Genomic DNA, 72,089 nt, shown 5'->3' with positions numbered 1-72,089 from the left:
ACTCTGTCTTTTATTTCTTTTATATTTTCACCTCCCAAATTCCACAGGGCTACAGCCTGTCTTAGCATGGCCCATCTCCTTCTAAAATATACTTTTAATAAATCTTACTTCTAAATCTCGCTAGCCTATAATTCTTTGCTGCCTTGGTAGGGAAGAACCGAGGAAAAATGCTAACTGCACTTCTGCATTGTTACTCCCTCCCTCCCCCGCCCCATCAAGTCACCCCTAACGGTAACAATAGGAGCACAGGCCCCTGGTGCCAAAAAGGTTTAGGACAGCTGCATTACAGATTTGTAGCCCAGGAGCTAGAGGGGAACAAAACTTGCCACCCCAAAATATGTCTCTTTGGCACAAGGATTATTTTAAGCTGGTTAATTTTAAGAAACAGCTGACATGTAAGAAGCTCAGGAAACTAGGTAGAAGTTACCCTTGTAAAAAAAAAAATCTCCATTTGTAAGGGTGTCTGGCCTTGAGGAGGGGGATGACCTTATCTCTGGAAACTCTTATCAGTGAGGAAGGCGAGGACCTAAATCTGCATGACAACCTTATCTTTCTTTACTGTGTTTTTCTGGTAACCTCCCATAACTGACTTCACCAGCCCTCAACATGTTTTTTTTTTGTCTTCAGCTGAAGATGATATTTAAGGTGGTGATTTCAGTCATTTTGGAGAGTCATTCAGTTTTCCTGAGCCTCTCTCATGTATACAGGAGGTATACATGTTATTAAACTTTTATATGTTTTTCTCTTGTTAGTCTATCTTTTATTACAGGGATGTCTCAGCCAAGAACCCGGAAGGATAATGGAAAAATTATTTTGGTTAGTATTCCAGCCAACCAGAGAAGTGAAGACCTTTATACCTCTAGCCACATCACACACTGTGTTCCACTACATAGAGTGAAACTTCAGCCACATCATCCCTGCCCGGTGACCAGATTCTGGGTCTTGAAGTTCTATGACAACACTGGGAAAAATCACTTTATCAACTCCTGTCCTACTGTCCATCATATTCATTGGGTAAATTTAGGCCTGGGCTACCCAATTCACCCTGTCCGGTTCCATTGTCTCCCTCAGCTGACAGTGAGCAGCTTAATAGCTTAAAGTGACCACAAATCAAAAGGCTTTTTCTAAACTCTCTTGGGATACGTGTACTTATTTAATGTACGAGAGTGCTTTTTAACCAGAAAATATTCAGCAAGCTTGAAGTATTGTTGTTGCTGTTACATATAGTTATTTTGATTTATCCTAGTTCTAATACTGATTTGGATAAATCTCTTCATTGTACCTCAGCTTATTCTAAAAGACTAGGAAAATCCCACTAAATTTTAATAAATATTAAGTGTAATTCTTAAAAGACCTTAAATCATTTGGAAAATAAATTGAAACCAGTCTATGAACAGTCCTTATTTTGAACTTATAGTTTTGAATTTCCTGTACACTAGGGTTTATTGCAGTTGTTTCCTGTATAATCCAGTCCAATGGCACAGATTCTAATGGCCTCATCACATCCTAGATTCAGCAGAGTTAAGTGTTACTGAGTTTATTTTTACAGCCGCCAACCCTGCTAGTTTGAATGAATGACAGTTTTTCCTCAAATCATATCCCTAAGTTCAGAAGCTCATTTCATTCACTGATCTTTTTATTTTTTTGTAACATTATTTAAATTTAACAAATTGCTGCATGTGATTTATTTTGAATTTAATTACAGAGCCAAAATGCCACATATAATTATGGATGCAAGTAGCAGTCAATTCTTCACCCTGATGGCTTGAGAAAGGCTGTAAAATGTAGCATAGTCTTTGTACATAATCTCCTATGAGCCTTCTCGCCCTGCCATTGAATTAGTGCTGACAAATAAAGTATCAGAATAGCAACTAATAAGAGGTCATGCTTTTGTGCTGAGCCCACCCCTCGCTTCCCATTCATGTTGATGCTAATGGGATGCCATTTAACACAGCTCAGGAAAATTCATAAAATCAGACTGCTTGGGAAGAACATTTGATCAAAGATGGACAAATCGCAGCACTCCAGGGGTTAGTTTAAAATAAGAAATATATTTCCGTTTGTTATGAGTTAAAGATCTAAAGTGCATTTTTATACTCTTGGGGAAGAGACTCAGCAATCTAGAACAGAACAAGCAAATACAAAGGGAACAACTACATCACTGATGATAACACCAGTTTCAGTTCTATATCATACAATTAGCGGGTTCCAAAATGGAACTGCAGGTCCCATCTATTCCCTGGGATTTAGGATGGACAAGTAATTTTGGGGGGTTCTTCAATGAGAAGTCTGATATCTTTTTAACATTACGTATATGGAGATTAGTTTACTAACTGTGAGGCCTTGGGCAGGTTATTTAACTTCTCTGAGTCTCAGTTTCTATATTTATATTTTAGAGATAATAATACCCCATAGAATTGTTGTTTGGATTAACTGATTTGCACAGTGCCTGCCAGATCCATAGTGCTGACCAATAATGGCAGTTATTATTAATTTAGCTTTCTTCTGCTGCTTTTTTCACTTTAGTCTCTGCAGCCAGACAAATAATATGTGTTTAGGGACTGCTTATGTAGCCAAAGTTTTGATACTGGCAGCAACTTTGTCCCAGTGTGAACCCTGGGGGACCCTGGCTTTGTATCCCCAGTACTCCTACTCAGCAGCGATCTTAGTTTAGGCTGCTAGAACAAATAGACCACAAACTGAGTGGCTTACACAATAAACATTTATTTCTCACTGTTCTGGAAGCTGGAAAGTCCAAGATCAAGGTGCCAACAAATCTGGTTTCTGGCAAGGCCTGTTTCCTGGTTTGAGGAAGGCCATCTTCTCTTTGTATCCTCATTTGATGGAGAACAGAGAGAGCGGAAGCAAGCTTTGTGTGACTCTTCTTATGAGGTCACTAATCCCATTCATGAGAGTCCACCCTCATGACCTAAGCACCTCCCAAAGGCCTCACCTCCTAAGATGATCACATTCGGGATCAGGCTTCAATGTATGAGTTTTGGGAGGACACAATATTCAGGCCATAGCAGTGGCCCTATTGGGCCAGGTCCCTTCTCTACCTCTGTTTAGATATTTTTCATAAAGCGAGTGAAATTTTATAAGAGCATGAATAAACCTTCCATACATATAGGCATACTTAAAATTTATTAGGCAAATTTGTCAATTTAAAGGAATTAGGGAAGATTCCATAAGACAAATCATAATTTTATATTTTAGTAATTGCCTCTGTTCATATTTTTCATGTATTTAATGCTTTTTTTAAAGAAAATTTAGGATATTCTAGGTTCTAAAGTGACAGGTTGAGTTTTAGAAAGCTACTCTGGAAGGCTAAAATAGGAAGTTACAAAAAGAAAGAGAAAAAGAGAGAGCGTTAGAAATATATATGTCCAACGGAGGCTCATATCCATTGATTTTATTTTAAACCAATTTGTTGGAGAAAATTTCCATACCATAAAAATTTCCCATTGTAAATGTATAATTTGATGGTTTTAGTATATTCACAGAGTTGTTTAGCCAATGCAGCAATCCAATCTTAGAACATTTTCATCAGCTTGAAAAGAAACCTCCTATCTATTAGTAGTTGCTCCCCATTTCTCACCTCCAGCCCTAATCGATCACTAATCTACTTTCTATCTCTATAGATTTGCTTATTCTGGGTTTTTCATATGAATTAAATCAAACAATATGTGGTCTTTTGTGTCTGATTTCTTTCACTTAGCATAATGTTTTTGAGATTTGGCCATGTTGGATCATGTATCAGCTCTTCATTCCTTCCACTGATTTTTTTAAAGAACAATTTATAATTTTATTTTATTTTCAGGTGAGAATGTCCGCTTTTAAGTCTCTGCTGAAAAAAATGTAAGAAATGAGATATAGTTACTATTAAAAGAATAAGTCATAAAATCTGCACATACACCAGTGTATTTCAATCAAGCCATAGTGACTTGAATAAAAAGGTAACAGTTTTAAACAAACAGACAGTAGAATTGACCATTAATTCATAAATAGGGTTGCTTGATATTAATATTAGTTGAGGAACAATGCTCTGGATAGAGGAATTAGAAAAGGTAGAGGATAGAATATCTTTCCTTGGACAATTAAAACAGCTTAGGGTAATGAAGGCCTCCCTGCGGATGCTAGATAGTAAAATCTTAGTGCTGAAAGATTCCATGGCCTCTTGGGAGAAATGTGATAAATCAGTAACAAATATAAGATGTAGTTACAATCTACCCAAGGAAGAATAGTGGACAAAATTTGTCAAGACAGGACAATTCCATCTTCCATTTTTTTTAATAGACTTTACTTTTTAGAGCAGTTTTAGGTTCACAGCAAAATTGAGGGGAAGGTACAAAGATTCCTCATACATTCCTTACCCCTACACATGCATAGCCTTCCCTATTATCAACATCCCCCACAAGAATTTGGCATTTGTTATAATTGATCAAACTATACTGACATATCATTATAACCCAGAGTACATGGTATACATTAGGGTTCACTCTTGTGGTACAGTCTATGGGTTTGGACAAATTAACGACATGTATCCACCATGTCGTTATCACACAAAGAAGTTTCACACAAAGAAGTTTCACAGCCCTAAAATCCCTCTGTGCTCTGCTTATTCAGCTCTACCAACCCACTAACTTTTGGCAACCACTGACCTTTTTATTCTCTCTATAGTTTTGCCTCATTCAGAATGTCATATAATTGGAATCATATAGTATGTAGTCTTTACAGATTGGCTCCTTTCACTTATTAATATGCATTTAAATTTCCTCTGTGTCTTTTCATGGCTTGATAGATCATTTTAAAATAATTTTTTAAAAAATTTATTGGGGTGACTGGTTTCAAGTATACAATTCTATAATAAATCATCTATATATTGCATTGTGTGTTCATCACCCAAGGTCAAGTCTCCTTCGTAACCATATTTTTATTGCTGAATAATATTTCATTGTATGGATATAACACAGTTTATTTATCAGCTCACCTGCTGAAGGACATCTTGGTTGCTTCCAAGATTTGGCAATTATGAATAATGCTGCTTTAAATATCCATGTGCAGATTTTCGTGAGCATAAGTTTTTGTCTCCTTCGGGTAAATAGAAAGAAGCTCAGTTGTTGGCTCATATAGTAAGACTGCTTAGTTTATTAATGTTTCATATTTAGTACCTTGAGCGGCACTGTTTTCCTGCTTTTTGAACAAAGTGTCTGGCTTTTTTATTTTGCAGTGGGCAGTGCAAATTATGTAGCTGGCCCTGTCAGGGACCCGTTTAAGGGACAAGGAACTGGGCTGGTGGCTAGGAGCCCTGTTGTGGTTGGGAGGGAACAAAATAGCTAAATAAGGGCCAAGCTTGGAGATCATGGGTGTCTCAATGATGGGTATGGGAAACAAAGTGTAGGACATAAGTAATGTGTGGACACAAAGATACATGAGGGTATGTTTCTTATTGCTAGGAAACCCAGCATCATATGGATAGGGAGTCCTTTCTTTACTTTGCAGGTGCATCTTATTTTACTTTTTACAATTAAAAGATAAAGAAAAAAAGTTAATAAAGGTTTTTTGAAACCTCTTGTTAGTAATCACAGTTTTCTCTATATTTCTTTAAAATTGTAAACCAGAGATTTGGGACCGCAAACTTCAATGCACTTTGATGAATATTATCTCATTTGAACTTCAAAATGAGGTTCAAAATGAGCTTCAAAATCCTTTCAGGTACACAGGGATAAATTATTCCCATTTTATAGATGAAGAAACTGTAAGTCAGAGTTGATGAGTGTATATTTTAAGGTCAGGTTAGTAAATGACAAGTTTCATCTTATTTGAAATATTGATTACTGATTCAGTGGTATTTCTAACTGCATCTTAACGTCATCTAGTTTGTTTTGCTATTAATTGTGGCACTTGCCATTATGAGTTCTTGAGAATCTTTCACTTGCCAGTCAATTTATAACAATGTCATTTGATTCTCACACAGTTCTTTGAGATGGTTGGAAGTATAGACACTTTTATAGAGGAACAAACTAGAATCAGAAAGGCTAAGTAACTTGTCCCAAATCACACAGCCATTAAAAACTGACTCTAAAGTATGAGCTTTCTACTCTACCACTGCTGGGTTTCAGTATAGAGCTAGTTGAATATTTAATGATTCAAAGGAAGAAAGAATCTCTTTAAAATCTATGATAATGTATGTAAAATTTTCAGATTTTTAAGGATCAATCTTTTTTCTTATAATTTTTCCTACTTGAATACTAACTAAATATAGTTGACCAAAAATTAAGTAGGTAAAAATAATAGAGAAAGAAAATGGAATGATATTTTTCTAATTCAAGGTTGGGAATTTGGCATAGATTGATTTCACTCATCTAACTAGTTAACTAGCTACCTTTTAGCAATTTGACAGCTAATGTGCTCAGAGACAGAAAAAAATAATGAACAAATTTATTAAACTTGGTTATTTATAAATAATTATTATTTATTTGAAATCTCCACTTGTCACATATCCCTGTCAGTAAAGTTGTCAATTTCATGTATATACTTCACTGATTTTCTCAACAGGGACCCATAATAAATGTTTCACATAGTGCTACCTATAATTCAAAGTATTAGAAATTAGTCAAGCTGATAATGATTCTTCACATTAAAAGTTTCATCAGAGTTATGGCTCTGTCATTTTGCCCTTTTTTTTTTTTTTTCCTATTACTGTTATGTTTGTCTTACTTTATAAGCGAGAAGAGCTTTTGTAGGATAAGCACCTGTACAGTTGCCCAGGACTGGGGATTTCCCTGGTATGCAGGATTCTCAGTACTAAAATGATAACAGAGTCTTATTGATTTTCTAGGTATGTAGTCAAATAATTTGAGGAAAATTTAAAACAGTAAGGTGCTGCATAATTGAGTACTGGAATTTTAAAATCTGGGGCTCTAATCTCATTTTTGTCTCCAATCATCTGTGCTATTTAGAATGAGATAGTTTAACATTTTATTTAAAAAGTAAGAATATTAGTGTCCACCTTACATTTTTTATAAGATATAAACATACATCTTATAGTTTTTAAGGGAAAGAGAGGTTTCTATTAGCAACCTTATATAGAAGATTCTCCTAGTCTTGGCTCCTCTGAGTTAATACACTCTATCCATTAAAAAGTGAAATATTGAAATTGGGATTTCTAGTGATTTATTGAGATTTTTGATGATTTTTGCCAGGACCATTTATTAAACTACTCTTTTCTCACTGAATTCAAATGACATATTCATCATATGAACTTAGACCAATGGTTGAACTTTCTAATGAGTTCTTTGCCTATTCTAGCTATGTGTGATTATCATATTGTTTTGACTACAGTAGCTTTATAGTAGATTTTATATCTGGGAAACATTTTAACTTTTTCAAAAAATTTTTGTGGCAATTCTGATGTATTAATTATTTTACTTGAATATGTGTGTGTGCATATAAATATATGTGCACATATTTCATATTCACATTTTAGTTCCTTTATATATATGTATATATTAGTTCTGAGAAAACCCTATTGGGATTTTGATTAGAAATGAATTAAATGTATATATTAATTTAGAAAAAGGTAATATTTTTTATCGTGTCATCTTCCCATCCAGAACACAGTATGCCTTTATGTTTATTCATGTCTTGTTTATGTACTTCAATAAAATGTTATGATTTTTCTCTATAAGTTTTCTGCTCAATTTATGCCTAAGTATGTTTTAGCTCACCCTCTAACTCACTTTCATTATCTGAATCTGACTCTTCCATGGCATGTACTAAATCTGTGCTAATATAATAGGTACCAGCCACATGTGGGGTAAAGATTAAAATGAAAAATTCTGTCCTACTTTTAATTATTTATTAGTTATAAATTTTCTTTAAAAATTTATCTAGCCACTTTCCCAATTTTTCTTATTCCTTCTTATTTTAATAGAGTCTTACCGATTTTCTAGGTGTGTAGTCAAATCATTCACAGATATCTAGGAAGATAGTTGGATATCTTTGAGGTGAGGAGAGAATTGCTTACATAAGTTAGAAAACTCAAAAACCATAGACGATAGGCTTAGCTGCATAAAATTTAAAAATCTCTACATAATGACTAGCATACACTGAGCATTGTTTTAGAAGGTTACATTTAAAAAATGCTCAGTATATGCTAGCTAAAAACTGATTGTATTACTTTTGACAACTATTAGGGGTCAGCTAGCCATCTTTGTCGTAGGTACTTTGGGAGTTTTCAGACAAGAAAGCAGGAGTCCTAGGATTGAAGCCACGCCAAAGTGGAATTCAGGTAGGAGTACGAATAGCCAGAAAAAGGAGAGAGAGAGAGAGAGAGAGAGAGAGAGAGAGAGAGAGAGCCCTCTATTCCCTAGAGAGTGAACAGATAAGGACTGTGGTTTGTGTAATTATGGTTTTGATGGTTAAAGAGGAAAAAAAGTAATAGAGAAGGCAGTGGGATCAGAAAGGAATGAAATATATCAGCAAGCTCCATTTTAGCAAGCACAGTTTAAGAGAGGTTAAAAAGACCCAAATCTCTCCTTTTTAATTCCAGGTTACCTAAACTTTATGGAGGCATCTGTGTGTGGTGTGTGTCAGCAAGGGGGTGAAGAGAACATCATCCCTTCTTTTCTGGTAAAGTGATCAAACAGCTGTTGTCTTGAATTTGAATTTAGTGCAGAGTTCGACCAAGCTGTAGCATCTTTTAATTGATATAATACAACTTGAGACCATCATCTATCCTGCAGAATGCTTCCTGGCCAGCTTGGGGATGTAGGGCATTTTATTATTCATGACAGAGAACCAAAATTCAGTATTTCAAGCCAGTTTTCACTGTCCTGCCAGTGTGCTATTTATTAAGCTAATAATAGAAACTTGATATCACCACAGTGAACATCAATCAGTTTAATTAATCCCTGAATTCTTCATTATTCAATTCTGTTAACGCCTAGATAACTTGCATATTACATTAAGTCGTGGTGTTAGCATCAAAATATGTGAACAATCCTGAAATATCTGCGTCTTAGAAAAAAAGTCACCCTCTTATTAATAAATTGTGCTCCGAGTCCTGCAGATAACAGTCCCCTCCACCAGGGGTCTCTAGCTCACTGACATGATCAGAATCTAACTCTTCCATTGGATTTAGAAAATTGGTGCTGTCCAATATAATGGCCACCAGCCACATGTGGTTATCTACATTTAAATTAGTTAAGATTACATAAAATGTAAAATTCAGTTCCTCAGCTGCACTAACCACATTTTAAGTGCTCAGTAGCCACATGTGGCTAGTGATTCCCGAACTAGACAGTACAGCTATCTAACACTGCAGAAAGTTCTAGAGGACAGTGCTATACTAAATGCTGTAAGTTTAATTCATCAATGTAGAAATACTAGTTCAGGATCACACTGTTAAAAGGACAAAAAGGCAGCACCTCTCCTGACCGCCCCACCTAAGTCTTCAGACTGTGTTTCAATCCTCCCTTTATCTAGCTGTTGTCCCGGGTGGAAGATGAAAATATTCTTTGTGATCACGTTCAATTTGCTCTCCCCTCACAGCCAGCATATTACAGCTCTTCAATAATTCATAGATATCATTTCTTTTCTTCCCTTAGAGATGTGGTTTAAAAAAAAAATCAGAAGGCTTTAATATTTTCCCCCAATCCTGCCTTTAACAAGCTGAGAGGCCTAGAGAGAGTCGCTGATCTTCTCTGGGCCTATATCTGCTCCTGAGTGGGGCAAACAGGTGTTCTCTGAGATCTAAGACACTAGAAGCTCTACCTAAAGTGCAGCAAGACTATAAAGTGTACTCTTTATAAGTAAAACTGAATTCTCTGACCCTACAAGCGGTTCCAATATGCTTAGAATGCGTGAGCAGCTTCTGCCTCATGTGACAGATAAGCTCTAATGTCACAGAATGGTACGGCTTCGGAACAGTTTTGGTACATAGTCTTAACTAATTCTTTAAACTATATTAGAAGATAATTGCTATTTTTAGTGTAAATATCATTTTCCCTTGTATTTAAGATGAAATTGTAACCTTAAGAGATAATACTAATTCCATTTTTTTTTTCTTTTTTGCTAATGTATCACTACTAGTACATCGCTTTGGTGGGAATATTTCAAAATAACGATGTGGCTTTATTCAAGGATCTAAGTTACAGATTTAATCTAATGTTTTGGTCATTAAAAAATAAACAACCTCCCTAGATGGCTCTCTGAATTATTCTTCTCTATAAAATACGATTCTTTAAAATGGATGTCACTCTTTTAATAGAAACATAGACATGGGTTCTATTATCTGTTCTATATACTCACATTTTGAACAAGTGGTTTTAAAATATTTTTATTTTAAAGAAAAAAATGAGCTTCTTTTCAGATTTAATGTTTCCGCTTCTCTCAAACTACAAATAAAAATATTTTTGTATCTGGGGTTTCTCTTAAAGGTAGCATTCATCTTTTAGTGAGTGGGCCAAATCTTTGCCCATTTGCATGTAGTTCATTGCTTATCATATCTTTAATTTATAGTGGGCTGATACAGCAAAAAGCAATGATAAGATGGAGTTTAAGGAGAGAAAATTGTGGGCAGGAGGAAGCAGATGATTAAAACGGTAATGATGGTCCGGAGCCTCAGTTGTTTTCCCCAGGTGCTTTGTTGGCGGAAATTTAAAAAAAAAAACAACTTTTCGATCAAACTCCACCTGAATTTTTTCAACTACAATGATGCAAAGAAAATACACACTAATTATGAGTAGGAACATTATCTATTAATATGTTAATGAAGCAGGTTTGCTAATGGTGACAGACCTGAATTTTAATAAAATTTTAAGAGCTTCTTGATTACGTGTTTGTTAGTCGATATGATCATTTAAAATTATCTCTAGGTGGCTTTACATGGAATAAAACCTGCATTAGAACTGTATTCTAAACAGGCCTTAATGAAGCAGGTGAGGGTACCATCTGTGACATAAACACTGTCAGCCAGAAATTCACTTCAAAAGAAATGTAAACTAGTTAACAGGAAACATGTTATCATATCTGCCAGTAACAGCTTTCAATGTAGGTAATTTATTTATGCATTTACTTGCTAATTTTTTCAAACATATTTGCTTATGAAAATAATGTTCGATTGAATTAATGGATACTGCTTTTCAATATTGGAAAGGTTATTTTTCATTTTAAAAAAACAGCTCTAGTGTCCTGTTTTGACAACATACTATACATAAAAACTGTTTTATCTACCTAAACCCAGAAATCTTTTGAGAAAAAGATAGTCACCCCAAATCCAAAAGTCAGACCAGAATTAGTATAGAAACTTCACTGATGTGTCTCTATTAATAAGAGAAATTACGTTACCTTGTTCAAGATGATTTTGGCACCAAAGTGACTGGTAACCCATATCTGCCTCTCTAGAACATGGGGGAAGATGCTTGGCACCATCCTTCATTCTGCGTATTAGAAGTACGAGGTCCTAATTAGTGGTGGAACCTGGATCACAACCCAGAGCTTCTAAAAAGAGAGCAGATTCTGAAGGAGCAGGGTGGAACCCCAGGTATAAAACACAGCAAGATGAGTCCAAGAAGCCTGGGGTGAAGCTGGCCTGGAGTCTCTGAAGAATGTGTGCAATGGGCTTTGTTGTATATTGGGGGATTGTGGTTTGGGTATAGATGATGCTTGTGTCTTCTCCATTGTGCATGAGGCAGTGACAAAGATGCTAGTGAAGGAAAGAAAGCAAAAGTGAATCCTAGAAACCAAGGAAGGGCAGCTAAGAACCCACTCTCAAGTGCTTGAAGCATTCATGCCCTTAATGGATTGAGAATGAAGTAAAGCAAAGGAGGCCAGTGGGTGGGACAAGGAAGAGCAGGAACCTCTACCTCTCGCCTGTCACCTGAGGTTTGAAGAGAGGTAGCAGAGTAGAGATTGTGACAGGAAATCATTTTCAAAGAAGCAACCAGATGAGCTTCCTCCTGAGCAGAGTTCTTTCAGTAAAGGTACCTCGGATTCACCAGATTTCTTAATTCCCCAGGTATAGGTTATGCTATTTATTTGATAATGGTGTCAATAAAACACACTTCTGTGGCGGTCATTAGAAATTGACAATACTCATAAATTCTTGATAGTGTTTCCAATGAGATTTCCGAAGGTCTTTTTTAAGGTGGATAAGAAACAATTCAAGAAGCCCATTAAATTGGCCATTTAAATGGCTTCTTATTGGGCCCAGGGTTCAGTTTCTTTGAGGGCGTGCTTCCCTCTAGGGGTTGAAGCTCTCTGGTGCAGAGGAGGACAGCGCAGGTACAAGAGTCTTGCTTGTTGGAGAGAATGAAGTGCTTCCTTAGAGGAGTTTGATTTTTCATAAAAACGATTCAGTCTTTTCATCCTATTGCATTCATGCTCTAGAAAACTTTTATTTCATAGAAATTATCACCTATCTTAAAGGCTATTCTAAATAAAGCAATATCCAATTCAATATAGTCCCTCCCCCGCCCTTCATTTTTTTCCTTTTTCAAGATTTAGTATTTGCCAGCAGTGGTGTGGGTGGGGACAGAGAGAAAATGTGCAGGCATTTTAAAAACCATAATACTCCAATTCCTGATTATTCAGTGCGAAAGTCTCTTACCCTTTATTGGTAGCTACTTTCAGTAAACCCTTCCACATGCAGCCACATTTAGCTCTCATCTCAATTTCACTAAGCTGTTAAGGATCTGAAGTCAAGAAATAATAGACATCTATTTGAACCCAAGTTTCTTTATTCTGAAATCAGTTCACTTCCCATTTGCCACCAGAAAAATACAACTGGCTGTCACTTAGCTTTTAAATGACTTACTATTTGACACTTCTTTTTGTGCTTCTATGATTTTATACAATAATCACTTTAGTTTTTTAATAAAGAATTCACAGATAGATAAATATATGATAGCCACACATTTTATGACCTGATGACACATTTACCCAAAATCTTAATTTTGCTAACACAGGCTAGAAAAAAAAAACAAAACAACTGAAAATAAGTATTGTGGAATAGTCCAAGGGCCAGAGAGAAATTCAAATCCTAAAAACTCAGGGAGTGGGCCAGAAAAACTTACAATAACAATGGAAAACAAAACTGGAGGCATAGGATAAACTAGAGGAAAAAGGCATTAAATAGTTAAACAGTAGAATTTTGGCTTCCTGCAGCTGGGGCGTTTCATACATCATAGGAAAACAGATCCGAGAATTGTGGGCCTTTCTAGGTAGGATATGTGCTCCCTCCTAGGGGATTGTTCCCAGCTGGGACACTTCTGTCCCTTTCTCTTGCTTCCCACTCCATCCCACACTAAACAACATTAGCAACAAAAAGGTCAGGGCAGGTTGTAAAACCTCTCTTGCTGCTACAGATGCAGTGTTAGTAGAGAGGGAATTTGTGGAGTGGAAAGCCACAGCACAGAGAAAGGTAATTCTCAGAGTAATAAACAGCTGCAGCTGGCACTTTACACCCAGTGTGCCCCTATACACACACACACACACACACACACACACACACACACACACACACAAATAAATAATAGTATCACAGAACCTTAGACTTGAAAAGGACTTTACCAAGTGGTTTTCTAACCCAACTATCTAAAACCCACAAATCCTTGCCTGAGCTTCCCTAGTAATCCTCTAACTTTTAGCAAGTCGTTTCCTAAATTATTTTCACTTAAATCTGCCTTTATCTTGAAATCCAGTAGTCCTAGCTCTGGCTGGTGCTAGTGGATTGACAGTAAATATTTACAGTGAGATTTATCTGTCCTAAATTCTTGTTCATATATAACGACAAGGAAAAACCCCACCCACCCCCACCTCCACTCTTGGTGACTCCTCCACCCATTCCCACCATCTATTCCTAATTTACTGTACGGAGTGCACACATACCAGCATGGTTGCTTCTCTGATGACGGTGTTGAGGCTATCAGTAACTTCCACTCTACTTTCACAACTTCTGAAAATGTCTCCTTGAAGTGGAAAAAACAATGCTGACATAGCTCTAAATAGGAGAAATCAAACCATCTAGGGTCCTCTTCTTTTGCAAAAGGAACTTCTAGAGGAAGAAGAAAAATCTGTTATTTAGTGCTTGAAATTGCCTCACAAAGTGGTCTGGCATACCCTCTTCTCTTTTGAATGGAGCCACTTTTAAACAAATTAAATATAAATTGATCTACTTGTGTGTATGTGTGTGTGTATGTGTGTGTGTGTGTGTGTGTGACAGAGAGAGAGATGGGGGGGCGGGGAGAGTTAGTTGAGTCCCTCATCTCTCATGTTCCCTGCTGTCCAGCCTAAGGCATCCTGCTGCAATTTCAGGCCCACTCATCTAGTCCAGACCTCAATCAAATGGACTATAGATACTTAACTCCCCCACAGCCTCCTCTTCACCTGTTTTTCCTTTGTAGGTGTTCGAGTAACTTCTTTTTCTGTAGAAAGTTTTTTTTATCCTTTGGGCATTTCTTTCTCAAATCTCTTATAACTGTATCTTTCTTTGGAAAATATGGCTTAAGTTATAGGTTTGGAAAAATGGAGATGTAATATTCATCATCTCAATCTAATGTTGAAAAAAAGAATATCTCAGAGTTTATAAAGTTAGAATTTTTATTGTTTCTTAACAACACGGGATTTCTTATGACTCATCTTCTTCATCATGTAGTCATCCCTGTTATCATTTTAAATCAGTTTAAGATCAAAGCACTCACTATTGCAGATGGGTGTATTAACTTGTTTGGGCTTAAACAACTAAATGACGCTGAGTGAACTTATTGAGAAGAAATTTCACAAGAAATTCTGTATTTACTTTTCCCTCTTTCCCTGGAGACCAGGTTGGTTCTAATTTAGGGTCAGGAATGAAGGTTTATAATCTCCCCAATCCAAGCCCAACCCCAGTCATCTCAGTGAAAAAGTATTAGAAGCCTGAGGCACTGCTCAAACAAATGTTTCCACTCAGATCCCTCTGAAAATACCTAAGTCTCATCCCTGCACCACCTAGGCCTGGTCCCAGAGCCCTAATGCTTCATTCATTCATATACATTTTAAATGTATTTCCTGCAAAATTGTCATGTGCCAAGCATACTAGGTGCTAGTAATACAGAGGTGAACATAGAAGGTGCTAGTAATACAGAGGTGAACATAATTCATATGGTCCCTGTTCTCACTGCAAGTGAGAGAAGTAAATAGGCAAATGTAGAAGTGTGTTTAGAGCTGGGTTAGGGAAGCAGAGAGTGCTCTGTGAAGACTGAGCAGTTGCCCTGAAACTGACTGGGATTGGGAGACGGTCAGGAAAAACCTCTTTGAGGATACGTTTGAATCAAGGTCTGAAAGATCCTTTGAAAATGAAACAAGAGGGAATAAGTGTGAATAATTAAAACAAAGAGCTTGATATCTTTAAAGAACTGGGGGAAATTTAGTATAACCACCTATACTGGGTGTGTGTATGTGTGTGCATGCTTGTGTACATAGTGGATTTGATAAGTGTAGGGCATTGGGAGGGGAGTGGCTCACGGCAAAAAATGAAACTGAATAATAGCTATATCTCAGGAAGTTTGGGCTTGATTCTACAGGTAGTGGCTAGCATTGTAGGGTGTGAAGCAGATGAACAATATGATCAGACATGTATCATATAAACATCATTGTGAATACAGTATGAAGAAGGAAAGTAAGCTAGAAGCAAGGATGAGACTGTAGTAACCCAGCTGAGAGAAAATGGTGGCCTATATGCTACAGTGCTTGGATGCTTGGCCGCTGGACCCAAGACTGAACCCAAGTTCCTAGGAATCATTATATCTCCCCTCTCTCATTCCCTGATGAAGATAAATCCCTGTGAGATAGGTCAGTTTCTTATTGTTGTGTATTAATATATTTTTTTTTTATTATCTGTATTTTATAATGCTTTGACATCTTGGAACCTGGTGGACAGGCGAGGGACTGCCCCTCCCGAGGTTAGCTAATTCTTAAAGATAGCAAACAACTTGCTTACAAGCATGCCTTCCATATGCAAATCAACCAATCCAGAGCCCATATGCCAAACCACCTCCTCTGTCTCCTGCACTACAGGAGGCAATATCCCTCTGAGTTAATCACCCCAGGACCAGGCACTGGACAACTAGAGACCTCCCTATATCCCAGAGCCTATTGAAATTATTCAAGCTAGCCAGTACTATTTCCGATCAGCTGCTTGCCCTGTCTAGTTCATTTCTTTAAACAAAAACCATAATAAGGTCCTGCCCATGCTTTCTTCTCCTCTGCCTCCTGAATGACCCTGGTGCTACTCTATGTGGTGTGACATGCCTCACTCTTCTTGAAAACAGTGACTAACAAACTACCTTTTCAATGGCAATTGTCCTCTGATCTGTAGTCTTTACACACCTGAATAAAAACAAAATCCCAGGTCTAATTTAAAACAAGTTGCATTTTACCTAGGTAAGCCCCAGGCTAACAAAGTCTTATGAATCCATGACTCATTTTATTTAGACCTAAAGTGCTATTCAATTTTATTTAGTGCTCTTACACGTCACCCTACTTTTGTCATCTATAGTTTTATGAGTTCTGAAGGAGAGTTAGAAGTCTTTTGTGAATCTTAAATACACGTCATATTAGATTTAGCAGTCTGGAAATCACTGGTGGCCTTGATGCGAAGAGTTTCAGTAGAATTGTGGAGAAAAAGCTTATTAGAGTAAGTTTACAAGAGACTGCGGGATTTCTCCTTTGACCATGAAGAATTAGCAGCAATAGGAATTACCCTTCAGCTATAAACAACAATAAACTTGATAAAATAGATGATACCATGGTTTTCAGACATTGAACAATAGGCAGCATAGCACTGTGATGACTGAGAGGAGGGAAACAAATGAAATAGATGAGCTTTAGAATTTTCTAGACTACTGTTCAGAGCCAGTTTCAGTCTACACTGCAGGAAAAGGGAACCTGAAGAACCCAACATTCCCACTGAATTAAAGAGAATAAGATCAAAGTTTGAGGATACTAAGATGGTTACAATTTATAAGGCAAAGTACTGAAAAGGAGGGTGCTTCATAGAGAAAAAGCTCTGGAGATGAACAGAGGAGTCCTTTTGAGTCCGGCTGAGCACTGATCTGCACATAAATGAGAAAAAAAAAAAAAAAAACTCCCAAGGCTGGGAAAAGAATAGCCAGAAAAAATCCTGGAGGTCACACAGTGCTGGATCCCACTAATCAAAATGGAGAGATCCCATAATACATTGGTTAGAGTCCTCGGAAGGGCCATGCCTCAGTGATAAAACGAAATTAGTTGCCAAAATAAAGGTTGTTCTGGACTCAACCTAACAAAGCTTAAAATCAAGCCTCAAAAGAATCAAAATGATTCACGAGTACCTTAATTAGATGCCAGAAAAAAAATTCAACAATCTTTAAAGGAATATAAAAAAATCCAGTAGAAAATAAAGCAAAATTCACGATTCTGCATCCAATTAAAAATTACCAGGCCTTCAAAGAAGCAATTATAAATCCATAGATCCAAAAGATCAAGAAGCCCCAAGCAGAATAAACATAAAGTAAACCACATTAAAGCACATCATAATCAAATTGTTGAAACCCAGTGAAAATGAGAAAAATCTTTTTTCCCAGGGGAAAAAGATGTATTACCTAAAGAGAACTAAAGAATGACAGCAGACAATATTAGAAACTACACAGGTCAGAAGATAACAGAACAACATCTTTAAAGTGCTGAAAGAAAAAAAAACAAACACCTGTAAACCCAGAATCCTATACTCAGAGAATATATCTTGCAAATAAAAGTTGACCTATAAATTCAAAGTAGTTCTAGTCAAAATCCTAGCAGGCTTTTTAAAAAAAATACAAATTGACAAACTGATTCTAAAATATATTTGAAAATCCAAATTATCTAGACTAGTCAAAATAATTTTGAGAAAAAAAGTTTTAGAATTCATATTTCTTAACTTCATGACTTAATATAAACTATAGTAAATTAAGAGTGTGATATTGGTACAAGTATAGACATAAATCAATTGATATTTAACAAAGTTTACAAGGTAATTCAAAGAGAAAGAATAGTTTTTAATAATGGTGCTGGGACTGTTCATGTATGGTAACGGTTGGGAATACAAAGTATAAGAAAACATTTATAATGATCAAGCAATTGGACATATAGATGGAAAAACATGAAACTTGACACCTTCAAACAAAAATTAACTTTTATTGAATTATAGATTTGAACTTAAGAGCTAAAAGTAAATAGCTTCTAGAAGAAAAACTTCTAGAAAATAAATCTTAAAACTTGGGTTAATAAAGATTTCTTAGACAAAGTAAATGAGTTTGAATAAAAAAGAAATAATAAATTGGATTTCATCAAAATTAAAATTTTTGCTCTTCGAAAAACATCTTTAAAAAATAAAAGTGCAAGTCACTGTCTGAGAAAAAATACTTGCAATGCACACATTTGCTAGAATAGAGACTTTTATCCAGAGTACGTAAAGAACTCTTATAATGCAATAACAAGAAGACAACCGAGTTTATTTTAAAAATGAGTGAATGGTTTAAAGAGGTATCTCACCAAAGAAGATATATGATAACAAATAAGCCTGTGAAAAGATGCTCAATATCATGAATCATTAAATGAATGCAAATTAAAAACTTCATGAGATACCTCTGCAACTCACTAGGAAGCCTAAAATTAAAAAGACTGACAAATCCAGTGTGTTAAAGATGTGGAGCAACTAGAACTCTCATTCTAATTGTTAATAGGAATGTGAAATGCTACAGCCAATTTGGAAAATGCTTGGTAGTTTCTGTTACAGTTAAACGTATACTTTTATATGACCCAACAATTGCATTCATAAGTATTTACCCAAGGGAAATGAATACATATGAATGCAGAAAGACTTGTTCATGAAATTTCATAGTAGTTGTAGTCATAATAGCCAAAAACTGACAGCAAATCAAATACACATCAATTGGTGAATTGATAACAAAATGTGGTATATAAATACAGTGAAATAATACTCAACAATTAAAAGAAACAACTATGTGGATAAATCACAAAGTATTATGCTATGTGAAAGACGTCTTATAAAAAAGGCTATAGACTTTATGATATCACTTATATAAAATTATTAAAAAGGCAGAGCTATAGTTACAGAAGTCAGATCAGTGGTGCCCAGAAATTGGGGGTGAGGAGAGGAATTGACTACAAAGAGGCATGTGGGAACATTTTTGGGGTGATAAAGAAATGTTTTTTATCTTGTTGTGGTGGTTGTTACATGACTGTTTACATTTGTCAAAACTCATCGAATTGGTGAATGCAATTGTACGCAAATTCTACCTCGATTAAGATTATAACAAGAGAGAATAGGAAAGAAACTGAAGACTGTGAATATAGACAAGTATTTAAGGATTTTTTGCTAAAACGGAGTGATGGTTGGCAAGGGAAGAACGGTCAAGAGAAAATACTTTTATTTTTAAGATGGGGGATATAGCCGGTTTGCATTTTGATGGGAATGATGCAGCGGAGAGAAAAAAAATTGATAATGTAGAAGCAAGAGAGCAAAATTGCTAGAGTGATATCCTTGGAGTAGATAGGGGCAGGAACCACTCATCTCTGGTAACAGCTGAGAAGACGGAGTATAAGGGAGCACTCACTGTTAAGGCAATGGTGTGATGGTAGAAGTCTATGAACAATCTCTCTTCTGGTTACTTTAGTTTTCATAGTGAAGTTGGAACCTGAGTGTAAGGACTGGGGAGGAGGTAGAAAGTTGAGGAGAAAGAAAATGGTGTGAAACAGTGAAGGAGGATAATGGGAGAATGAATGGTCCAGAGACACCTAACATAATCACCTGGCAACTCACTTTATGTTGAAGTTAGTGGTCATAAATTTAAAATGAGACCAGTCAGTGTGTTTATGTGTTTTTCTCCAGCCATACGGAGCTGCCTTGGTTTGCAATGTAGATAGAGAGTTGGATTTACAAGAGTTATAGTTTTTCCTCTTGTACAATGAAGTGAGAGGAGGGTTTAAGGATATGTTCAAGGGAGTGATTATAATGATTGGTCATGGAATTGAAGTTGGGTAAGGGAGGACATCAAGAAAGGGGGGTATAGTGAAGACTGATGGCTTCAAATAAAAAACCTTAAAAATATGCATACCACCTCAGTCAATAGTTCATATTTAGGAATTTATCCTCGAGAAATACTGATGCAGATAGCTGTACAGCAACTATAAGAATGCTTATTTCAGTATTTTATATAACGGTCAAATTATATTATATCTAATACAATTATTTAAATATTTATCAATGAGAATCAGTTAAATAAATTACGGTCCTAAATTAAAAACAGGTTATGTATAGTCATGTGTTTATTTGTCAGGTAATATATGAGGCTATGCTGTGAATTTATCTGGAAGCTGGATAGAGAAACTTATTTCCTGGTACTTCAAATTACTGTTGTTTGTTCCTTTCATTGTTCTGATACCAATATTATGATATAAGTAGACTTCCTAGAGTAATAAGTAATAAAGTAAATGAGAATGCTATTAGTCATTGAAGTGGTTTTTATCACCTACAGATGAGTCATGGCAGAAGAGCCTCCACAGGAATAGCCCTCAAATTAAGCAGCTAAACACAATCACCTAATTGATGATCAGGGCCCATGGTGTTTCTGATGCCCTCCTACCTGCCTGTAATGTTGGGTGTTGACCACTCTCCCAAATGTCACCAAGAGCCTGTGGCATAGGTGTTGTTCAATGTAATGGGAATAGACTTAGTTCTTACTCTTTTGGAAATTATAGTATAAAATCTATAATATATGTAGCATATGCTTTATAGTATGAATACTGCATTGCGATATTTCTTCTTCCAGAAGTTTAAAGGATTAATTAACATTGTAAGCATGTATAACATTTGGTCATAAATTAAACAATTAAGAAAAACACATATGCAGTAGATTGTATTGTTTTTCAAAATATCCACTGCCCCTCCTGCCTAGTTGATATTAAGCTTGATTATGTGACTTTGCTTTAGCCAATTGAATGTGTGAAGTGATACATGACCTTTTTGAACAGAAGCTTTAGCAGACATCATGTGTTCTCTTTCTTCTACACAGGAGGAATGTCTTATATAGGGGATTGTTCCTTCTGCATGGGTCCCAGAATGAAAATGCAATGGTGCAGGGCTGCAAGAACATATAACATAAATAAGAGACAAACCTTTATAGTTAAGCCACTGAGATGTTGGGGTTGTGTGTTTTGTAAAACTCAATCCAAGATGACTGCCACAAAAGCCAAAATTCAACATTACATTGGATGTACGCAAAAGACTTAAATGTATTCTATAGAATAGAGTTAAGACAACATTTATTCAGTGCCAATTATCGGACATTATTCATGCATTTAATTCATGGTATTATCTTTAAATAAAGATAAATCTATCACATGTGGTAGTGGTATTATGTCTAAATAAAGATCCAAGGGACTGAGGCTAAAAGTAATTTCACACAATGAATGTAACAACCAATACTCAATATTTTCTTTCCAAATCAAAGATCGATCAATTCTCAGTCCATGTTCTCTCCACTCTATCCTGCTGCCTTTTGAATTAAGGAGTTCTGTGTTTAGTTGTAGCTTTAGACAAGATGGACGTGGGTGAATTCTTTACTTGTATTCCAATCAGTTAGGGAAAGCTCTATAGATATGGAAGGAGTTCTGTAACTGAAACCATTTTCAGAAAGACAGTTAGTGACATGTAGCGTAGGGTACTTCCTAGCAAAACATACAGTCTAAAAAAAATGTTCCAAGGCAGTATGATGGCTGGATGATGAAGGCACATTAGAGTTTCCTGAGATGATCTGAAGGTTCAAGGCCCTAGTATGTAAAGAGATGTGTGAAGCAAGGAGACCTTGGTGAAGATCTCCTAGAAACATCTTGAACAAGAGTCATGAGGTTATGGGAAAGTAGAGCCTTCTCAAAGCAATCATAGATGGCTATACTTGCAGGGCTAAAGGCTGATTTAAAGAAAGTTAATCTGAATTTTTGTGGGGTGGATATTTGGGGCTTTGTCTTCCTCATACACAATGATGAGCAATTACTACCACATCCGTGCAGAAGTGAGCCTCTGTGGCCCCAATGGTTATTAGCTGGCAAGAAGTTAAAAGTTCTCACCTTCCTTGGAGTCCAAATACCTACACCTAGCTGCCTAAGCTTAGACAAATTTCTCAGCCTCCCTCTGTTGTCTGCAAATTAGCTGACTGAGGCATCATATAGTGACAATGATGAGAGAAAGTCAGTGTTAAACTGCAAAGATGCCTTTCAGAGGGATTGCAGGCAACTAAACATTCTAAAAGCAATAGAATTAATCACTGCCTTACCTTCCAAGGTTTCGTAGACTTGGGGTTTGGATAGAGGAGCTTTCAGAAGTCCATGATTTACCAGAAGCTAGTGGATTACTGCTTCCCTGGAAACCTTATTTCCCTGTTTGAATTCAGGTCAAGTAAAAAACTAATAGCCAACTCCCATCTGTGTCCTTTTGTCCTGTTTTATAGTTTGGGTTTTTTCCTTGTTAAAAGCAGTAATGGTTATAGTTCCCGAAGCTCTTGGTAGAGGAAACAATCTGAGGCTGCAGAGAAGAGGAAACTGAAGGATAGAGGAGGATTGTTCTTTCTAAGCTGATATGATCTCGATGATTTCTCTTTGTAGTTATAATTTACAATGATACCAATGAGATTCCTCCTCTGTACCTTTAATAGCTTACCTAGTCTCTTATTCATTACACCACTTCTATTAATGAGAAACCAAATATTGTGTAAAAGTAACTATATTGAAGAGCATAGCCTATTTATACATTTCTGTATGTTCCATATTATCTTACAAAGAAAATATGTTATTTTTAGAATGAGAAAAATGAGATATCTATCCTACATGGGTCTCACAAGTGAGAGATTATGAATTAAGAGTTTTCCTTTCTCATGAAGAGAAAAGAACTGAACATTTCCCAAACCGTATGTGTATTAGACACTTGTATAGAATATTTACATACTTAAAATTTCAAAGTTAATAGGACAGTTGTGGAATTAGGTTGTTTAGTTGTTAGGCACACCTGAAGTATTTGAGTACACATTCACTTCGCTCTCAATCAGTGACAAATTAAGTGAAGAAAGAAGAGTCTTGTAATGTTTGCTGGACAACAAAATTCTGAGAGCTCTATTTTATTCTGTTAGTCCTCTCTGATTCCGTGCATCCCCAAACTGATAAATGATTAGAATTGTGTAAGATAATGTTTCATCCCTAAATATGGAAAACAAGAAAATCCTACTCTATATCTACATTTTGACTTGAGTTAAATATGAAATGCTCAGTGAATTAGGAGTATGGTTAAATACAGTGGTCAGAAAGATGACTGAGTCCATCAGTGTACTTAGGCAGTAAAAACAGTCTCCTAGAAAAGTGGTTACTTCTTTGCTTACCATAGCAGGTTTCTTTTGTCTTTTCCTGGTGTTTTGTGTCTCTTGTTCTGAATTTCAATTTTGTTGGGAAAAAAAAAAAAAGCTTTCTTTTCATTGCACTGATGCTTATCTAACTGTGTCAGACCCTGACATGTTATGATGATTCAAAGTTGCCTCTAGTTTGAGAATTTATCTCCCAAGAGGTAATTTAAACCTAAGCTGATAACTTCTTTAGGGAGGAGAGCTGCTTAAAGCACTATCCTTCAGCAAAGCTGGAGGAGGAAGGTATAACAGACATCTCAGGTGAGAGATTCAAGAGCCCTTTTAATGGATATTTGGCACTTTTATCTCCAGTTTAATTTGCAAACAGCCTCCACTTTCCTTCCCAGTAAATTCTGCCAAGTATCCTATCCAGACCCTAGGAAAGAGAACGGAGTGCAGTTGGTATTAGAAGAAGAGAAAAAGGGACAATCCAATTCAGAGCTTTTAGCTGGGGAAAATGCATTTGAAAACCTGTTGTCTCATAAAGGACCACCCAGTCAGAATGCAGAAGGAAATTAAGCATGACCAGATTCTGTCAGATGTTCTTTCCATTACACCCTCCTAACGGAAGCTATAGTGAAACTACAGCAGCTTGGGAAATTACGTGGCCTCGATAAAGGCCTAGAGATTTTTATTGGTCCGTAAGGCAGGATGTTGAAGAGAAAATGATCCTCTAACTCTAAAATGTGATGTTACTTTTCTGGAGAAACAATAAAAAACTCTCCATTGGACATGTTTAGAAAAAATGAGAAGCCCTGTGCTTGGAAATATGGGGTAGATGTGTGATTGTTTCATAGCCTAGTCAGTTCTTCCTGGTTAAACCACCACTCTGTGAATCAGAATTGGAGGAAATACTGTTCATTTCTTATGGACTGAATACCACGAATGGTGGGTATACAGGAGAAAGGAGAATATTACATACCTTTAGTTATTAGTCTGGGTTGGGGTTTGGAGGGGAGTGAACAGGTGCAGAATTGGAATTCTGAAACAATCAAGATACCATTTAGTAAATCTCCTCTCACATCAGGGCTTGGAAAAATGATGAGTGACCTGGAGGGATACAATTTCTCATACAGATTTTGAATACTAAGTGACACAATCGCATGCATAGAAATGATAGTGCCCTGGGATAGTTACAGCACTTTCGCTGCATTCCAGAAGTTCCTTGGACTGTCTGTTGTTCATGTTTGCAGATAACCTGCCTAGGCTGGTTAACTGACACACCTAGAACAGACAAACATGGTTAACGATTTAACCATACCAAGCCCACAATTATCTTACCTGGTCATTTTATTTCTAAGTCTAAAATGTTTTAAAGGTAGCGAAGTGTGTGAATATGTGAGTGTGTGTGTGTGTGTGTGTGTGTGTGTGTGTGCTGAAGAGGCAAATTAATTGTGTAAACAAGGCAAGGGAACAATAAACAGCTATACACCACTGTTAGAAGGAAGGTGTAGCTTAACCTGGGTTCAAACAACTTCTTTCGAACCCATCAGTAGCACATTATTTAAGATTCTTAACTGCTAAACTGGTCAGACAAGAGACATGCTAAGATATAAGATCCCCTAACAATGAGGAAAGACAATTGAAATGAAAATTGCAATCTCCACCCACAAGAGACTTAAGTGAGATGAAGTGAAAATGTTTATAATGGAAGAAGAGAGAGAAAATGTGAAGAGAATGATATTAAACAATAAAGATAACAGTGGAGACCTAGAAAGGAATAAGATGACTGGGGAAAGGGCTAGGGAAGCCAAAGTCATAAAGCTCCCTGGGGATTCAGGCCTGAGGGTTGGGAAAGCTTAGGGGAGCTTATCTGAGTCAGCAGCAAACCAAACCCTGAGTGGACAATTGGTGTCAAGACAGCAGCAGCAGATGTTTGTTTATCTGGAAGAAGAATGGTGGAATGATAGTCATGGGAAAATATTGTGACCTGCAGACAAGAGCTACATTTCATTGACAGCTGGACAAGAATGCACACAAACAGACATGGGGGAAACACAATGGCTGTGTCCAAGAGCTGAGGTTTGGTAGAGGGGGAGGGAGAGTGAGAGGCACAGAGAGCCAGAAAGATGCTACAAACATGTCTCTTACAGAAGCATCTGTAAAGTAACCAGGACTGCCATGTAGTTAAAGGTATGAGATCTGGGGCTAGACTGTATGGCTTCATGTATATCCTCTCTGTCACTTACTAGCTGTATGACCATAGACAAGTCACTTATAACCTCTTTGGCCTTCAGCTTCCTCATCTGTAAAGTAGGAATAGTAATATCATCTCATGCAGTTGTTGTGAAGATTGAATGAGTTAATGTGAGTAAAAGAACTTAGAATATTGCCTGTTCCACAGGAAACATTTAGAATGTTAGCAGCGACTGTGATATCAGGTGACCTGCTTCTGTGAGTGGCTCTGAACTGTGTAGAGTGCTTTTGGCATGCTCTCTCATCCTTCCATACTGTCCATAAGGTGGTTGAGGAATGATGGTTGGGTAATGTATATATTGCCACCACATTAAGACTACAATTATCTTCCTCAAAGGCAGTTTTCAGGGTGGCTTAAATGTGGGTTAAGCTGAGGACAATAGTAACATTCTATAAGGTTTACAACTGCTCTGGACAAGCCACTTATTTCTACGTGTTGAGCCTCAGTTTTTTAATCTGTAAAATGGGGGTATTACATATACAGTGCATAAAGTTTCTGTGAGATCAACTGTGAAAGTACCTAGAACAATGCATGGAGCACAGTAAGTTTCAAGAAAAGTCTGTTGAGTGTGAATCTGCTTTGTGATGTTGGTGATGGGTGACAGGTTTGAAATACTCTCATCTAGGGAGGGAGACCCTAACTGTTCTCACAGCTGCTAGTAGAGAGGCCTTAGGTTTAGCTTCCCTTGTCAGAGCCTGGAAAAACTGATCCTTTAGGTCAGAAAGGAAATTGACAGTTATCTTTTCCAGCTTATCATAAGTGCAAACAGAAGAAAAATGACAGAAGGAGTCCCTAAAATGGGTCAGTGGTGATGAGAGTGCATTTTGAAGTCTCATTTATAACTCTCACTACGGCTTTTCTTCCTTAAAGGAAAGGGCCTAAAGGAAAAGGAGAAAAAGAAAGCAGGTAACAGTTTATACCTGATGGCTCCTGATGCTAACGGTATAGGAAATTTCTGCCCTCCTCCTGCCCGGGTCACAGGCTGCCTTGCTGGTGAGCATCCTGCTATGGCTCTGACCACCTTGTTGGGAAGCAGGTAAATGCTTAGACCTCTGGATAAATTTGGTTGAGGACATGCTCTCCCAAAGAGCCTCCTGGAAAGAGCATCTCTCCATAGACAAGACTGCTTAGTCCTATGGGTCTCATTATTTAATAGGCTTGCTCTACTTCACACATCTCAGATCTACTTTCTCCAGAAAAAGAAAAGGCAAGAAACCGAACAAATGGTGATTTTTGCACTTTCTTCCCAAGAACATTCAAGACTTTGTCACCACCAATAACAGAAAACAAGCTATGAATCTTTACCTCCATTCTTGAAGAAAACACCCCTTCAGAAGGAAGAGCTTGGAAGAACCAAGCACCCAGCCAGCTGACCACAGTGACGAGTCCCAACCTGGGCCTTCTTCAGAAATCCTTTCCTGCTTTTCTTTCCCATCTGCTCTGCCAGAGCTAACTAGGAAGCCCCCAGGGCAGTTTCCAAAATATGTCTTACAATGTCCAGGCTCCCTCCCCAGTAATCATTTATTAGAAAGAGGTTTTATGATACAAATTTGATAATCTCCCATGCACACTGGCACTGCTCTAATTGAAGTTGTAAGCCCATAAAATTCAAGTCTTTTGTCTTCCTGAAGGCCACAAGGTTTAAAAAGATACTATTGTCCTCCCTAACACCCACTACATTGTCACAAGGGACTGATTAAACAGAGCCCTGAATAGAAACAGTGCGGATTTTGTCTAGGTCCTTTTCAGACCTGACAATGCCCTTTTCAGTTCCCAAGACAAAAGGAGGTTTAAAGATAGAGATTCTTCTAAGATAACCGCATCCATATGGAAGGCAAGGTGGCCAGCAGCTGAGACCCTAACACCCCACATCCTTCTCTCATTGTCCCCTCTCCCTCTATCCCCCCAAATCCCAGGTGATAACTGCCTCAGCCTCCATTCCTCTTCCTTCTCCTTCTCCTGCTCCTCCTCTTCCTGGAAAGAGAAAGCTGGGGACCCAAACAGGCCCAATGCTTACTCTTCATAGGCCTCACTGAGACCTTGCTCCCTTCCCGGGATCTAGCCAGAAACTCCTCTCCTAAGGCTCATCTCCAGTAGGTGTCAAGGAGAGAGGTCCCCACTTCCCCTGAAGAGAGTGACAACTGCATAGGAGGCCTTGAGGCTCTGGACACCTAGAGGAAGAGCAGTTACCGAGGGATGGAACAGTAGATCCCCCAGCTTAGTATGCATTGGGGCCACGGATGAAATGCGAACCACTAGCATATCCCACACCTTATGTCGGGCCACCAAGGCTCTCCAAATTGGTCCTCCCTCAGCTAAGGTGGGTCATTCCCCATCGGCCAGGTGTGGCGCCAAGAAGAGGCAGGAAATTACAGCTGCCAGGTGAGGCACTTGAAAGCTTAATTGAGGGTTACAAGTTGCTGCTCTTTGGGTCCCTAAGCCTGAGGCTGCTGCACTCCGGAAACGGATGGCTTCAGCCAAGCGGAGGCTGCCCAGACTCAGTATGCTCAGCCCAGCCCGGCTAGCAAGTCTCCCGAGAATCCTTAAAGACGAGCTCAAGCCCTGTTGTGGCATGGCTGGCTGGGCCGACTTGGTGTTTGAAATACCAGCAGCTCCAGGAGCCCAGGGGGGCCTCCGCGTCCCTTCCGAGCCAGAGCCACCTTCAGCTAACAGGAACCCCAGGGTTGCTTCTGCTTCCTTCCTGTCCTCCACAGCACCCCCCCACCCCCGACCCCGTATTTTCCTAAAGCCCTTTAGAGACTTTCACTCAACTACTGTGGGTCATAACTGCTTAAAGAAAAGCACAGCTCCCACCTACATTCCTAGCAGGCGCGCAAGGGGACCCAACCGTACACATTTAATTCGCCACCACAAAGAGGAAAAATATTCTATTTCTTTTAAAATAAGTTGCTTCCTATACAAACAGCTATTTAAAAATATACAAATAAGGTTCAAGCAATAATAACTAGCTCTGGGACTGGCGGTCAAGGGAACGAGGCGAGGGTGGGGGGAGGGGGGAATCTTGGCGAAAGTTCCCTGTGCGATGACTGGCGAGAGCCGGGCAGGGGACCCCGGCGCCAAAGGACTTTGGGCCCGCAGTGAGGTGGGGCCCGGGGCGCACTCTAGGTCCCGGCTCCAGCCCTACTCCGGCCGCAGGGCGCACTGCAAAGTCCAGGGTAGTCCCAGTGCCCGCGCCCAGCAGCGCCCTCACCAATTCCAAGAGACCAGGGCGGGGGGCGCTAAGTGCTGGTAAGCGGGGAAGAGGCCGAGTGCCGAGCCGGGGCCGAAGGTGGTGTAGCCCGGGAGAGGGCAGGCGGCGGCTGTGGGAGCGGCGTTTTTGTTCTGGCTGGCAGCCGTGCCCACTTCGCCACTGCCGCCACACGGCTGCCCGTCGCGCACCAGCACGGGCACCACCACTCGGCGCAGCAGGCCCGGCGCAGCGCGCAGCTCAGCGGCGGCTGTTAAGTCGGGCGATTCCCGGGTCCCCGGCACGCGCGCTCGCTTCAGCTTGTAGCGGTGGTTCTGGAACCAGATTTTGACCTGCGTGGGCGTGAGCCGCAGCAAGCGTGCCAGCTGCTCGCGCTCCGGAGCCGACAGGTAGCGCTGCTGCCGGAAGCGCCGCTCCAACTCCAGCGTCTGCGCCTTGGAGAATAGCACCCGCCGCTTCTTCCTCTTCTCCGCGTCCGAACCCGGAGACGCAGGCTGGGCCGGCGGCCGCTGGGACAAATCGGGCGGGCTGGCCTCTGGGCTGCTCTCGTCTGAGGCTAGGGAAGGCAAAGGAGACACGGCCGGATGAGACGCCGGCACCCTCTGAGTGCCAGCAGTTACTCGCGCGCGGGCGCCGAGCCACTGGTCGGAGGGCGTCCCACTCGCCCGCGGCTTTGAGAGTGAGACCACTTCCTTCCCTGGGCTCACCTCTGGACACTCACCTCTCCTAATTCAGTGACCTTTTATACCACAACCTGAGACCGAGCTCCCAGAGAAACCCATCCCTGGGCCCTCTTAAAACAAGTCTGCATTGTTTTAATTCCGCTGGCAGACGAATTTACCAAAAGCTGACTAACCAACACAGGCCACCTCCAGGTCGATTGCACTGGTTTGCCGAGGTTTGCAAGCTCGCCAAAGCTGCCCATTCCACACCGAAGCCTGAAGAGCATGGCCGTGTTTTCAGGCATTTTAAGGACCTTAAAATGCCTTAAATATTCTAAGCCTTGGAACAGAACCCCAAATCTCTGGCGTTAGTGCCAGGCGCTGAAATATGCTCTCAGAATGTGCCAACTGGGAGACGCGTGGCATAGGGTTTGAGGAGGACAGAGCCTCGGGTTTCAGCATTGAGGAAATTCATCCCCTCATGGGCCGGGCTTTTGGTTCTGCGCGTCCTCTCCACCCCTACCATCCTCCGCTCACTCACACGCGTAGTGGCCGCGTTCGGATTCCAGCCAGGTGGCGCAGGGGCCTGGCCCAGGGGCGCGTAGCTCCGGCTCCCGCCTCCGCAGGTGCTGGGCGTCCTGCTCGGGTAAATCCAGGAGCCTGCGCACGGTGAAGCTGAGGCGTCCAGTGGTGGCCATGGCCGAGGAGAGGAAGGAGGTGGGGGCAGGGCAAGCTGGGAATGGAGGGGCGGCCGGGGACGCCGCTCCTACTGGTGGGCGTGAGAGGCGCACGCCATGCGCAGGCTGCCAAGATATTAGTGCTCTTACAGCGGAATCCCTGTCTATATAAACAGCCCTTCCCACCCGGGATTCTTTGAAAGCCCTGGTCCGGGTCTCCAGGGTGTTAAGTACCTGAATGAGTGCTGGACCAAAGCCCCGGCGAGCCCGGAAGGTGCCACCTCCGCCCCCCCCGGCCCCGCCCCGTCCCCCGCCCCTCTGCGCCCCGTTACCTCCCAGAGGCAGCAGGAAGCAGCCCTCGGCATTAGCAATTCTGCCTGATTAGCCCAAAGTGGGGACAGATAATGGGGATTGTTACCAATGAATAACATCTTGGGTGGCGAGCGGTGGCCACTACCCTCCCGTCCAGCCCCAGCTTCCTCTTTCTCCTAGGCCGATACGGGGCCTGGCCTCGCTGGAGCGCAAGGAAGAGTGAGGGCGGCATGGATAGTTTATGAGCGCCCAGGAATTTATTCCCTGTTTGTATATTCCTCGAGCTTGTTTGCTGGAGTGTTCGTTTCCCGCAATTACCTGGAAAGTGATTTACAAGACAGTGTTAAACTGGCGCGCTCTCTTTCTTTTTGGTTGGGCCCCTCTAAGGACTCAGAGGCGAGAAGATTCAGGCCGGCACAGAGGAATGGCCTGGCCCCGCCGGCATCTGGGCCAAGGATTTCAAAGGTCGCTAGGAGCCTCCCCACACCCCAGACGTCCTCCACAACTTCAGGGGTGCTGAGGAAAGGCTGGTAGCATGAGGGTCTCCCAGCTCTGCCTCTGTTTCCCCAGACCAGCAAAACTGAGGAGGAATCTGGCCAAGAAATTCAGATCCGAAGTGCCAGCCTCGTTGGCCCAGCTCTGCCCGACTGCTCACCGTCACGGGCTCAGGCTCAGTGTCTGTACTCCGTAGAAATGAGCCCTGGTCTACTCTAGGACCCATCGGCAGCTGAGTTTCGCGGGGCGGCCTATGAGGGCTTTGCAGTCTCCTTGGCGTCGCCACACCCTTTAGCTCCACTTGTGCGCCCCGACTCTGTGGCCTCAACGTCAGGCCCAGTGCAGAGGACATGACCTCTGCCCAAGAGCAGGCAATAAGCCGGAGCTCCCGCTCCGTCGCAGCTGCCAGGCTTAGTCTTTAATGGACCGATCCGAAGAATTAGGACTGGGCCCGCCGGCAGAAATGATGGCCAGTCCGGGGTTTCTCCGAGATCATCTAGTCCCTACAGCCCAAGCCCACTGAAAATGATCAATGTAGAAGGTGCAGGGAGCCGGATGCTTTTGATGACCCAAAGTTTCAAGGCAGCCGCGCTGAAGGCTAGGGCTCAGCGAGCTCACTTTCAGAGGCCTCTTCCTCTGGCAGCCAGTGGGTTGGTTTTTGGATTGCTAAGTTTAGTGAGGGGCGCAGCGTTTGGGAGGCTGGCTCCACCTGAGCTGAACTGGGACCTGGCTCCGTGCAGTTGCCGCGACTCGGCTGGGTTTGGCTCATCCTCCCCAGCAGCCTCCCTCTCAAGCGTGCCCAACGCGCCAGCCCCGGGCTGCGCAACGCGCTGGGTGGTCGGACGGAGGCAACCCCAACACAGGCCAACTGCTAGTCTGGGGACAAAGGGGAAATGGAGCTCGACGCCCCGGACCTGTTGGAAGCATTTGTTCCAGTCAAGATTTTGCATTTGTTCAGTCCGAAATAATGCTTGATTGACGCTTGCTCACAATGCTCTTTAGCGAGCCGGGATAAATCAGAGCTTGTCCCGTGTTGTCATGGTTTTCAATGGGGTTCAATGGGATTGGGAACACGATCAACTCTGCTGGCCGTCTCTGCGGCCCCGGCAATAGATTTATTAGTTATGTCTTTTTAAATAAGATTAAATTGAAATGACTTGGCTGTCCTCTCTGAGAAGGCGGGGAGGGAGCCGTGAGTAGACTGGGGGGAGGTGGGGAGGATGGCATCAGAAACCGGAAATCTAGTGCCTACCGCGCCCTAGCACCTAAGCGCCAGCGTCCTAGAGGTTGGGCAGGTCACAGACTGGCCCAGGGCCTTGGGGACTTCTCTTTGGCTAGAGCTCCATGCCTGGCAACCTCTGCCAGCCATCTCCTGAGAGACGTGGAAGGAGGGCACTGACAAAGGCTGTCCCAAGGAAGCATTAGGACAGACTCCCAGATTAGGGTCTGAAGTTCCAGGCAGTGTCAAGTGAAGGAGTTCTGGCCTGGCAGTCGGTTGGCATCTCAGCTCTGCCCCTATCTAGCTCCAATCACCTCATCAATTTGAGTGTTTTTTCCCCCCTCATCTGAAACAGAACAGATTTGGTAACTTCTAAGAACCCTACGAGTTTTATGATTCCATATCTCTGGAATTTTTCTAAAATCATCTTCATTGTGTTAGCCTATTGTTCTGGAACTCTCATCCCCAGGACTCAGATGCCACATTCTCCAGAATATTCTGGAAGAGAATGTGCCATCTTTTGAGTTTCCAAAGGACCCTTCACAAGAGAGGGGTGGGGCAGATAACGATTTGGGGAAAAGAAACAAGTCAGGAAAAGCAAAAGAAGAATCTTTCCTGGAGTGACTGACCTTTCTTAGCCTTTTAATCTATTTAACATACTAAGCCCACACTGACCTGTAGAAATAAGTAAATGGCACTCTTCAGTTCTTAAGAGCTCTTCAGCATCAAATATTTGCTTTTACTCTTAGTATTTGGCTCCCAAAGAAGAGATACATCCCCCATCTAGCAGTTGTACTCTGGGGAGGACCTAGCTCTGAGCTCCAAATATTACTTCTAGCCTCACCTTCTCTGAAATGGGAACAGTGTTCCTGGCCCCAGTCTGTATTTTGAGTATCCCAGGGAAGCTCTGTAACTCCTGGTTCTAGAAAGTGCTGCAACTACCCTGCTTCATTGTGGATTCCCCCTTTCTCCATTGGTGCTTCAGCGCTAGTCCAATTTTCCTTTCACCTCTGCTCTGGGGATTTATCCAAACTATCTCCAGGAGCCAGGACCTGGGGACTATAGGAGGTTGTTTCACTTAAACTGCACCTTCTGAAGAAGTGGAGGAAAGGAGGTAGAGAGTCAGAATTATTAGAGAAAGATTCTTTCTTTATTGCCTCTTTCACATCAGATATACTCAAAGACATGGGAGGAGAAAATTATTTTTCTATTGGGTCAATATAAAAAAATAGTCAAGATATTAAGTTTTATACATATTGGAAATATCTATATGAATTGCCTCCAGTTCATAAGGGATTCTTAGAATTACACATAAATATCTAACTAAATAATCTTTCCAGATTTTAAAATATTGTTTAGTGTTCTGGACACTTGAACTTATTTTACAACTCAATATAGCTTGTGAATAGTATTATTTAATTAGATAAGTATTCATGTCCCTATAATTGGATGTAGTTAGAGTTTATTTAATCTTTAGGCATCTGGGCTATAGTGAATATATTTAAGCGGTCTGCACTAATCACCCTTTCAAAGGAATTATCCAAGATGATCATCACTGCTGCGTGCTTAAGAATTTAAGACTAGAAATCTCTGAAATAAAACTAAAGTATCTTGATTTTTAAAAAATGATTGCATCTATATCTTGCATTCTGTTTTTAAATCCTTCCATTTTGGTTAAGTGTTTCACAAAATCCTGCAAATCTATACAGTATTGAAGAGAGGCAACATTGCAAATTCCCCTTGATAGATGGAGGGCCCTCAACTGCCAGGACATTTTTCTTTGCCTCATAGCAACTGCTCTCCTCTTTTTTATCAGTATTCTGGTTAAAATAGCAGAAGGAAAATAAAAATGGACTTTTCACACTTTCAAGAAGTGAATGATCTTGATCGGTCTTAGGATGGAAAGAAAAGACAGCATTTAAAATCAGGCCTCTTTGCCTTTCCTTCTGAAAACTAGTTGCCATGAATAAGTAAACATTTCTCTTTTAATGGGTAATAATCAATTGCTTGGCGGTGGTCCAGACCTGGCTGGGATTCTTTCTTACATATACTGGTGATATACACACAGAAGACAAGGAACAGCAATTACTTTCAGACTGGGAATTTAGTGGATCTTTAAAATGTATACCTGAAACTACTAATAAAATAAAATTTTTTAAAAAAGGCAAAAAAATGGGCTTTAGATTTTATTAATGTCAAATGACAAGATTTGACATTAAAATATTGACTTTACAGGGACTTTGTGTTGTTGTTCTTGATCTCTAGGAGAAAAATTTTTCTTTCCTACTATGTTTATCTAGTTGTTTAGGTATATACATGAAAAATATATAGGGGGTAAAATGATTTAATGAATTAAAAAGTAAACATACTTAATTAGATATCTGTAGTCTCTATGTCTTAAAGAACCAACAAATAGCTTTTTAATGGTATAATGGTATAATGGTATAATAAGGGTAGCTGTGATAGTGTGGAATGCATGTTGTCAGAATGAAAATAATAACACACCTTAAGGAGGGGGCCAAATCTTATTTGTCTGGAGCTGAACCTCTCATTTTTGTCTAATCTTTTATTTTTAAAAATTTTTTATTTTTAATTTATTATATTCCTTTGATTGACTGATATAAATTTAAAACACCGGATCCTTCTCGATGTTTACACAAGGAAGTTTCAGGCCCTATATCACACTTAGTGTCACATAGAGACACTGACAGAGCAGACTGACCCCAGGGACATATTTTATGATACTTGCCCCGGTACCTCACATGGGCCTGTGTACTGTGCATACTTACAAACAGCAGCACTTCAGTTCAAGCCAGTTATTATTATATTTTCTTAAGTTACCATAAATTAGGCCCCCCCCTTTTTTATACCTTTACTTTGTTGGAGATTAATTTTGGAATTTTCAAAGAGTTGCATTATTAAAGTGAAATATTATTTCTGTCCTATTCGACAACAATTTAAACACCAAAAGAGAAGAATTTGTTAATATTTGGTGGAGAGAAGGACCACAGTCTCTCAGAGAGCTAAAGGATCAAATATTCCATTTTCTTATTAGTGATGACGATAGCAGTAGTAAGAAAATACCACTTTATGTTTTATACATTTGAGAATGTTTGCGATGTGCCCTCACACTTATCGCAACCTGAGTCAGGATAGATTACCTAGAAGAAGCAAAGCTTAAAGAGAGACTTGAAGGCGGATAGACTGTTGATAGCCCTAGAATTGAAGAAATTAGGGGGGAGAATGAAGAGGACCTAAAGAGGGGTAAGAGAGTCCATTGTAATGGAAGGTATTAGAAAAGAATGATTAAAAAGTGAAAGAGAAACAGCTTGTGCTAGCTTGGAGCTACAGGTTCAATTTATCTTTTCAGCTCGAACAGAAAAAATGCATGAACCGGAAAGTTCCATTCAAGAGTGGCTTCTATATTCTTTCTCAAAGTCTTTATATTTCTAAAAACTAATGATAATAGCTTCCAGTTATAAGGTTAATAAGCCCTGAAGATGTAATGTACAGTATGGTGACTAGTATGGTTCACCATACATAGTTTTAAGATCTACTCTCTTAGCACCTTGAAAGTTGCTAAGAGAGTAGATCTTAAAACTCGCCACACACACAAATATGTGAGGTGACAAATGTTAACTAAACTTATTCTGGTAATCATTTTGCAATATATATTGATATATATATATATATATATATATATATATATATCAAATCGTGTTGTACACCTAGAACTAATACAATATTATATGTCAATTATATCTCAAAAAATGTAAATAAATGACAGTGAATAAACTTCAGCTTTTAAAACAGTTTGAGTTTGTCTAGATTCTATTTAGTTTAATCTTAAATATTCTTTTGAAAAATCTTTTCCCCTCTTCCAAGAGGAGGCAAAAATGCACAACAGGAGCATAAAACAACAACCCTCAGGAATTTCTCCAGAAAAAAAGTAAAAGAGCTATATATGTTTACTGCAATCTCTGGAAATCCCTTAGCCAGCAAAGGTGGCTGTCTTTGTATTCTTGACTAAATGGGTATTTGCACTGAAGTCACATACCACACAAAGGAAACAAAACAAAATAAAAATGTCCTTCGTGTTCTGTTTTTCAATCATTTGTGTGAAGGAGGTTCTTGGCCTTTATCGCTGTCAGTGAAAAGTTCTTCATTGGAAGGAGACATTCCACTCACCCTGCTTCTTGTGCACAGGGAGCTTACCATGGAAACTACCCCTGGAGCCATCAGACAGACACATAAATGACAAAGCTCAACACCAGGCATTTTAGATGTAGCTTTATCTCAACAGCAGGGTATGAAGATCGGTGTTTAGAATTTCTTGAGAAATTTATTGTTCTATTTGTCTTGCTCTGAATCTTAAAACTCATAAATTGGACTTACTCAGGAAACAACTAAGAAATGACTTTAAGGAAATTCTGTTCCTAAGATATGTAAGCTATCTGTGTATAGATAGCTTACACAGATAGTGTATAGTAGCTGTGTATAGTAGCTGTATCACAACTACGCATGATAAAGCTGTATACTTTTTTTAGATGATGTTTTTAATGATAGCTTGAGTATCCCTAAGATAATAAAGTCATCTTTAATATATATTAGTATTTTTTAATTGGTTATGACCTTTAATTAAGTGAAATAAAAAAATTTCTCCTATCGAACAAGTTTTATTTAAACTGTTGCTGGCTTATTCTTAAAATAAAAGATTTTGCTTTGTAACATGAACCTGAGGAAACTTAAGAGAGAGTGCTTCACTTAGATTGAAAACTAATATTGAAAAATCATAATTATATTACATATAAAATTGTATATATATTTTTTTAATTCCACCTGCTTGTCAAGTTTTCATTTAATTTAAAACAAACCCCAGGCCACTTCCCTACGGTTTCCATCAAGTCTGTTTCCAGCTTTGCTCTGTCTGTGGTCCACACGAGCCAATTGTAAAAACTCTGTCTTATACTGTATTTCTGTTGCTCATTTTCATTACCAGCTCCTCAAATCAAGGCACTTTATAAAAACTAGATTGATAGATTCCTAGGTGACTATGGTATTGGAACACGAACATTTTTTTGGATACACAATTGAAACTCAGTTCTTTTCTTAGGCATTGGACATATATATATATTTATATATATATGTACCTTTGGGTGGTTTGTGGTGTGAGAAAGAAATGGATGGTCGCACACTGGATTTTAATTGCTTCTTTGGCTTTGACTGCTTACAAAGGAAAAAAATCTTTTTTTTTCTTAAGCAAAAGGATTAGACTTTAAAACAAATTTTATTTTGTAGGGGAAGGGAGTGGAAATTAAAGAAATAATATATGTATGCCAAAAGTTAGACATTCTATTTCTTACATATTATTAAAATGATTACTAAAAATGATGACCTTTGTGAAAGCTCAGATGCCAAAGTGCATGGGGTTATGCAATATAATTAGTAGATCATTTCTGGTGAATTTAGTCTTCTGTTTTTTCTATAATAAAATAAAAATCACTCAGGATTCCTGAATTATCATCTTAGTCATTTATTTCATAGAATTACCAGAAAAAGTACATGAACATCTCTTTTCATGATATAGACTGGTTTTCCTCATTATTGAGATTTTCTGTTATTCAAATCCTGGTAGAGTCCTGATTCTCTCATTAGCTGATTGGTCACAACAGCACCCCCAGGGGCAAGCAGCGTAGGGGCGTAGGGTGATAAGCTGCTAGTGGGGGATAAGCTGCTAGTGGGGGATAAGCTGCTAGTGTTGATAAGAGAACAGAAGTCTTAGTACTGAACGGAGGTGGAAGTGACTGGATGAAGGGCGTGAGAGAGTGAGTGCATGGTTCAGCTTGGTGATCACCCATCTCCATCCAACCATGGCTTTTAACAGCTGGAGGTTGGTAAAAGGAAGCCAGGGGCAGGGTATTGGTTTGATCGCCTCTGCAGCAGCGTACCGGGAAGTGTAGAGGAGAAAGGACGGTTTTGTTCACATAGCAATTAAGAAATCCGAAGGCCTAAAGCAGTTTAAAAGTCCTAGTAGGAAACAGAAGCTAATTTCTAGGAATCCTGTTGTGATTTGCTTTTTAGAAGCATCTCAGTGACTAGCAGAGTGTGATTTCATCTGACCTAAGTTGTATTTGTTTCCAAACAGCTTAACAATGCTAATTGGGCAGCACAGAAATCCTTTGTAAGTTGCATTTTTTAAAAAAGATAACTCACCCTAGCAATGAACATAGACTGAAAACCAGTTAAAAGCCAGTGAGAACAAACGTGTCTTAAATGGAGGATGAAACAAAGGGAAGGTGGGGGCACATCCCCTAATGTCAACAGGCAGAAAGCTGCACGTGCATAATGCCCATGGGAGCGACCACCCAAGGTGGTCCGAGTGAATTCTGAGGACAGAGATCTGGAGCTGAGGGGGCCAGGCCAGCCACCCAGAGTCCTGCTCAGGAGGGAGCCAAGGCAGTGGGGAATTTTCTTATTTCTGTTCCATGCCACGCTTATCTCCACAGCCAATTTTCTTCCCCCAAATATAATCCAAAGGGCATGAGGTCTGTGCTCTGGCTACTGTGGCCATCAGTCTCACTCCTAGTAGATCCAGAAGGCTTTAATGAGTGGCTAAGCACCAAATAGAGTCAATTGAATTACACAAATATATAACTTCCTCCATTCCCCACCACAAGGCTGCCTACCCACGCAGCCTTATTATCAGTAGCATTCAAGTTCTTCAAGAAGCAGGGTGTTTTTGAGAAAATTGTAATCCATGAATACCAGGCACTGAGCTAATACTGAGGGTGATCTTGAAGAGTATAAGGCATAGTCCAGAAAGAGCAACCTGATTTTTCTTTCCAATATGCACCAGATTTGGGGTTCGGACAGACAGGACCAGATCTAGGTTTGAAGTCTGGCTCTCCCAATAACACCTGAATGAGTTGGGTCAACTATTGTAATTTTTTGGAGCCACAGTTCCTCCTCATCTATAAAATGGAAATAATAATTCATATGGGTATCGTGAGGATTAATGAGATATTTTATGTAAAGTGCTTGGCAAGGTGCTTGCCCACAGATAGTAGGCACTCAATTAATTGTGGCAATTGTTGCTATAACAGTTTATCTTGGGGAGGTGGGATACATGTGGAGAGGCTGAGTTTTACAGTCATACTGCCATGGGAACTGTGCTATCCTAAGTTTAGTATCATCGGTCACAGAGCTGAAGTGAACTTTATCTAATTCACAGAAGAAGAAACTGAGGCACAGAGAAAGGTTGGGTGACTTGCCCAGCATCTCAGAGTCTGACTTGGAGCCTATATTTTCCTAACCTAGGGTTCTTCCTACTCGAGCACACCCTGGATTATGAGTCCCTGAAGTAGCTTTTCCTCCCCTAACAGAGTGAGGAAAAAGCTACCTATGGAAGGGATGTCTTTAAACTCAGAGGCATGACCCAAACCCTTCAGCTTCAGATTTTTGGCCTCAGGCCTACTTGCTACTTATGGCTTTCAAATCTCTGCTCGCAACACAGGCTCTCCTTGCGCTTAACGAAAGGATAGAGGCTTGGCCTCCCAAGCCCTAATGTTTTCATATCTGGGTGCCTCTGTATCTGCTTCAAGTATTTCCCCCTTCAGTCTCTACGCTTCAGGATTCATCCTATCCAGTGTGTGAATCCCTGAAGTAGCATTTGAGTCTTCTCCATTCAACCAGAGCATCTTGTAGTAAAGTTCTCTCTCTTTAGCACATGAAACACAGTGGAAGAACAGAATCAGATGAATTGGAAACAGATGCATTTGCTTCGAGAGGACCAGAAACAAGGTAAATGTTCCTCATCGATGGCTGCCATACGGCGACAAGACAGTCCTCACTCTACAGGCCAGAAGTGAGCCAGCTCCCAGAGACCTCAAAACCCAGGCCACCTCACCCAAGGCAGTACTTCCCACCCTCTTCTTTGGTTTTCGAAGCTCCTTTAGCTCAACGCAGTCTGCCTTTCCCTTTAATTGCTCTCTGAACGTTTTGGACTTGGTAATTCCGTCTTTCTAATTTAGTGGTAAGCCTCTCTAGCATAGGCACTGCGCTCTATATTTCTTCTGTATTCTCAAAAGAAATATTTGTTGATTTTTTTGATTGACATAAGAATATATTGCTAAATATTAAGACAATTGGACTTTTTAGGTATAAAGACATTCCATTAGAAGGAACGTGTTTCTTCTTTGCCACGGGTATATCTAATCAGCTAAGAATATGAGTCAGGATTAATTTTCTACCCGATCAAAGTGATATAAAATCATTTCCTACTTGAGGTATTGTAGAATGCCACGGGCAAAGGGTATGTTCAGAGAGGTCACCCCTTGTTTGAGAGAATTAGTAATTCCTCTGATCTCAGAGCAAATTAAAGGAGATTTTGTTGTTTGTACAAAAAGTTCTCTTCTTTTGGTCTGTATAAGACACAATAGATGATAACAGCTGATTTAGAACAGTTACAGTCTAGTGTATAAATATGTAAACATGGGTAAGTATGTATTTAGACAATTTAAAAGTGTGTCTCATTTACCCAATTATAAACAGCTGTCTGAGAGCAATTACGATTTATCATGTAAATGCTTATTTGCATAATTCAAAATATGAATATTATTTGCTTGATAAAGACTGTAAATAAAAGGCAACTTGAACTTTCTCATGCTTAGAGTTTTATGCTAAGTTTTTCCTTACAGGGAAAACAAAGCATTTTGTTCAAAATGGGTCTTAATTTTGTTAATTCTAGCACATCCAAATAACAGCTAATTTAGTAAGAAAAGAGCAAAAGTTTTAAGGTAAAGGTGGCTGGCTGAGAAGTAATGAAAGGTGTCACACTACTTGGCTACTTCTACAACTGACAGTTTACTATGCAGAGATGATGAATTGCCTTACAACTGTTTTCACTGAACATCAGTGTTCGATGGTGAATTATATTATTTTATGCACTATAATTTGACATACACACAATTTTAAATGAATATAGCATTATTTTTAAAGTACAGGATTATTAAATAAGTATGCTTCCAAATACAGTAAGTGATGTTTTTCCTTAAAATATAACTTCTTTTATGAGAACAAGTAATAAAATGTGGACATCAAAACTTTCACTCAGGTATTACCTGATGTATTCATTTTCTAGGGTTGCCATAACCAATTACCATAAATTTAGTGGCTTCAAACAACAGAGATTTATTCTCTTAAAGATCTGGAGACTGGAGATCTGAAATCAAGATGTCCACAGGGCCATGCTCCCTCTGAAGACTCTGGAGAAGCCTCCTTCCTCACCTCTTTTTAGCATCTGGTAGCTGCTGGCAATCCTCTGTGTTCCTTGGCTTGCAATTGCATCATTTAGACCTCTGCTTCTGTCGTCACATAGTTTTCTTCCCTGTGTGCCTATATTTCTGTGTCTTATTAGAAGGACACCAGTCATTGGATTTGGGGCCCATTCTACACCAGTATGACTTCATCTTAACTAATTACATCTGCAAAAATTACTACTGCTAAATAAGGTCACATTCACAGATACCCAAGGTTAAACATATCTTTTGCACGGACACATTCAACTCACTATACTCAGAACAAATATACAAAGTAATATGTCTGAGCCCTAATGGATCCCAAACTATTATCTGAATTAAACTTCCCCCAAAAGTAATTTGTATTTTGCATGGTTTAGACATGTTATAGTATTTTAAAAATTGAGAATTCATGTGTTATATAGTATAGATATGTATATATTATAGTATAATTATCATATAGTATATACAAGAAATATTTAGTTTCTAACATGTGAAAGACAATATGATGAGAACTCTCTCTTAACTAAACTATCCAGTTAACCAGAAAACCTCATTCTTCCACTATTTTTGACAAGCAAGAGTTCGTGATCTTTTTTCAATATTAATACTTCTCTTCAAGGACCTCATTGCTATTATTGTGCCACTGATTGTGGGTGAGTCTCCTCAGGTAGATTAAATCTCTCTCTGAAGCTCTCCATTGAATTGAAGGGTCAATGGTGGCCTCCTCTATGCAATTCTTTTCACACTTCTAGAATAGAAACTACAGTATGCCAAGCACAGTGCTAAATATTTTATAAAAGGTAGCTCATTCAGACATCATAACCTGGGAGTTATGTTTTATGATAGCCCCATTTTGCAAATGTAAATACTGATACGCTGATAGGCTACAGAATCAAACAACCAGTATGTGACAGAACCAGGCTACAAATCTGAACGTACCTGTTTCCAAAGCTTGTAGCTTTACCATATATCTTTGGAGGGTATTACAATGTGCCTGACTGCCTGCCATTATTTCCTTGACTGACTCACATGACTGTCTCACACTCCCAGACTTGGTCAGAAATGCTTTCAGTGCCACTTCAGCTCTGCTGGTTTTGCCATGTCGCTACATCTCTACTAAGTGACTTCTGGTTCCTAGGAGGATACATTTTCCAAGTGATTGGGTAAAGAACTTGGAAACTTGCATTGATCAGGAGAGGAAAGAATAGATCATCTCTTAAAAGACTCTTATTGATGGGTCCCCTGAGAAAATCCACAGTGATTCAGATGTGAGGAAACAAGCTGGGCAGTCTGAGCACGGACACATGAGTTGGTTATACACTTCCATAGCAAGATCGAAAATTTGAATGAGATCATCAGAACAGAGATGAAATGGCAGGTTAAGGGTCTGTCCCACACCAGGAGGTGTCTAATGATACTTATCAAGCTGGAAAGAACCACCAAAAATCTCATGCCTAAATTTGAACTATCACAGCATCTTCTCTCTGCTTGTGTGAGTTAGGTTTTGCTTTTCTACCTTTATCATGTCACTTCTATGCTTCTTACTAGATTCTCAGGGCAGTGGAACGGTCATCATTTTCACCTTATGTCACTACTTGTCTTCTTATGTATATGTCCTGTCCACCCAACTAGACAGCAGGCTGATTGAGGAAAGGGTCTTCCTCTCTTGCTATCCTTGTATTACCAACAGTCCCCATAGGGCTCTAAGACCTCATCCAATCCTATTCCATGACACTCAGAGAGGACCATATCTGATAAGCATAAATAAAAGGGAAATTCAGTCACTGACAAGCTGAGCGAGCGTTAATTTTTTTAAATAAAAAATTTTGCTTCTAAACGAAAAGGTATACTTTGCTCACACCCAATATCACTCAATAAAAAGTCCCACAGCCTATATAATTTGTGGGGGCTCAAATACCACAAAATCCCAAATGACCTATTGGTTCATGGGCAATTACAGTATTAGGAAAAATCTTCAGAATCAGTAGTTGCTGCTATTTAGTTGAAATTCCTGCCTTTTTGTCAGGATCTCTCTCTTTTTTTAGTTTTGGCTACAAAAAATCAAATCTGACATGGAAGTCAGACTTCTGTGATTCCAAAATTCATACATTCTAAAACTCAGGCTGAAAACAAATTAATTTCAATGCTTTGTTTTCTAATTGTACTTTCCCTTTCAAATCAGAAAGATCAGTTAGCATTTTATGGTGCCTATTAGTGAGGGACCAGTCTGGTCATAAAGTGCATAGGGCAGAGGAATTTCCACACTGGCATGAGCAACGAACTTCCCTTGGGTACTAAACTGCTCCCGACTCAAATGAGAATCAAGAAATCCAGCTTGAATCACCATCTGGCTCAGTACTTTTTAAAAGTTATGACCTTTATCAGAAAACCAGGTAGGGTAAGTCCTGCCTTTCTCTTGTCACCTGCCAGAACTGAAGTTACAGAAAGAACCAACTTATAGGGACCTGCCTCTTTGTATCACCTTCAGCCGTACTTCAGCTTCATTTACCACATGCCCTAATATTTTTCAATTATTTCCTTTCTAGTCCTCATAGCAAGCCTATGGGAAAGGTTCATTTAGCTATCTCATCTGTAGATTAGCTTCAGAGTGAGAATGTAAATCAGTTTTTATTGTTATGTATGGCATTTGAATTTTCAGAGAATCAATCATTTCCTGGAGGAAGGTTGTTAATTTACTATCACTAGTTTATTTTTCTATTTATTCAGTCAAAATGAAATGCCTACCATTTCAGAAATGACAATTGCTGTGTTAAGTTCTGGAAAATAACGTTTGCATAATGTTTTGCAATTTCTAGAACAGAAAATCAGAATTTCCTTTGTTTTGTTTGTAGTTCTAAAAGGTAAGTATCATTATGTCCCCCTTACAGATGTAAAAACTGAGGTTCAGATCCCAGAGTCTTTACTGGGGCAGGACTGTCATCCAAGGTTAAACTATGAAGAGTACAAAAGACAATCAGATGCCTTTTTGTGGCACTGTGCTGGAGAATGAATAACAAAAAAAATGACCCAGTTCCTGGCCTTGAGGGGCTTAATGTTTAATATACATGTGACCGTAGAGTTTGCATGCAATTTTATGATCCAAATAGGACACTTTTGAGAGGGAAAAGAAGCATTATAATAATTATGCCAGAGAAACCAGTGCAAAATGGGTAGGATGGTTGTATTCTTTCTCCTAGCCTGTCTGTCCAAGGAGAAACCAATGCATCTCTAGAACCATATTTGCCTTCATAGAAGCTGAGCATAGCTGAGGATTGTGAAGAGGGCTGGCTGGGACTGAGGCAGAGAGACAGGAGTGAGGGGGCCAAGGAGCAGCACCTGGGTTGACTTCAACCAGGTAGTTGAAACCATCTTGGAAGGCGGGCGCTGTTGATCAGGCAGGCAGCTGTATGTATCATAGCTGTCTCCTTGCCGCTTTATTTTAAGTTGCAGAAGAAAAGAGGAAAAGTGAGCAGAGTTTGTATTCTCTGGGCAAAATCAGTCCACTTTGCTCTCAGGTGGGAATCGTGTCTCAGTACTGGAAGTAATCTGAGATGGTCAGTTCAGCCTCCTGCCTCTAGACAGTCAATTCCCAGAGTCCAAACACCTTGCAAGGAATTATGAATGTCAGAATAGTGTATATCCTTCTCAGAATGTTATAGAGGGTCTTCATGTGCTGACCCTTCTCCTGCCAATCCCCATCTCCCACCACTTCCTCATGTGAACGTAGTGCTTCAGTGATGATGATGATGATGATGATGATGATGGTGATGATGATGATTATATCTGACATCTTTGGAGCTCTTATAATGCACCAAGCAATTTTCTAAACACTTTACCTCTGTTATCTCCGTAATTCTTCACAGCTCTATGAAGTAGTTTATATTAGTAGTATTTTTATAGATGAGAAATCTGAGGTACAGAGAAATTAAGTAATTGTCTCTAGGTCACACACAAGTCCCCAGCGGTGCTAGAGCCCAAGGCTGACCTCTATGAAGTTAAATTCGCTTCAGTACATTCCCTCTGTATAGACTATCAATATCTCAGGTCTTTGGCACACTCTTCACTCTTAAAGATGCAGCTTAAGTCTGTGTCTCCTAAAAAGCTGGCTGTGCCTCCAGAGGCTGGTTCCATGTCCTGGTACTGATGCACACACCCTGTGCAGACACCCATCACAACAGCATCAGTCACCCCGTCCTCCCTGCTGGCTTTCGTGACACTCTGCCCCTCTACACTGAGGACAGCTTCAGGCTAGAAACTTTGTTTTTTACCTCTGGTTTCTAGCACATGGCCCACTGTCACTTTAATAGACTTTTAAATACATTTAATACAGTAAAATGTACACAGTCAAAAAGCAAATTTTAAATACCTGCCAATTTTCCCTTGCAGTGTGCCATGGTGGGGACGTAGCTAACCCTTATAGAGCGCCAACAATCTAAAGAAACACCGTTACGAGGGTCTGTGAGTACTATTTGCAATTTGAATGTAGGACTGGTGTTTGGCAGCACCTGTTTTAGACCATGGGCCAGTCAAGACCAAATTGATAATAAAAATGAGATACTATTTTTGGAAAAAATACCCTGAAAAGTACCAGGGCGCCTGTTAGTAGATGTGTCAGTTGGCATCACCTATCTGGAAAACAATTGGGTTTTCTCATTTGTTTTCCCATTCACTTTCAGGAATTTTTTCCAAGATCAAGAATATATACAAATATGTATGTGTAGGAATTATTGCAGCATTGCCTTAAAAAAATGGAAAGTTGGGAGTAACCTAGATACCGAGGGTTAGAGGTATGACTAAGGTCACTATGTTACCATCCAATGATGGACTATATGTGGCTGTTTATAGCATGTATACAAAGAATTTGTAATGACACAGTAAAGGCTTATAATATCATGTTAAACAAGCAAACAAACGAAAACCATTGAATATAAAACTCTTTAAAGAACATGATTTCAACATTGTAAGAAGTGTATGAAAACTAGAAAGAAATACCCTAGAACATTAAGAATGATTATCTCTGATGAAATTGGGTAATTATCATTTTTTTCTTTATAAGTTCCTTTACTTCCTAAGTTTTATACATTGAGCATGTATTACTTTAACATTTAGGGGGGAAATTTTTAGGTTTTTAACACACTATATGAGGCATATCATGTTATTATAAATAAAGTTGAGAGATAATATGTATTTCCTAATTAAATAGAAAATATATTCATCTCTAAAATAAAAAAATATGAATGGAATTAGACTAATATCATTTAAAAAGAGTTATAGTAAGTAGAAGCTGGATGATTTCAGTGTGTGATAAAAGCAGTTTGAATGTCAGAAGATCTGGTTAATAGTATTTGTGTCAGTAATTGTATAATCCCAGAGAGTCATTTAACTTTTTTTTTAAGTTCCTTCATTTGTAAAAATGAATTGGTAGAATCAGATGATTTCCAGGTTTCCTCGTGGCTCTGAAAAGCCAATGGTATTTCTGTTGATTCATTTCCTATTTATCTTATAGGCACAAAAATCCACATTTATAGGTTGATTTGACGCGATAGGTGAGGTGCTGAGTGCGAATTTATGGAAACCTTCTCGTTTCAGCAGAAAGTTAGTGACTAGTTCCTGAAATTAGAGTCAGTGCAGCTGTGAGGGCCAGGGTATGAAAAGAAGGAAAGTAAGATAGAGAAAGAATGGTGGGAAAGGCATGGAGGTGATGGGAGAGGCCAGATGGGTTGAGGAAGAAGATTCCTGTTCTGATCCAATCAGCAAGAGCTGCTTGGTAGACAGGCTGTGGTCAGGGTTGACTGATCAATGGTTGAGAGACTGCCTGACAACTCACCAAAGGAAGAACAAGGGCCGGAGAAGGGGATGACCTTTCACCCTCAGGCTCCCAGCACAAATTCTCTGGACACCCAGTGTCTTATCACCCTGCGGAGTAGGAAATGAATGACTGAATACAAAGTTCCACCCAGGAGATAGCCAAAGGGTAGGTTTTTGACTTGTGGTTAAAATTGGTGAAAGAAATGCTTTTAGCCAGAAAGAAAGAAAGAAAACATTTGGCCCAAAATGTGAAAGAGGAGTAAAGAGAAAGGAGGAACACTGTGGTATTCAAAAAGCCCGGTGTCCTAATCCTGACTTTGCTGCAGTCTTGCTGGGTGGCCAGCCAGCCAATCACCCTTTCCTGTTTCACTCACTCTCAGTAAAATAGAGACAGCCTTCCACGTTCCCAGCATCATGGAGGGTGTAAGGAGAATCACAGATGCCTCGAGTGATGGTGCTGTATAAATCTAGAGTGTCCAAAGCCCTATTTTTCTTTCTTCTTGGACCAGATAAATCTGGCAGGAGGTGGAAGAGAGAGAGAGTGGGAATGCGGCAGAAACAAAGAAACAGAAATATATCAGTTTCCTTTGAGCTAAGGGACCACCCCTCCAAATCACTCCCAAAGATAGCAGATGTTAAATAATGGAAACTCTACAATCTAAATTGAACCCCAAATCATATAAATTGTTCTGAGCCAAAGAGCATTGAAAGTCTAGGAGAAACATGAATGCTTGGAATAACCACATTACTTTTACATGTGGCAAATAGTAACACTATTCATTCCCTTCTCAATGTTATTTTAATCTGCAACTGCCATTAGTCCCTATCGCATTTTATTTTCCCTGTAAAGTCTTCTAGTTTGGTGCTTTAGTTCTTGTTTTAGTGCAGTAATATTTGATTAACATGTCCTCAAGGGTAGAGGCTATGTCTTCTGCTCTTCTTATATTTTAGAGGGGCAAAACTGATACTCAAGGTCATGTTTCACTTAAAACCCAAGCACATCCCTTCCCATGACAGTTACTCCCAGCATTTGCATCTAGCTGTGCCCCTTCAAGTCCAACAAGCCTATTTGTATCTCCTGCATGACACAGGAGTGGGCCAGGTGAAGGTGTTGGGGTACCATTTTAGGGATAATAATGGCAGCTCCTTTCTACTTATGGATTTAATTGATCCTAATTCAGAAGGCTCTGAAATCACAACGAATCTGTGCCAAGTACCTCCCATGAAGGATGATGGTTTGGAGACCTCTGCCAATCACCCAGCAGAGGAGATGAGTGCCCAAGTATTTCTGATTTTAAGGAGCCCCTTTAATCCAATCAATTTCAGAGAGTCTTACTTCCTCTGAGCCATGCGCAGATTAATTCTATAAGAGCGCCTTTTCCATTAAAGAAACTGATTGCAAACTTCTCTTCTAATTGTGAAAATGCTCACCTGTTCAAAGTAAACAGTTCTGGAAAGATACCTTCATTTTGCTTCAGTTATTTGGCTGAGAAGAGTGGAGTTTCAACATTTTAAGAAGTTAAAATTCAACATCCGTCCTTACTCATTGAGCAATTTGTGCCTAAGCTGAGTGCAGAAACTACAAAATGAACTTGACCTCATCAGCTACTTTTCAGGGACCTCAATTATTTGGAATTATTTGGTTATGACACATATATGTCATATATATGACATATGTAGATGTGTGTGTGTGTGTGTGTGTGTGTGTGTGTGTGTGTTCCCTAAGAGAGCTGTGAGACTGGCCAGTATAAGAAGGCATTGAGTTGATTATTAAAAAAGAACAATTACCAAAAATGAAGAACAGACCAAATATCTAACATTTGGAGAATTATTAAATCAACTATTAAATTGATTATAGTATATTTACATCCTGGAATACTGTGAAATTATTAAAATAATGTTTTCTGAAGAATATATAAAGGGGTGGGGAAACAGTCACCACATATGTGAAGTGAAAAAAAGCAGTGTACAAAATTACATGTACAGTTTTTTTGAGAATCTGTAGTCCTAAATAAAAGACTGTGCTCTGCAGCAGTTCAAAAGAATGAAATGGATTTAAATATACTAACATGGAAATGTTCCTAAAAGCTGACAGCACACCTTGGAAGCATGTTTCAAAACAATGTATAGCAGCACAATCCTGGCTGGCCAGGGACTTTGGATTGGGAAGGTTAAAGGGGACTTTAATTTCCTCTGTATCATTTGAATTTCTGTCCTGAAAATATACTTGTTTATTGTGAAATTTAAAAGCATATTTTCAAAATTTAAAGTGGTGGAAGAAAGGGGGAAAAAAAATACTGGAAGATATTCCCCAGATGTTAGTAGTTGGCTCTCTCTAAATGGTGTGATTGTGGCTGGTTGTTAAAACTGAAGCCTTTGCAGGATAAATCCCTTGACAATTGTTCCAAGATTTCATCCTGGTTCCCTATGACTCCAATGTTCATGTCCTTTCCTTTTCATATGACCTTACAGTCATGTGTCCTCAGGTGCTGTGGGGTCAGGTTATTGTTACGGGAGAAGGAGGGAAGAAAGGGAGCTGGGAGATGAGTGGTTCTCTATTCAAAAACTCTAAGGCTCCAAATTCAGCAGTAGAAGTCAGGCACTCGGCCAGTAAATCAGTGGCTTCAAGGGAGAAGGAAGAGGAGCCACCAACTGATAAAAAAAAAGTTCTGCAGCTTCTTTGCAGTTCTGGTTCACAGCGTAATCCATGTAGGAGCTAACAGACAGATTCTAGGACCCAGCCCCAGAGACTGTGACCGAGCAAGTCGGAGTGGGGCCTAGGAGTTCTGCATTCTCACAAGCATCCCACGTGGTTCTTTGACCATTTCTTGAGAAACCTTGCTCTAGAGTTCTCATGAATCCAGGAAACAAGTGCATGAAGTACCACTCTCTCCCTTCTCAATATACCAGACCATCCTCTGCATTCTTTTTTCTTTCAGAATGGTCCTTTATATACATTTAAAGCTAATTCACTGAGGGTAGAGGAGTAGATAGAATCAGACAGGGTGACTGGGCTGAGGAGAGTGGATCAGAGGCAGGGGTGGCTCAGGGAAGAGGAGAAGCAGCAGCCACATGAATACTATGAAATTTAAAAATCAATAAAAATGCTCTTCTCTCTAGATATGACACTGCCAAACATATGGCATAACAGAGTATGACCTGTTAGCAGTCATTGTCAGAGAATTATACTGAAAATAATTACAGCATCTAAGAAGTGAGAATTCAGGCCCTGATCATTAGCTTACCTAAGAGAATATGCTATTTGTTCACTTGGGTCAAGAAGAACCGAAATAATCGTCTTTCTTCCTGAAAGTGTCTAGATTGGGGACATTTCCAGAAAAGCACAACAAAGGTCCTATGTCGCCACCTAGAGTCCAAAGCCTGGAAGTATTGGCTGAAGAAGTTTAGATCTGGCTCTTTGGAGAAATCTCTCCGTCCAAGTTTAATTACAGCACTTAAAAACCACCAGCTTCAGACTTAAGAACGCCAATCAGTCCTTTCCTTCATAGGACATGAATATGTGTTTGAAGTCAAGCCTCCATAATGACGGAATGATTTCGGGATGGAAAAAACATGTCTAGAACCTCTATTAAATGTGAGAGAGGGCACTTGTGGGGTGGGAGGAGGGTGGGGGCGGTCTTTATTGGCACTATCTAACTAGATGACCTTAGGAAAATCACTTTACCCCCTCGGGGACAGTTCTTCTTATGTAAAATGAGAGGATTGTACTAACTTGACAACACTACAACAAGCCTTCTAAGCCTTAAATTTCTGTGTTTCTATAATAATCTGGACTCTGTTTTAATGCAGACCTCGGTCAAAAAAATTGGCATTGTATGCAAAAAGTTGAATTTCTTTGTATTTTTGAAAATGACCTTCTTCATCAAGTAAACCATGTCTTTGCTGCCCTCTAGAGCTCTCCCTGAAATCTGCATTAATTTAATACAAAAATCCTCCAAATGAAGGATTGGCTAGTTTGAAACTTAGAGCCTAGCAGATCCCTGCGGTCCCAGGCAATTTTTTTCTGGAATATATTATTAATTCTTTCCATTCTTGTTTCATACACATCTTCTGGTACAATTCAGTTCAATTCAAGCATTTATTCCAGAGTTCTCTCCCAATTCTTCTTGTTTATGGCTTATGGCTTTTGGCTGTTGGAAGTTAAACCCACATCATTTATTTGGAAAAAGGGGCCAATTTTTCTAAAGGAATCTCCGCTCCATAAACGTGTCTCATCCGAGTAAATTGTACAATGTCATCAGGGAGGATTATCTGTTCCAATTTTTGGAGCCAATGCTTATAAAAATAATACCAGGCTCTTTTTTTGTGTCACTTCCAAAACCTCCACTGCACTGAGAACGTAAGAACTCTGCCACAAAACTGCCAGAGAAACATGGGACTGCTGAGTAGAGGTTCACCAGCAGAGTCAGCAGAGAAGCCACAGTTTCTGTCTTGTTTTGGAATTATAATTCAGTTCTAAATTTTCTCAGAACTATAGCCAATCTTTGATCCGTCTGATCTGCTAGTTGGTGGGCTGTACATAAGGGACAGCTTAGAGAAAAATGGAAACAATGTCTTTCACCAGTTGCCTCTTTTTTAACCTTAACAAAATCTCTATTTACGACAAGAGCATTCCAGTTTAGTTGAGATTTTTACCAACCATAAACAGCAGGGACTCCTGTGGTTCATAGAACAGCAGTGATAAATTTCAAAATTTATGACAGAAATTAAAGTCTTGATAGTGACTTATTATATACTTAAATATCTCCTAGACCGGTTCTAGGATACCTAGAGGCTATGCAATGGCCTTTTCAGGGTTACTGCTGAAGAGGAGACCCAAGACCCCTCCTTACCTGATCTACAGCCTCATTCAGAATCTAATCAATTCTAGGGTCCAGGTCCCTTCAGGGTGTGAAGTCAGGCACAGTGAGAACTACACAAAGCTTTTTAGGCACCCATATATCAGAAAGTGGATGAAGCATCACAGAGAGATTTGCAGAACTGTAAATGTTCTTCACTGTTCAAAGTCATAAAAGGATCTTCCTGTAGTTATTCCGAAGGGATTAGTAGTATTTGTTATAACCCTAAAGGGACTGCCCATAAATTTGGCTTTTCTACTTACCCCTAAAGCAGCTCCTAGGACAACCAAGTAACAGAGCACTTTCCATTGTTCAGCCGAGGTTCAGCACCCTTAAATCCCCTGGAGAACGGAATAGTAAATAACCTAGTCTGTTTTGCAAGAACCTGCTCTCTGCTGCTGGCCATGTGTCCTGCTTTTAGGCTCCCAGAAGCCATCCTCATCTCACCCCTAGAGACCTGCCCCCTTTGCTTTGCAACGGTCCAGGTGACAGCCTTCATTCTACCCACCTAGACTGTGATGACTGGGGACACCGAGTGGAGGAGTAATCAAACCACAGAGGTTCCAGAATAGATTCCGTCCATTCAGAAGTAAAGGGCCCAATAAAAACCCTCTGTTTACTGTATCTCTTCACTCTAATGACCTAGAAACTTGTTCCAAGTGTCAGGAAATGTAGGTTTGTAGTAGGATCAAGAAAGGAGGTAGAGATACTTTATGGTAGACATTACTGCTGCTTGCTGATATTTCCAAACCCCTCGTCTTCCATGTGCTCAAGAGGGTTGCCCCTTCCCACGCCCTCAAAGCAAGTGACCATGTGACTTGTTTTGGCCAATGAAATGTGAAAGGAAGTGAAGACTATCACTTTTGTATGGAGACATTTAAGAGTTGTGTTAGATCCTCCATGCCCTCATCCACTGCATGGAAGCACATGTCACTGTCACAATGCCACGCGACCAAAGTAACCTGGACTGTTGAGCTCACATACAGAGGACAGCCACCTAGAGGACAAACTGGACCAGTAAAGAATTTTACACAAGTGAGAATTAAATCTTTATAGTTTAAGCCCCCGATTTTTGGGGAGTTGTTTGTTACTGAAGCATGTCTAGTCTCTCCTTACTGTTACTTGCCTTTGCGCTACTGTACATTCAGTCTTTTCAGTCTGAACATCATTCTCCTTGACAAGGGAAACAGAAGCAATCAGAGCTTCATATTTCTCTCTCATCTCCATAAACTTTACAACAGCCTAAATATTTGGTCTATACCTGCTTTGATCTTTCTTGCTCTAAAAATAATTTCCATATTCTATAAATTAATTTCCCTTTTAGCTGTCTTTAGTATTTTTAGTCAGACTTGCATCACGAGGGATATTAACTTTTCCAACCCCTCCATTATTTATCTGTGCCCATATAAGTTTGTAGTTCATTTTATGTCTCCCGCATGTGTGCGCGTGCGCGTGCGCGCACACACACAACACACACACACACACACATACACTTTCCATCAATGGTACGTGGTGTTTTTAAGTCTTGACTCATTAGAATTTCTTTGTGAAGAAATTCTCATTAGAATTTCTTTATCCTTCCATACTAGAATCATGTAAAATTTTATTTTTCAGAGTTGTCAGCATTCTTAAATGGCCTCCCCCTCTAGAGCTTCTTGTGATAAAACTATGTTTCTTTTGCCTTGTGCCCTAAAATCGGTTTTCTATAGGTCTCGGACTATGGTTCCCCAGCTGTGTACTGGGGTACCCTGCACACTACAGGAAACTCAGTCTCCCTGCAGAATATTTTAAACTTCCAAGAGAAACACAGGGATCCCTAACATCTATCAAACATCCTATGAGCTACTAGCTGAAGATTGTTTATAATTTCAACATTAGGTTGCGTTACTTCCCTTTCGCGGACATTGTATGTTTGCAAGGTTAGACTTTCAGTGATGATTGAAATAAAAAACAAGTACCATGTGAAAAACAATATAGAATGGGAAATGAAGGTGGCAGTATTCTTTCTGAATCCAGAGTTTGGAAAAGTTGTGCAGTACCAAACAGGTACACATATTTAATAATTTTGGGTTATTTAAGAATGAAATGAAGATATTATCTTTTCTTTTAGTTAATGTGTAATATGTTTTAAACAGCTACTAAGTTGTTAAAGCATAAATACTTCTGAAGTCATTTGGCCCTAATTACTTATAATACCTGACAGTGTTAAGAATTACTTCTGGCCTAGGAGCACCATGAAAAAATTACTGAGACACTGAGAGTATCAGGAACTGAGAAAATATGTGAATCTTTGGTCTAGGAGCATATACAACCATACTCAAAATCTCTTCCTGCTACATCCTCGAAAAGACATAGTTCACTCTCTTCCACAAACAACGCTGGGATAACTGGACATCCACATGAAAAAGAATGATTGTGGATCCTTCCTCACATCATATGCAAAAATGAACTTGAAATAGATCACAGACCTAAATATAGAGCTAAAACTCTAAAACTCTTAGAAGAAAATGTAAGGACAAGTTTTCATGACCTTGGAATTAGCAATAGTTTATTAGATATGACACTGAAAGCACAAACAAAAAAAAGATAATAATAAATAAATTGGACTTTGTCAAAATTTGTGCATCAAAGGACACTATCAAAAGAATGAAAAGATACCCCACAGAATAAGAAGATATTTGCAAACTATACATCTGATAAGGGTATCAGAATATATAAAAAATTCCTACAACTCAACAAGAAAAAGACAAATGACTTAATTTTAAAATGGGCAGAGGACTTGAATAGACATTTCCCCATATATATATATATATATAGCGTATATATAGCTAACAAGCCCATGAAAAGATGCTCAATATCATTAGTCATTAGACATTAGACATTCAAATCAAAACACAATGAGATACCACTTCACACTCACAGTTTGGCCATAATAAAAAACAGAAAATAACAAGTGTTGACAAAGATATAAAGATATTGGAACCCTCATTCATTACTGATAGGAAAACAATGTAAAATGGTGTAGCCACTTTGGAACATCATTTAGTAGTTTCTCAACAAGTGGAATGTAGAATTATCAAATGATACAGCAATTCCACTTCTAGATAGATACCCAAAAGAACTTAAAACAGGTATTCAAACAAAAACTTTGTACACAAATGTTTATAGCAGTACTACTTGCAATAGCCAAAAGGTGGAAACAACCCAAAATGTCCATCAACTGATGAATGGGTAAACAAATGTAGTTTATCTGTACAATGGAGTATTATTCAGACATAAAAAAGAATGAACTTCTGATACACAATACAAGATAGATGAATCATGAAAACATTATGCTATGTGAAATAAGGCAGACACCAAGATCACATATTGTATGATTCCATTTATAGGAAATATCCAGAATAGGTATATCCATAAACACAAAAAGCAGACCAGTGGTTGCCAGAGGCTGAAGAAGCAGAAATAGGAAGTGACTGCATAATGGATACAGGGTTTACTTTTGGGGTGATGAAATTCGTTGTAATAGGTAGAAATGATGGTTGTATAATAATACTAATTCCCACCAAATTGTAAATTTTAAATGGCTTATGGTTCATTTTATGTTATGTGATTTTTATCTCAAATACACACACACACACACACACACACACACACACACACACACACACACACACACACACACACACACACACACACACATATATATACCTACTTTGACCTTGCTATCTAAATGTTCCCAGAAAGAAAGACCACCCTCTCTAAACCAAATTAATTATCCTTGGCAGATGTGCTCTATGTCTCATGTGGCTTACAGCCAACAATTCCCTACTACTGGTCAAATCATTTCACTATCTGAGAAGATGACTTGCAACTAATTCGTCTTGAAGTATTTGACCAGAACCTACACCACTTAAAATTAGAAATTCTATGTGTATTTTATTGAGATTTTTTTCAGTGCCCATGGTGGGTGATTGCTAACATCTGCTTTGAAATTTTTCCAAGCTAAAGTCATTACGGCCTTATGCTATAGCTTAGAATTTTGGATCTCGGTTGCCTATTCCTCGATGTGTCAGAGCAGGCCCTGGGACTGTTCTTAAGAGTATTTTTGACCATGGCCCATAGTTTGTCTCTTATCCTACCACCATGCAGAGGTGGGTTTTGGTTAGACAACTTCATTTTCTTTACTCTTGGCCAGTGACTGTCTTCTCTTTGAATTAAGAATTCTAAATATTTACCCTTCAGATTCTTGCCAGAAATTACAATTTTGAACTTTCTGTTCTCCAACACTTTCATCAAAAGTTTTGAGAAGTATTTATAGGGGCTGGCTTGAAAAGATAGAATATTTTAAAATTTTACCTTAGGATTATATTGGACCATTTGAGTCTCGTGCTTTTTGTAGAAGTGTGGATCTATACTTTGGATCTATACGAAAGATTTTACAAGAGACTCATTTTTGAATTTATGGGGGCTGTGGTGAGAAACCAACCACTTCATGACTGCACTTTCTCTGTATGAGGTCTCTTGCATGTAAGGAAAATACATACTTCTCCTCATGACCTAGCTTATTGGTAGCTAGGGAAAGTATGAATCTTGAAGCTTAGCATATCTTCCTTTTCATATTGAATCATCAAAAATTCAGAGCCAGATTTGTGACTCACCCATAGCAACTATGGAGATCTTCAGATATGCATCTCCTGGTATTAATATTACTATTTTTATGCCCATTTCCTTGCTATAGGCTTCTTCAGTTATTCATTTCTATCTTTTCATTTGTACATATTTTATAACTTGCCTGAATCTTTCATAGAACAAGGCTTGGTTATAAATAAAATGAAATAGTCATCTCAACTCCAGTTCCACCTCTTCCTTGCCTAACCTCATAGTTCATTTGACTTCTTAGAATCCTCTTTGTCGACCCTAATTGAAGAATTAATGATGATGATGATGAAATTCTATGTGTAGATTCTTAGCATATTAATATATGTATTGTTTGATTTTTATGGCCACCTCTCAAGGCAGATATTATTTCCTTATTTTACAGAAAAGGAACGTTAGCAAATTACAGACCCAGGACTGGAATACCTCAAAGAGCCTCTATTCTTTTCTCTATGCCAGTCTGTGGGATGATACTCTTTCACTCTTAATGAAAGTCGTCATTTTATGGGTTTGAGCTGCTACAATGACAAGTACCAGTTAAAACCCAGTGGTTCATTTCTACAACAGGGACAGGAACATGAGGATGGGTAGGATCTCTTAGTTATTTAATTAAGTCATGGTCCTACTTGGCTAAGTGACTGAGCAGAGCTCCACCATCATTCTCTCTCCCCTTTGAAGGAATTGGAAGCTAGAGCTTAGATCAGCAGTGGAGATAAAAGTGGTGGAAGGAAGTAGACAAGATCTAAAAAGAAATGTTTTACTGAATTACCAACACAGGGCTGAAGAAAGAGAAAGGAATTGGATGTTGTGTCTTCATTAGCTTGTAAGACTAGACAATTGGGCTAAATTTTAGTTGAGTAACAAGCAGAAACTTGTGTTTTATTTTATTTTTTTAAAGTTAGGTTTATTGGGGAATAATTTATATACATTAAAATGTACCTTTTTAAGTGTAGAGTTGGATGAGTTTTAATACATGTACACAGTCACATAGCCATCATCATGACCAAGATGCAAAATATTTCCATCACCCCAAAAAGTTCCTCCTGCTCCTTTGGAGTCAGTCTCTTCCTCCTGACCCCCTATTCCCTGGCAACTACACAGTATTGCTTTTTCTGGAATATCATATAAATGGAATTGTGCAATATATAGTCTTTGCATTTGTCTTCTTTTATTTAGCACAATGCTTTTGAAATTCATCTTTGTTGTTGGGTCTATCTATAGCTCATTCCTTTTTATTTCTGAGTAGTATTGCACTGTGGATGGAACTCATATACATGGAAGTACCAAAACTCATTGACCCACTCACCGGTTGATGAACATTTGATTTGTGGCTTTTATGAAAAAAGTTGTTATGATCATTTGCCTGTTTGTGGGGAAAATAGCCAGGAATGGGATTGTTGGATTGTATGGTAAGTGAATATGTAACTACCAAATTGTTTTTCAAAGTGGCTATACCATTTTATCTTCAACCCAGCAATGAATGAGATTTGTAGTTGCACCATATTCTTGTCTACATTTGCTGATTCATCTTTAAAATGTTAGCCATTCTAGTGGGAGTATAGAATTATCTTATAGTGGTTTAATTTGCATTTTCCCAAACACTAATGATGTTGAGAAACTTTTCATCTTTTTATTTGCCATTTGTATCTCTTCTTTTGGGAAGTGTGTGTTAAAAGATTTTTTTTGTTTTTTGGTTTTTTTTACATTTTTATTGGATAATTTGTCTTTTTGTTATTGACTTGTAAGTGCTCTATGTATTTGGCATACAAGTGCTTCATCAGATATATGTTTTGAAAATACTTTCTAATTTTGGTTGTCCTTTTCTTTTTTTTAATATTGTTTTTTAATATTGTCTTTTAAAGGGAAGTTTTAAATTTTGATTGAATCATTTATAGTTTTTGCTCTTAGATTTAGAGCTATGACCCATTTCAAGTTAATTTTTGTATATGGTACAAGGTAAAGGCTGAAACTCATTTTTTTAAATTATTTCAGTTGTTCAGCATCATTTGTTAAAAAGCCTATCCTATCATTCAATTATTTTAGCGCCTTTGTCAAAAGTCAGTTGGGCATGGATATATGGATCTATTCCTGAACTCTTAGTAGTTTTTTTGTAACACCCTTATCTGTTTTAGGTAGCAGGGTAATACGGGCCTCAGAAAGTAAATTGTAGGGTATTTTTCTCCTCTTCTATTTTCTGGAAGTTTGTAAAACCTGCATTTTCAAACTATCTATTTAAATTCATTTTGCTTCTGACCCCCCATTTTCACCTCAGGTCCTTTGTACATGATTCTTTGAAGTACTTTAAAGTTGTCTTTGTTAAACTAAGAAGACAAGGATTTTCTACACACAGAAGAGGTTCAAATGTCCCGAAAAGGCACGTGTGTGTGTGCGCGCATGTGTGTGTTGCAGTGCTTCTTTCCAAGAATTATTGTATGACATGAGAGAGAAATAGGGAAGAGGATTTCAAACTTTGGATAAAACTAACATAAGGCACCATGTGTCACAGCCTCACAATGACAATGGCTACTTATTATCAGAGGGGAAGGACATTATTTCAAAATCCACTCCTTTAAGCAAGATGAGGGTGTATAAGGCCAAAGCAAAAAACTATATCCCTGCTCTCTCAGTGTGGTTCTGTCTCCTCATATCACCCTCAAGAGCTTTCTCCCTTGAAATCAAAATTCTTCTAGCGGGCCCAACCCCTTCCCCGCTGGAACAAATCCACATTTGAACATGGGTCAAACACATAGGCCAGATTGTAGAGAATCCATGTTTTTATTATTGTCTCAAAGTTTGCCAGAGGCTAAACGAGTGACAGAAAGCCATCGAAGAGGATGGAAAAAGAAAGGTCTTGTACAAGTCTATAACTTTACCCGCTTTCATCTTCCAGCCTGTCTCTTCATAGAGGAGAGGGGACTCACAGAGGAAGGCCAGATACATAAGGCATTTGTTTGGGAGATTTACTGGGGACCACATGGGAGCACAGCTGAGATTCCTGCAGGAGGAAAACGTACTACACAAAGCCATTTTCACCATTGCTAAATGAAGACAGAAGAGCAATGAGAGTCAATAGGCACATATGTCTTCAAGGCTCTTTACTGGGGTATGTCTAAAAACTATTCACACACAAGGACAAGCACAGGCCTCAGGGCTCAGGACGTGGAAGGAGCATTTGCCTGCAAATCAGAAGATTTGGTGTCCAGTTTCTGAGTGGCTTTCATCTGAGTCTAAGGAAGGTGTGTCCTGCCAGAGCAAGGGGATCTGGGCTCACTCAACTTTACCCATAAACAGTGGGGTCCATCCCTTCCCTCTGGCATGGTGGATACGGCTCTTCTTTGCACACAACAGTCTAAGCCCTGATCCTGACTGGTTCCCTCCATGCTCCTGAGGGAAGGCAGCCTTGTTCTTGACGATCTGATTAGGAAAGGATAGCTGTATCAGTCAAGATTCTTCCAGAAAACAGATAGTGCACTTAAATTAGGATAGCTTGGAAGATTACTAAACAAACTATTTGCAAAGGACAGGCCAGGTGGACACCACTCTAGGACTGGGGTTCCATTACTGTCCCGCTTCTAAAGGGAAGAGGAGAGGACGTGGTTTCCAGAATCTGAATGGAGCAAGCTGTGTGAAAAGGGACTCCTGGCAAGAGCTGCAATCTCATGGGATGTGGGTCAGAGAATGGTACCCCCGCCCCATGTCTCCCATTGGTGTTCCACACTGGCTGGACCCAAAGGGAAACCAGAGAACCAGGAATCCAGTTGATGTGGTCCACACAGGTGAGCCTCACGGGGTCCAGAGCAGGGTGGAAGAGGATAGGGAGTGGCTCTGGAGGGACAAAAGGAAGACATCTAACGAGTAGCTATGTACCTCAGAGCCTTTCCCACACTCCTGGCCCCTCTTCACAGGGCAAATGCATCTCTCCGTGCTTTTCTTGACATCTGTTCCTCTAGAGGAAAAGCTCTGAGGTTCACCATTGCTGAAGTGGAATCGAAGAGCCCATCATTGGGATCTGGCTCTTGCCATAGCAGCTGGGCCACCAGGTGTGGCAGACTGCAAGGAGCCAGAAGCCACACTCTTTCCCTCAGAGAGAAAAAACAGGCCCCTGAAAAGGCTAACTGGCTGTGAGCAAAGTTAAACCCTGCTCATTCCTGCTAATATCCTCTGGCAGCCAGGGGCACTGAAAGGAGGCAGAAGTCAGGAAAATTCCAAGAAGCTTTTACTAAAAATAAAGTAAATAGCCATTTCTTACAAGATGCCCAGCCACTAATTAGCTGCAGTACTTCTGTGTGAGGAGAGGCCCTTTGGCTACAGAATATGAATTTAAAAACTAAGCTCCATCTAAAGTGGCAATTAAGGGCTTTACCCAAATCATAATAAACCTTGGTCTTCCTTTCCTGAGCAAGCTCTGCATCTTGCTGCCAGAGCAAACCCGTCAGCTCATTCCTGGTTTCCTTCTTAAAACACAGCAGAGCCATGACACTCCACAGAGCGAAAGCTCTCATACTGCTCTCTCCACACTCCCCATGTCGCCGGGGCAGCTCTCAGGGTACAGCAGACCCCAAGTATCCATCAGCCTCTGGCCTACCCCAGGCCACCAGGACACCTTCTATTAAGGCTGCGCGGCCTGGTGGTTAAGGACACGGGCTTTACAATCACAGTCATGGTGTTTTCAGGAACAGAGCAAAAATCTACCCTTTTTCTTCACGGCATTTATCAAAGTTTGCAATTTTACATGTAACGGTGACGAACGTTTTTTGTCCTGTGTGTATTCTCTGCCTCTTTCCTTCCCTCTACTCTGCCCCTTAAAGAAAATCCTGGCATTGTCCACTTGGTACCCTCCTTTCCCTTCCTTCTTGAGATCAGTGTTGGGAGGTGGTTATGAAGCTAGAATGGGAGTCACAAAGTGAAGCACTTACAGGGGCAGGGCAGGGATGCAGCCGGTGAGAGGACAGAGAGGGGCCGGTGAGGCATAAGGAGATGAAGCACTGAACTCAGCCCAGCCAACTGCTGCCAGATCGTAGCCCCTTGTGGCCAGATCTAACCATTTTTCAAGTTGAACCCCAAATTTGGGTTTCTGTACAAAATTCCTTATTTTAGTCATCACAGAACTTTATCAAAAGCATTAGTTCTCAGTAGTTTTACAGGCCAGTTTCAATCTTACTTTTCAGGGAATAAATGAGTCATCTGCAGTATAGAATGTTGTAGATTTCATTGAGAAAAATTCTTTTTTAAAAAATTAAATTTATTGGAATGACATTGGTTGATAAAATTATATGTTTCAAGTGTATCATTTTATAATATATTATCTGTATATTGCATTGTGTGTTTCCCACCCAAAGTCAAATATCCTTTCATCGCCATGTATTTGACCCCTTTGTACCCATTTCCCCTTTCCCTCTTCTAACCACTAAACTGTTTGTTGTCTATGAGTTTTTGTTTGTTCATCTTGTTCATTTGTTGCTCTGATTGTCATAGAAGCCAAACAAAACAACCTACAGGCCAGTGTGGCCCATGCCTGTCAGTATGTCACTCTTGAGTAAGATGATGTCTGTCGGAAAGGAACGGGGAAGTGAGGAAGAGGACAGTAAGATAAAAAGCTAGGTTTAAAAGAGTCCTAAAGTGGTAGCTGAGAGGGAATTAGCAGGAGCAGCTGCCAATAGTGAGGAGGTTTTGAGAGTGACTGGAATTGAGAGAGGTGATTTTGAAGATGTTTTGCTATGCATTAAGAATGGATTCCCCATTTGGATGTTATCTCGAGAGACTGAATAAAGATTTGAATTCTTTCTGTTATTCTTTGGTTGGCGACTGTGTTGTTCTGAGTCGACTCCATGTCACGCGGAGCCACATGGCTGCAGGCCCCCTCTAAGGGTGACTCATACTGGTATCTTACAGGCTGTGCCCATCTCACTCAGCCACCTGAGGGCAGGATGAGGGCTTGTTTTATAGAACATTAGAAGAATTTTTGAGAATGGAAATGATTTTCATTTCCTCACTATTCGTCGAGTCAATGCCTCTTCCTTAGTCCTGGCTCTTTATTCAAGAGGTACAAATTTAGTTTAAATTCTCTTTCACTTTCCCCTGGACCAATCAACTTAATAAATCATGATCTAATAAATAGAGTGGGAGAAAGCTGAGAAATCCACCAATTAATAAAGATAGAGCGGACTGCTCCTAAGACTGCAACCTGGTTCCAGCTAGGCAGGTATTGCAGTGACGGGAAATAGCCCAAAGAAAGCCTATTTTGCCCCACTCCTTGAACCCGGTTTCTTTGTCAACTCTCGCAGTGGTTACTCACAGAGGGGAGGCTTTACTCCCCTCCCTTCACCCTTAGGTTATTAGTTACATACACTGTGTAAAAAGCTGTAGTAATCTCCCCTTATCTGCGGGGGATACATTCCAAGTCCTCCAGGGGATTCGTGAAACCACAGATAGGATCAAAGTCTATAGCTATTTTTTATCCCATACATATGTACCTAAGCTAAGTTTAATTTATAAATTAGGCGCAGTAAGAGATTAACAACAACAATAATAAAATAGAATAATTATAATAGTATACTATAATAAACATTATGTGAATGTGGTCTCTCTCTGTCTCAAAATACCTTATTGTGCCGTACTCACCATTTCACTACTCTTGCACTTCAGGGTCATTATTAAGTAAAATAAAGGTTACTTGAACATAAGCACTGTGATATCAGGGCAGTCACTATGATAACCGAGAAGGCTACTAAGTGACTAACAGGCAAATAGCATATAGAGTGAGGATACACTGGACAAAGGGATGATTCACATCCCGGGCAGGGTGGAGCAGGACGGCAGGAGATTTCATTATGCTACTTAGAACAGTGCACATTTTAAAACTTACGAAGCGTTTATTTTTGGAATTTTCCATTTAATATTTTCAGACTGCGATTGACCGCGGGTAACTGAAACCATGGTAAGCAGAACTTCGCATAAGTGAGACTACTGTATTCCAAACCTGAGTGATCTAAAGCAACAGTTATTTTCTTAGTTTTTGATTGTCAGGAATCCAGGAGCAGCTTAGCTGGGTGCTCCCGACTTAAGGGCTCTCCCGAGGCTTCAGTCAATTTGTTGGTCAGGGCTGCAGTCATCTCGACGCTCAACTGGGGGAGGATCCACATCCAAGCTGACTTTCTTGGCTGTTGGCAGGTCTCAGGTCCTCACTGGATGTTGGCTGGAAATATCACTTCCTGGCTCCATATGGCAACTCACAATATGGCATCGAGTTTCTATCACAGGGAAGCAGTGAGAAAGCGAGTCTTTTTATAATCTAACCTCAATAATGACATCAAAAATGAATAGAGCATCAATTTTGCTCTATTCTATTTATTAGAAGCAAGTCATTAAGTCCATCCCACACTATAGAGGAAGGGAATCCACAGGGCTAAAATGCCAGGAGGTAGGATCCTTAGAAGTTTTAATCCAGCCTTGTTATTCAGAGCTACAAGCAGGACAAGCACAGATGTAATGGTCATATCCCTGCGGTCGGAACTCTGGCCCACCTCTTTGAATAAGTTGGGGAATACACATAACTATCCATATCAACCATCTTCCTACAAAAGCCAAGCACTGATGTAGTTATACGCATGCACCATGGATATGCATCAAATATAGATCCTGGGAAAAGCTGAGTTATATTGCAGTTTGTTGAGGAGAGTGAGCCCAAAACATAAATCTGGAATATTTTCTTCACATTCTCCTGTGACTCCTGGGTTTGAGTTCTCTTCTGTGTTTTACTAGCTGTGTGACTCTGGGCAAGGAATGTCCCTAAAGCTCCATTTTTTCATCCATAAACTTGGGGAAGTAATAGAACTCAGGCCACTGCGTTTGGGATGAGATTAAATAAAAATGATTACAAATATGAAGATTGTGCCTGGAACATTATAGGTATTAAATCTTGGTACCTATCACTATTGTTATTTTTTCATTTCTATTCTTTAATGTCTTTTCTCTCAAACCATCTGCTTTTAAAGTCTGGCTTGCCTCCTCTTATGCTTATTAAAAACTGGTCAATGCTAAAAATTCATGGACAGTTTTTTATGGCACAAATGTGTGTAAATTACAATCATAGTCTTTGGAGATTTGATGCTGGTATTTGGCTTCCATCAAAATAAAGCATCTCAAAATTAGAACAGGTGATTTCATAAGTGTGAGGAGAACAAAATGTTAAAGATTAAGAGAAGCAAAGCTGATATTTCACATTTTACTTCTTTAATCTTTGCCTATATTTTGAATGGCTGTTTTATGAAGGAGTCCACACGGAGAAAAGGAATATGGTCTCAGATCTTGCTGTGGTTGGACACCCCAAGTGTTTTAGAGAGAAGATGGCCCACAGCTACTTTGCTCATCAAAGTTATATTCTGCAGTTGAGGAGAGTAGAGTGTCTTTTACTGCTTGCCTGAGGTTGTGTTAATTGCATTCCAAAAGTTTAGAAATACATGGGTAGACATATGAGCTATGAAATAATTGTTGACTTTTCCATGCTCTTTGAGAAGGGCTAAGGAAGACAAAGGCACGTTTTTTCCTTTCTCTCTCAACTTTTTTTTTTTTTTCTCTGAGAAGCCCCAGAATTTTGACCCACTTCACATCCGCCTCCTGCCTCTGGTTTTGAAATCTGCAGCCTGATGGCTTGTTTGCTTGTTAGCATGAAAGGCTTGATCTGGGTCTGTGCTTGCTTGTTAGTAAAGAACCAACAAGCATTGCAGTCCAAAGGTAATCACAGAATGAAATCACTTCCAGATGCCAAATCCCACTCCTGATGGTGAAAGCAGACTTTTACAATTGCAGTGGACCAGGTATTCAATGGCTCTCACCCAATCCTATTAGAGTTTTGAACATGCACATGTGTTCTTGTCCTCCTTTTCTTTCTCTCCCCTCCTGCTTTTTTCCTCCTCTCTCATTCCTTGCTTTCCTCAACTTGGATCAATTTTAATCTGAGGAGCAAAATCAAAGCTGGATATAACCCAGGCTCAATTCTGCCATAAGTATCTGAGCTGCTGTTATTCTGGGATCTATTAGATGATGATAGCTCCCTGTCAGAGCAGCAGCCACCAGAGTGAGGACTAGCTCTCTCTTCCAGCTCCATCCTCACAAGCTCTTAAAAATTCTATCCCAGGCAAAGTGCAAACACAAAGAACACTGTTCCTCGGGCAGTTGGTAAAGTTGTCACCAGAGGGGTTATTCTACCTGCAGAAAAAGAATCACTGCCCATACTCAGCTCAGAACTGGCACAGAAATGAGACTGGCTGTCAAAGCTGGAACTCACACTGGTCAAATACATGGTGCTCAGTTGTGACACGGGAGATTCTGTTTTGGGTCCCCAACATGCTGAGATGTGTTGAAGTTTCCCACAGAGAGTGAGAAAAGAAAGAAGGAAAGAGAAGAGAAGGAGAAAGTGAGGCTAAAGGAAGAAAATGTCTTAGTACTCCAAGAACATTTTTAGAATTATCTATAGTACTAAAGTCAGAGGAAAAATAGTATCGAAAAGGCTTTCAAAAGAGGAATTCATCACAGACCTATCGGTTTTCTCCCCTCAAAAAGTGAGCACCATGAAATCCAATTTCATGTCCCATCTCAGCTCAACCCCTGAAAGGACTTAAGTGGCAGAACCTTTCCTTCATTCGCTTTTCAGCCTCCTTTCTCAGTGCTCCAGTGGAAGATGTGGCCACGTGTGAAGATAAGAATCTGTACAATTCAATCGCATGCATGTAGATAAAACATAAATGAAACATTTGTAGACCGCAAGTAGGAGGCTTTTAAAAAAATCTCTTATTTTGCTTATGTGTAGTTACTGTACTTATTAAGTTATTACTTCCCTTGTGAATAATTCATTAAATTTTAAATGCAACACGAATGTATTTCTTCCCAGGCTGAATAACATATAGCTCGCAGTCAACCATTTATTCCCAGATGTTTATATCCACAGGGTCCAAGAACTCCATAAAACTAGGATAATAGCACATTGAAAATATCTGGCCACAACCCATAAAAGAACGTGCATAATAAAACTGCTTCCCACCCCCTCCCTCCTAATCCTCCCTCAAATGCTAACCTTCCAAATGTTTCGAAGTAATTTTCCAAAGGTGTAATGGGGGTGGATACCCCAAATTCTATATTCTCACATTACTGAGACCTGAGTTCAAGATTAAATTGAAGAGGTACAAATATCCAACCCCTTTAAAAAGAATCCCTTAAAATTAATCCCAGAAAAAAAATTTTTTAATGGCTGGTGAGCAGTTTGGTTTATTATAAAGAAAAATAAAAATGGTGTATACGTGAGTATATGCCCAAAAAGTAATGAACGCATTCTCCAAAGAGCCAGATTTTCACCATCCTGTTAGCATATAAGCAGGTGCTGCTTCTCCAATCATTTGCTAATGCTGTTTTTATTTCCCTATTTGGTTTTGAAAATATAAGTTATTTTATATCAGCCTCTCAAACAGCTACTTACCCTAGATGCATAATAATTTATGCCAAACAGCAAAATTCTCTAGTTTGTTCATTTCTGGATTCCTGTTAGAAATAAGAAGGATCCAAAATACCGAGCAGTTAGATGCTTCATCAGTCAATATCCTCTATTAAGCCTTGTCTGCTTAACAGGATAGAATAAAGTATATGAAGAAGAAAACTGTTTCTGCTTCAAGAGAGGTAATAGGGCAATAATAAGAAACTGGTTGGTATGATATAAATGGAGGAAGATACAATATACGACACAAACACATCCATAACACGCCATGGCTACCCAGAGTGGTATGAATAGGAATGCACTCAGGGAGGTAGGAAAGGTGAAGGACTTTGTGTCTAACAGTGGAATAAGGCAGGGGACAGATAGGAGAGGGCATTTAACCCATTATATTGTACAAACCAAATTGTATTTGAAGTCAGAAAACCTGGAGTCAAGTCAGGCTTTTCCTCTTAGTAGTAATGTAGCTTGGACTTAGTTTCCCCATCTATGAAGTTGAGATAATCACTTCTACCTTGGATGGTTGCTGGAGAGAACAAGACAGCAAGAGGTTTTGCAGGTCATAAAGTATCATGCATATTTGTCCTATCAGAGCAGGTGAAGTTGTATAAAGCGTTAGACAGCTGATGAAATGAAAACATCTTGGAACCTAGCCTTGCATTTATTTATGCTTAACACGTGCTTGAGCAATGCTTTCCATCTTGTTTCTTTATCTGTTCAATGGCAATTGCAATAATTTTACTTATGTGGTTGTCGTATGATCAAATAGGAGATTATACACAGGAGATTTGTAAAGGGTGAGGCACTATTCAAACTCAAGACATTGTCACACTTTGGTGAAACACAGCAGATGCTCATTTGTCCATTCACTTATTCGACAAACATTCTTTGAGTATTGAACTATGCCAGTCACTGTCACAGCCTAGAAATACTATGGTGCATAAGACAGACCTGACCTTGTCCTCATGGAACTTATAATCGAGTTTGTTAAATTACTTACAAAGTGAAATAGGTAAGTCCACTTTTTGAAACCGCGTATATTTACTGTATTCCACTATACTTACACTTTAATACAAAACATGGAGTGAAGAAAGTTTGTTAGAAAAATAACTAGATAAGAAATTAGATTTAAAAAAATTTAAAAAATAAAAATAAATTAAGAAAAGAAATTAGAAGACATGGATTCAGTTTCAGATTTCTTAGGCACATCACTCTAAGTCATTGTGTCCCTGTTTTTCCATCATAAGACTGGGGTAGTACAGGTTCAAAGTGCTTCAAAGGATTTATCTTGATATGAGAAGGTACGTGCCCTTATTCTAAATCCGATAGATTTAAAAACTGCAAGATAGACTACTGGACAATTGATCTGGTTTGATGATTGATCAGTCAATGATATGAAGAAGAAAGAGAAAGAAAGAGTATCAAAAGATACTTGAGCAATATAACAACCAAATAATATGCAGATTTTGGATTAAACAACCATCTATAATGGATATTTTTTAGATAATCATGGAAATTTGAATATCGCCTAATTTTTGAGTGGTACTGAAGAAATACCCATAATTTTTGTTAGGTATGATAATAACAATATGAGTTTATAAGAAATGTCCCATAATACTTAGCATATGTAATAATAAAATGGACCTAATATCCAGGACTGCTATGAAAAAAAATAATAAATAAACAAAAAAGTAAGTATATAACAAAAAATAAATTGATGTCTTCAATAAACATGTGCATATATAGGCATGTCTTACAGCCTTATCTTAAAGCCAGCATCATTCACCCATTTTTTTTTCTCTCTTCTGACACATAAAATAGGTTTCAAAACTCTTTGAAGTGAAAACTGTTTTCTTGATTACTGGAGTTCTTTTGAGGGTGGGAAAAGAACATAGGGGAAAGTTTCCAAACTTATTTCTCTGTTGTAAAATTTCATTAGATTCATGGATTCTAGACTCGATTGAGGAAATTTGGGTGTGCCTAGCATTGTGTCTGCATTTCGCGTGGTTGCAAAGTCGGGGGAGAGAAGATAAGAGGGTGAAGGTAATTGAATCCTTCAACAAATGGTTTGATGCCTTCAGACTCAGTAGATCTAAATCAGTAAGGCATATTTTTTTTAATTTGTACATTTAAATTAGGCATATATCTCTGCTTATCTAAGGCAGACTGGCTGCTGGAATAATGTGAAGTTTGCAGCGTCTTAAACTCTCACTACTCCAAGTGTAGTCCTCAGACCAACAGTACTGGCAGGCATCGCCTGGGAGCTTGTTAGAAATGCAGTAAGTCTGACCCCACCCAAGAATTACCAAATCAGAATCTACATTTTAAAAAGATTCCCCGTTGTTTTATATGGTCATCAGACTTTGAGAATCTAAGACTTAGATAATCATCAAAAAGAATAACTATAAAACCATATCATTATTGTTATTTTATTATTATCTGTGTGAATGTCAGGAAAAATGAAGCAACTTGCAACAGGACAATTTCAAAATAGCATTTAGTCTTGAAATAGTCACCTAGTGAAAGAATTTACCTTACATGTACAATTTCCCCAAATCACATACCTCTATTCGTAGACAGAACTGCCATCTGTGGTCTACTCTACCAGACTGATGGCTAGCAAACCACTTCAGTGTTAGTAACTTCCACTCCAGATTTCTTCTTTTTAATTTCAGAAATCATTGACTCCTCTGAGACTTGAAGGTACAAGATAATACCACCAATAGTCTCTCACCACCAAAAGCCTTATTTTTTTAAAACTTGGAATTTCCCCAGAAGTGTTCTTAAAATATCCTGATCTTGATTTATTCAAACTTTCCCAATGACTCTTATAGTTTCCAGTAGTCAAAATTGTGTTTCTTATGGATTTTTTCCCCCTGCATTGTCACAGCCTGAGAGCCTGCAAAGGAGGAGAAGGGGCTGAAGCTGCCATGATCTCAGCAACAATTCCCCCACCTCGGTCTCTGCCACCATCATCACTTCTCCTTCACCCACCACTTCTGGGGAGTTGCAGTCGCTCCCCCTCAGCAGTAAACCCCTCTCTCACCTTTCGCCAGAGTTTGGCTGTTGTGATCCCCCCGACCTGGTGTACTAAAGGGATGGCCCTCTCTGTGCCAAATCACATTATCAGATTCACTTATTCTTCTAAGATCTATTGTGCAATCTCGACATGTTATTCTTTGTCTGGTGACATTTATAAAATATAGACACCTGCAGTCTACTCCACTTACAGTTGCTTGAAGGATTTTTCCTGTTCTGCTTCTCCATATTAAAATGAGCAAAGCATGCTGTAAGCAGAATTAATGCTAAGAGTTCAAAACTGAATGATAACAATCCAAACCTGATCGTTTGTGTTATAGGCAAAAAAGCACACCCCTTTAAAAATGTCTCAGGTCTTTCGTTTTCTGTGGGCCTGGAAATCTGGAAGTTCGAATGGTGAGTATAATAGGAACATCCTAGGCACCATAACAGCTCCATAAATATCTCCTCAGCAGAGCTGTGCATCTCCCCCTGGACTTGAAGAGCTTTCTTTGAAGTCACAGAGCAGAAGTTGTGCATGTGGAAGAGGTATGCAACTTATTATTATCATTATTCGCCATTGCTTTAGAAGCTTTTAAGTAATACTAGATTTATCACATTTTCTTACAGCAAATTTTAGTTTCATCTAGTGTTTCTGCTGAAGCCTGAACCAATAAACTGGTTTGTCTTTGTAGTTGATCTGCCACAGTAGTTCCCATATTTTTCTGCCAAGAAGCCCTTTTGGAATCCGATTAAATGGATAACATGACATTTATAGTCTCAGAGATTAGAACACCTGGAAGGAGGCCCAGAACTTACCCAGTCTCTTGGGGGACCCCGTAGTACAAAGCAGACTGAACCTTGTTGGATGGGTCTAACTCAGAGCCGGCCTTTTGCTACCGTCCCCTCCTGAGGCCTACCCTCATCTGGAGCAGCCCCCTTAGGTTGCACAGCCTAGCATTGTCCAAAGTAGGTGCTCAGTAAATATTTCATATTCTTGATTCTATTTTGTGGAGGGGCTCATGCAAAGGTAGTGAGCATGTATATGGTTTGTACTGCATTGCCTGGCAGAGGAGGAGAAGGAGTTATGGACCAACTGAAAACCCCCATTGCTGAGTGGGCTTATGCACTTGTTTTCTATCTGTCCATGACAAAGCCTTCATTTCCTTCTTACACACACACACACACACACACACACACACACCCCTTGTTTTCATTACCATTTATGAAAATAAAACATGCTCGTTGTAAAAAATTTTAATGAACATAAATAAGCCTTTTCCTAGCATCCAGAATAACCAGTGTTAAGTTTTCACCACATTATCATTCCAGTATTTCTCTATACGTGTGTGTATGTGTACAGACTCTTTTGTACATTTTGGTAAACGATGTGTCTTGCATTTCTGCGCACATCTACCCACTGTCTCTCCAAAGTTCCCATTGAAATGGTTAATAAAAGGTTAGTTTATAAATTCAAATCATTACAGCAGTGAAAAGATTCCTCAATTAGTCAAAATATTTGAAAGATTCTAATCAATAGAAAAGAAAAGACATTCGATAAGTGGAAAAGTTACAGTAGAGGTGACAAACTCCAAACTCCAGAGATAAAGGCATTTATCACATATTTGAAGGGGAATTCCTCAGATGATTCTAGCTCCAAATTTACAAATTAGTCTGAGATATTAAAGGATTGCATTTGGGACATCTGGGATAAGTGGAGCTTGC

The 72,089-nt window shown here is 39.4% G+C and overlaps 1 protein-coding gene across 1 annotated transcript; it reads right to left on the bottom strand.

Annotated features, from left to right (window-relative positions):
* Positions 1 to 28,700: 28,700 nt before the first annotated feature.
* On the bottom strand, positions 28,701 to 30,449 carry NKX2-8 (NK2 homeobox 8). The gene is made up of 2 exons (XM_039856527.1): positions 30,080 to 30,449; positions 28,701 to 29,432 (listed from the first exon to the last, which is right to left on the bottom strand). Exons 1-2 carry the CDS (start codon positions 30,234 to 30,236, stop codon positions 28,876 to 28,878), a joined length of 714 nt encoding a protein of 237 aa, XP_039712461.1. The 5' UTR covers positions 30,237 to 30,449; the 3' UTR covers positions 28,701 to 28,875.
* Between the last annotated feature and the right edge of the window lie 41,640 nt (positions 30,450 to 72,089).

Source organism: Pteropus medius, unplaced genomic scaffold (assembly GCF_902729225.1).
Source record: "Pteropus medius unplaced genomic scaffold, Ma_sr-lr_union100, whole genome shotgun sequence".
Lineage (NCBI taxonomy): Eukaryota > Metazoa > Chordata > Mammalia > Chiroptera > Pteropodidae > Pteropus > Pteropus medius.
This window is presented reverse-complemented; position numbering and strand designations above follow the sequence as displayed.

Bases quoted from the DNA above. Each gene is read 5' to 3' on its own strand.
- NKX2-8 (XM_039856527.1), bottom strand. From the start codon at position 30,236: ATGGCCACCACTGGACGCCTCAGCTTCACCGTGCGCAGGCTCCTGGAT. The intron at 29,433-30,079 runs GTGAGTGAGCGG...TGCCTTCCCTAG, and splicing joins CGAACGCGGCCACTACGCGT to CCTCAGACGAGAGCAGCCCA.